The sequence below is a fragment of the Cibotium barometz genome, chromosome 28 (assembly GCF_041138505.1).
Source record: "Cibotium barometz isolate CiBa-2024 chromosome 28, ASM4113850v1, whole genome shotgun sequence".
Lineage (NCBI taxonomy): Eukaryota > Viridiplantae > Streptophyta > Polypodiopsida > Cyatheales > Cibotiaceae > Cibotium > Cibotium barometz.
In genome coordinates this window covers 50,824,991-50,897,079 of record NC_141073.1, presented here as the reverse complement: position 1 = coordinate 50,897,079, position 72,089 = coordinate 50,824,991, and the positions used below count along the sequence as shown (strand labels likewise).

Sequence of the window (72,089 nt, the reverse complement as noted above, 5' to 3'; positions counted from 1 at the left end):
CATGCCTACATTAATCTATGTGCTAATTATTCACTAATTACGTCTTAATCACTTGCTAATCACTTTGTTAATTATGTTGATTCTAGTGTTTGATCCACCATAGCTCATCATTCAGCTCAAATTTCAACATGGTATCAGAGCCATGCCTAGAATCAACCAGATTTATGAGCCCATTAGTGAATTAATTAGGATTAGTAATATAATTAGCAAAAAAATCAGTTTTTAGTGAGTTTTGTATCTTCCCCTTCACCCCCAGCCAGTGGAGGAGCTCCCTCTCCTTGCACACATAAAATTAGTCCAAACCCTTCTAGGACATGATAGCCATCTCAGTGCTCTTCAAGCTCATCAAAAAAGAAGTGCAAACCGTCAACGGAGTTGGGAGAAATCGCTGTTTTGGCAGGCTACGTTTTTCTGCAACAAATCACTAATTCCCACTTCATCAAATCAAATTGCTCTAATTCCTCTTAGCCCCGGGGGTTTTCAAGCATGCTCTACAAGCTGGTGAAGACAGAAATCAATTTCATCAAGTCTACAGAGAGATCAAAGCTCTTCATCAAATCTGCAGGTGACTTTGGTAAAACAGAGATTAAGCTTTCATTATTTGGTCAAATCTTGTGTTTCTTGGCTTAATCCTCTACTAGACTCATTGCTATTGATGCCTTTGAAAGCATTTGAGCTCATTTGAAGTGGAAGGCATCAGATCTGGACTCCCCGCATACTCTGTTTTCTGCACACAAACCAGAGCATTAATTTACTAATCAGTGATTAATCAGTGCTAATCACTGTACTTTGGTGCAATTGAGGGTTCAAATTAACCATTAGGTATCTGATACAGATCCCTATAACTTCAGATTTCAAATCGGAGTTGGTTTGATACTCCAACCATCCCGTACAAATTGGTTACTCTCAATTTAGTGTAATTTCTGGAAAATTGTGCTGATAAAATTTGTGAAAATCATCATTTTGCATTTAACCCTTGGTTAATGCCTATAAATCTCACTCAAATACAAGATTATTCACAGCCAGAGCTGCATTTGGAATGTGCATGAGAATGAATGCTATACGCATTATGTATTGGGCACATTTTATCAGTGTAAAAATGGGAACAGACACTGCCCTTGTCCAGATTAAGGCAAGAGGTAAGACCTCCCGCATAAATTTGGGTTTGCATTGCATAATGATACAAAATAAACATAAAAAGCCCAAAGGAACTGTCAGCAAAACATTGAAACATGTTGCTCACATGGAGCAAAATGACCTGACGGACGAGCTCATGGCCCCAGCCATGAAAGAAGAAGAATATCTCTTCCCAAGAAGAGGATCCACACCGAGAAGAAGACCTGAAGGAAGACATGGACACGAGAAGAGAAGCTGCCACAAGAAGAGAAGCTGCCCCGAGAAGACTGAAAGAAGAGACGGACGTGTGGAGAGATGCTGCCACGAGAAGAAGACTGAAGAAAAGAGAAGATGTGAGGCTCCAAAGAGTGAGGAGCCATGTGAAAATCTCTGAGAGAGAGAGAGAGAGAGAACCCACAACCCAATGTAACCTGCCCCAATAAAGTAAAACCACCTCTGAGCCACCGATGATGTAGGCCACGTGGTAGATGTATGTGTGAGCACTTTAGTCAAGGTCGCGGGCACTTATAGTAGCCTTGGACACATAGAGAGAGAGAGTGTCAAGGACTATGGAGTTTAGGGACTTGAGGCACTGGTCGCGGACTGTCAAGTAAGAAAGAAACTTGATACAGGGTCCAGGTGTGCTGAGATAACTTGAGGGGAGGATTAGACACTGGTCGCGGACTTCCAAGTTAGGGGAGGCAAACTTGGTATAGGGTCTAGGTGTACTAGGAGTATTCACTTGAGGGGAGGTGTTGAAAATACAAGTGAATAGGGTGTGTGTGGGAACAAGCTCTTGGATAGAGGCTGTAAAAGAGAAGATGTAATTGTGAAAGAACCTGTGAAAAGGTTAGAAGAATCTACTGGGAGAGAATAATGGGTAGCATGAGGGAATTTAGGAGTGTGGAGATATTCTGGGAGATATTCAGGGAAAAGAGAAGAGGTGGAGAGAATCAGGCAAAAGGTGGAGATATTCAGGGAGTGAATCATGGAGAAATCAATGGGATTTGATGCTTGATGTAAACTCTATAAATTGAGGCATAGCCCTAATGAGAATTTGCTGGTTTTTGAGTATCCATGCCTACATTAATCTATGTGCTAATTATTCACTAATTACGTCTTAATCACTTGCTAATCACTTTGTTAATTATGTTGATTCTAGTGTTTGATCCACCATAGCTCATCATTCAGCTCAAATTTCAACACAAGCCACTTTAGAGGCCTCTTGATTGTACTATTGCTAACCTCTATCTCAAAGGAATTCACCAATTTCACTGCCAACAGCCCAAATTTTGTGAAAATGTTCTGATTGTCTTTCTGCATCGTTTGTTATCTATGCTCACAATTAGGGTATATTAAGAGACTAAGGTTATGTAAAAGGGGAGGAGAAGGGTGTGTGTGTGAAGGGACTTAAGGTCCACTAGCTCAGCTAGAGATCCTCACATGTGCACAAGCCCTCATTCACTTTGTCAAGGGTGAAAGACACAAGAGAAGGTACTTAGTCTCATGTCTTTTGCTTAATGTTATCTTGTCTAAATATGAAGTTTGATGTGTGCTATGATCCACTGTAGATTTCTCAGTTGGTATCAGAGCTTAATTAGGCTCACATATTATGCTTCCTTTTGATTGCTTATAGCTATTCTAATAATTAACATTATCAATAAATCAACAATTCACCTCATTAGAGCTATTTTCATTATTCTTCCCTAAGCCTCTCAAAATTTGCTTAAATCTCCTAGTACGCTTCACAAACATTAAATTTGTCTTAGAGGCACTAGGAACACCTTAAGGCTAAAACCCTTTCTTCTTATAGTGATCTATTTTAGTTACAAGCTAGCTACTAGCTCCACACTCCTCTTAATTTGGTGGTATTCCTTGTATATAGCAAATGGTCATGGGGTTTTAACTTCAAGAATAGAGATCCATTAGTGCAAAATATTGCCAACATGCTTACATGGGAGAATTTGTTTGCAATGGCAATATCAACTAGGCTCCATTTGGTGACATCAATGCTACAACAACTATGTGAACAAGGGAACATATTATGTTACTTGGGGGGGGGGGTCACTCATAAATATGAAAGTGTAGCACATGGGTTCAATAGAAGGGGTTTTTTAAATCCCTTTCTTACACATTTTTTACATACAAAAGGGTACCATTTAAAGGGGGTATTTACAGATTGAATAGAAAAAAGGGTGTGTTTTATTCATGAAAAATTTACAGATAAGGGGTTTTCAAATTAGGCCTTGAATGCACGCGATATAGAGAATTTACATATAGTGAACCCCCCGAGTTATGTTAAAGCTCTAGTGTGTGATTTTGTACACTTTTTCAAATGTTAATGAAATTTCCATGCTCACTCACTTATATATAGTTGTATGCATTGACTTTTATGCAGGATAAGCATGATAAGGAGCATGAAGACAAAGATATAGGCCTGAGGATGAGGAACATGAAGACAAAGATATAGGCCTGAGGATGAGGAACATGAAGACAAAGATATAGGCCTAAGGATGGGGATGAGTAGGATGAGCACGACCAAGCTTAGGTGCATAGTCCACTAACTAGACTACCACTATAATTATCGCTTCTTTTTGGGATCTTTGCGTATTATATGGCAATTACAATGTAGCTATCTAGTGTGCCAAGGTCTACCTATAATTATCGCTTCTTTTTGGGATCTTTGCGTATTATAATGTAGCTATCTAGTGTGCCAAGGTCTACCTATATTGACTCTTTATGGAAACATTTCTCTTTCGGATCATGAGTCATTTTCTCAATTTGAGTTCATAATTTTTATGTACAAGCTTGCTTGTAAATGTTGCTATTAACATTTCTCATGCATGAGTCTACAAGCCTTAAAAAATAATAAATTTCTCCGCATGTTTGTTGCATGTTTCCGTGCAATCCACATGAAGAGATTTCAATACTTCTAATTATGCACACTATTGTAGGCATGGATATATACATTCACTACAAGGGAATGTTGAGATTTGTGGTGCCATTAAGTGCACAAGTACGGGCAAGGCATGAATAGAGAACTAGGATCAGGAGCATACAACCACACCACACTTGGGCATTCTCCTACGAGCACATTTGTAAGAGGTGTACCTCCCTCATATAAAAGGGGTCATTTTCAAGCAACGAACACAAATTTCTCTCAAGTCTTTCTATGAGGACAAGTTTCCATCTTGTAACCTACCTCAACTTGAGTCAATCTTGATTAGTTCAATTAGTTCATCATTATGTTTGTAATTAGGCTTCATTCTCCATAGGAATAGATTAATAAAATTGAGCTAATTAGGGTTAGCTTCTATAGCCATTGATTAGGGTATCATGAATTTCATTATATTTGCAATTAGGCTTCATCTTCCATAGGACTAGATTAACTTAATCAGTGTAATTAGGGTTAGATTCCATATCCATTGATTAGGGTAAACTGAATTTCATCATAGTATCAGAGCCTTCCCCTTCTCCTTGAGCTTCTCATTAGTACTTCTCTAGCATTATTTGCACTAATCACACCATTAGGGTCACTAAACCTAATCTTATCCTCTTCTTCCCTTTTGTGGCCAATATTGCAAGGATCCATTCCCCCCATTGTCTCCACAATTGAGTAAAACCTTTTTTCCACATCTTTCCTAACCCTAGGTCGTGATGCATTATTTGCACTAATCACACCATTAGGGTCACTAAACCTAATCTTATCCTCTTCTTTCCTTTCGTGGCCAATATTTCAAGGCTCCATTCTCCCCATTGTCTCCACAATTGAGTAAACCCTTCTGGCCACATCTTGCCCAACCCTAGGCAACTTCCCTTGTGAAGCGTCTCGGACAGATTCGTGGACTGCAGCTAGAAATCATCATTTCTTAGGTGACTGAACTTTCGGTCTATTCTCCATGTAGCCTCACAAGTGGCCTACGTCCACTTAGGGAAATATTAGGCATGGGTTGAGCTACTCACAATTCAAATATTGACCTATTTGGCTCACTAATTGAGCCATATTCAACAAAAAACCAGTCGATGATTTTGGAGCAGATATGGGGTTCTAGGGTACATTTGAGCTGCCTTTGCCACTTCTTATATATTGATTGATTGAATCCTCCAATAATCATCCTTGCTAACCACCATAATTAAGGTATAATCTAGGTAATTAGTAGTCAATGAACTATTTTGAGTTGAAATTGATGTCGTAACTCATAAGAGGGGATTGTATTTGGCACTTGAAGATATCAGATGTATTTAAATCATATCATGACGTGTGTTCACACTTCAAAGTTCATTGCATTACCACTTTGTGAGCAATTAGACATTGCCAAGAGAGTCCAAACTCTGGTAAGACCTTTACAATTAGACATTGCCAAGAGAGTCAAACTCTGGTAAGACCTTTTTACAATGGCATCAACGGGCACTCAAGAGCAGGCACTACCATAAATGTTGAGAAGTTCTCTAGGGGGAAGGGTTTCACATGTGGGACACAAAAATGAAGTCTCTTCTCATGCACAAGAAGCTATGAAAATTAATTAAGGAGAATGCACCCTCTAATCCAACGAAGGATTGGAATGAAGAAGATGAACAAGCATCACATTGATTCGAAAACCATAGCAAAACAAGCATGGGATGAGCTAAATTTAATATTTGGTTTCAAGGCAAAGAATAAAGAAATCCATTTGAAAATAGAAATTTATGGCTTAGAGATGAAATTTCATGAGTCACTAGCACAATTCAAAAGCAAAACGAAAAACATCATGATCTAGCTAAATGGCATTGATTCAAAGATAGGTGATAAGGTTGCACTTGCCATACTCTAAAAAGCATGCCTAAGGAATATGGTGCACTAGTAAAAACTCTAAAGAATTTACTTGAACCAACATTTTAGGGTTTAATTTCATCTCTACTTGACGAAGAGAAGAAGCTAAAGAATGAAACACAAGAAACCACAAGCGAACAAGCAATCTATACCAAGAAGGGAACAAAAGAATGCTACCATTGCAAAAGTAAAGGACACTTCAAAAGCGAATACAAACTCAAACACAAGCCAAAATGTGGACACTACAATAAACTTGGGCACAAAGAAGAGGAATGTACACTAAAAAACTGTAAGATTCCTCCTCAGCCGCCTGAATATCAAATAAGCCTCTACTTCAATTCCTTGTAATCATTCTATGTTTCTAAATATAAGAAAATATAATTTTTTCTTGTTTTGCCTAGTGAGATAAAAGAATTCTAGAGAGTGGTAAATCAAAATTGGGATATTTTTGGATAAATAAATTCTTCAAATATCAAAAAAATATTTCCCTAAAATAAAAAATCAAAATAGATTTTCCAAGGTGCAATTGGAATTAATTAAAATTGATTCAGAAGACCTTAGCGCCTAAGGATCCAGATTTTTGAAATTTTTTTAATTATGGTCCAATTAAGGTTCCTATGGACCAATAAGATGAAGCCAAGTGTTGGGACAAGATAAATCCAAAGAATAAAATAAAATACCCAAAAATGAGTAAATGCCCACATAAGATGAAGAGTTGACTAAGTACTAGGTTTATTAGTTAAAAATTATGGTGTATTAATAAAAAAATGAGATATTTTAGAGTAATCATGCATTTTTGACACATGTGTAAGGAAAAGGGAGACCTTCAAGGAGGTTCCTATTTCACATGCTTGGATGAGTCTAAAACTCAAAAGTATGAGGATATTTTTATCTCTCCTCTCTCCTAAATCAAACCAAATAAAAAAGGAAGCCAAAGTGGTCCAAAACTTGTCCAAATTCAGCCAAACTGAAGCTGAAAATTTCTAGAACTCAGTTGGACTCAGTTAGTGGCCTCCCTCTCCTATAAATAAACCCTCATTCCTTTGTATTATTATTTGTGAACTAAACTATGCCGGTATTACTCTAAACTAAGCTTAATTTCTATTATCCTCTAAAAACATCTACAAAATTGAAAAGATTGGAGCTTCTCTCCCTCTTCAATCTTCCTTGGTGACTCCTATGACATAGCAAACCAATTGATTGGTTGGGGGCCTCTACAGTGAGTGACTAAAGAATCAAGCATTTTAGGAGGTAAAGAGTGGATTATGGTCTTTTTTCTATAATTTCTAAATGTTTCTTTCTTCTCAACCCCTCTCAAGCTTGAGAAGCTTTAATTTAAATGGCTTTTGAATATTATTGAAATGTTTTAATGTATTGTAATAAAGAAACACATAAATTTCTATTTATGCTTAATTTTAATGGTTTTTAAGCATTTCTCTCTCTCTCCCCCCAAAGAAAGGTCAATCCTATGACCTATTCTCAATCCAAAGGAAGCTCCTCATGAAGCATTTCTCTAATCCAAGAGTAATTTTTATGCTTGTTTAATTGGAGGCCAAAATAATGACTTTTTAATGATTTTATGATATTTATTTCATAGAGAAATTATGAATCAATAAATTGGATAATGATCCAATTAGTGGTCATTCTAATCATATTAATAATATTAAACTTCATTCCCTCAATTAAATTGAGAATTATCAGTAATAGCAGCGGAGCTATGGTAAAATTTCTGTAAAATAAACACATAAAATATTTTCATTCATAATATGAAAAGAGGACTTCCTACCATATTCTAGGAATTATCATCTTAGATTAATTGAATGATTCACATTGTAATCATGAAGAAATTTATTTTTATGATTATGCATAATTAGTAAATTAGAAAAAAGAGAAATTTTGATAATTTATTTTTATGTTAAAAGAGTAATTCCCAAGACATTGGAAATCCATGTATTCCATTGATTTAGAGAATAAAATTGGAATGATCAAATAATGTATAATTTATGAAAGATTCTAGTTAAATTTATCTTTTTGTATAGATAAATTTTTATGATGAAAGAGGAATTCCCACCATATTGGAATCCAATTAATTAAATGAAGAAAGTGTAATTCCTAGTGCAAAGTAATTAATGGAGATTTTTATTTAAATTTTAAGAGAAAAAATTAATTAAATTTATCTTTTTGCATAGATAAGTTTAAACGATAAAAGAGGAATTCCTACTATATTGGAATTCAAATGTTTAGATGAGAAAAGTGGAATTTTTAGCTAAAAGAAATTAATGGTTTTTTTAATGTAAATTTTAAGAAGAATTTTAATAGATTTAATTTAGGGAAAAGAGGAATTCCCATGATAATTGGATTGCACTCATTGAAATGAGAAAAAGAAGGATTTCAAGTTTATCAAAAAAAAATAGGTATTGATATTTGAATTAAAAAGATGAGTTTCCATGATAATTGAGAAAAGATGGATTTGAATTAAATTCTAATGTCAAAAGATGAATTTCCATCATAATTCTACCTAATGAATTAAGGTTGAGAATTTATGTGGGAAAAAGAAAATCTTACATAATTGAACTGGTAAAATCACTAAATGGATATTTACCCAAAAACTAGATGTTTAGTTGAAAGTAATCCTAGTAGAACTAAACTGAATGAATTTAGTTAGACTACGTGAGGTCGGACAGTAAACCTAATTAGACAAAAACTTCATGACCAATTCAAGTTACAAAATCCAAACAATAGACTACCGAAACTAATCTAGTTTTTCCCTGACCAATCTCACCAAGAATCTAGTTGGATAAATGGATAAAATGACGGGTAGATTATCCTCATGAGAGATTAAGGATCCTCATTATAAAACTGAAAATTATTGGAAAAAGGGTCTTTGGAACCAATCTCAAACTGGAATCTCACTTGCATTGGAAACTCTGTTTTTCATTCAAAGGACTGTTTTACGCCAAAATGCTGGAGGAAGCATTTGGCTTATGTTTTTCTAAAGGAGGTTCGTTGGAACATCTAGCAGGGAATCGTCAAGGGACGTTGCCCGCGACGATAAAGCCTGTCAAGGTCTTGACCAGCCTCGGTACGGTTAAAATGGTATGCTTTCGGTACGATGGGCGAGGGCCGACGAAGCGGTCCCTGAGTGAAGTGCTAGGACACCTAAGGAGGATCCTAGAGGGTTCTGACCAGGGGATGCATGGGCTCGCGGTTGCTAGGACACGTAGGTGTACGTCGAGGAAGATATCTGATGGACAAAAAGGAAAGGTTTTTGGGAACAAAAATTTGATACTAGATCTCGTTGGTTGGCCAGCTGGTCTTCAACGGAGAGTTCAGATGATGCATTTTTGTAATACAATGGACTTGGAATTTTGGAAAATGATGATCGAAAATATTATGATTTTATTCAAGGATTGTCTTAAAGCTAGTCGAATCTGTTATAAATGGAAATTTCATATTGGGTGTGTATGTGGTGTGCCTATTTGATTTTTGTATGAATCGCCGGCTAGAGGGCTTGGGAAGTCTTTTCCTCGGTACCCGGGCAAAAACCCAATCAAATCTTTATAAAGGAATCCCACCAATTCAGTGGTCGGGTGGTTGGCTAACCCATGGGCCGGATGGGGTTAGGCTGGATTGGAGGATTCCTGAGAAATAACTAGATACGATTAGTTACGTTAATTAGTTTAAATCCTAAGAAGACCTTGTTCTTTGGGAAGGGATCATCAGTTGTGTCTCGAAAATGAGGAAAAAAGCGGTGATTCCATGGACCAAGTGCAAGTCTCTTCTTGATCTGACCATGTGACTTCAGGCTTGGTCATATCAGTTTAATTTAGTCAAGACTTGACTCATTAGAGTAATCTCCTAGTTAAAAGATCTTTCACCTTCCTAGCGGAATCGCCCGTGTCTTCCGGGCGAGGGGAGTCTTCCGGGCCCGGTCTCAGAGGGATTTCCCCCCGGGCTAGCCTCTCGTCCCGAACATCCGTGGCAAGGCCCGGAGTGTGCAGGACCCCTGCCCCGCGCGAGAGGCTGATGTCGCTTCCGCCGCCGTCGGTAGGAGCCCGGAGCGGGCGGGCGGGGACCTCACAGCTGGTATCAGAGCGTTGTTGAAAGCTAATAAGGATAAACAAATTCTTATCAGAAATAAAAACTCAGAAAAAGCATTTTTCATAATGTATTTTCATTCCGTAAACTTCTTTAATGAAGAATTTTTAATCAAAGAAATTGTTTTTATAGATGGAAGTTTCCTATTTATCTGGTATTCCCGACCTCACCCAGTCTCAAGATATGACTGCGTTCGCCTCTTCGAGCATCTCATCTCTTCCGCTTCAACTCGAACAAGCCGAGAAAGACTCGCACGCCATTTCAAGGATTTATATTTTTCTGACCAAACGGAGAGACGACAACATAAGTGCAGGGCAGTATGCCCACGCCTCTTGCAACCGGCGTGCAATGCTGAGGCAGAACCTCTCATTGGCAATGATTTTGTTAAAGCTGAAAATGGTGCATGGTGTCATTCTATATCATTCAACGCCTCGGAGTTTCAAACTTTCATGCCAAGTCTACAAACTCCTTAGTTGCTTTATTCCTAAGGAGAAGATAATAGCTCTCTTGTCAGTAAGTGAACGTTTGTATCAGGGCATGGCTATGGCCCAGTACCGTCGTCTTATGCGTCTCCCGAGGAGATTTTGAATTCTGGAGCCGAGCTGCTCTATGTACATATTGCAACTTTTATATAAATAAAGAAATGTTTTTTGGAGAAAAATTCCCTGTTCTATAAGTGATTGTTTATGGACGAACTGTTAAAGAAGTGATTGTTTATGGACGAGCTATTAAAGAAAAATCTGTTATCAGACATATGTCATAGATCTCCAATAAGATCATTGTCTTGTTTAAGAAATTGTTTTTCGAACCTCTTAAGTCTTAGGATCTTGTGGGGATGATATCAAAATAAAAATTTAATAATATATAATTTTGGCAGAATCATGAGACGAGGAAACCATGGCCATCAGCCAGACCCTCTCTCTGAAGATGATGAGCTTGACCGTGATGTTCGCAAGGCTCTTCATAGGACTCAGCCCAGGACCCTTCAAAGGAGAAGGGGAGAACCTGGGCAAGGCCGTGGAGAATTGGGTGGAAGCCATGGAAGAATATTTTGACATCACAGGCTATAATGAGCGAAGCAAAATGGCTCTTGCTACACTGAAAATAGTGGATTGCTCTGAAGTTGTGGAGACATTATCTTTTGGGACAAAGATTCACCTTGATGATAGATCATCAAAGTCTAAAGTGGATCTTCACCCAAAGGGATCTCAACATGCGTCAAAGGAGATGGATGCAGACCCTGCAGGAATTTGATTTTGAAATAAAGTATCGGCCGAGGAAAGAAAATGTAGTTGCAGATGCGCTCAACAGAAAAGCCTCCTTGCTTGCAATTACAGTGGTGTCAAATCCATTGATTAATGAAGCAAAGGAGATGATGAGTCAGTATGCATAAGGGGTAATGATATAAATCTATGCAACCACAAGACATTCATCAAAATATACCAATATGAGGGCCATTTACATAAGAATAAGAATAAAATATAACAATATGAGAGCCGGTTACATAAAAACAAAATACATGCAAATAACATGACTTAAAGGTAAATTCATATCTCACAACTTATCCCATCTTGCAGATAACCAATCTAAAATTCTTATCACCACATCCAATAATAGAAATTGGTAGGACTAACTATACATGTAATAAGAGGATGAGAATGTACATATGAGAGCATGGATATATGAATATGTATATGAGGAAAAGGTGAGATTACTTACTTGCATCATCTTATGCAAATCATGAGACTTGAGGGCATACAATTGCTCCACCCCTTTCTTCTTTGGCTTTGTGAATACACTCTTCATAAATGTATAACTCCCATGTGGGTGTGCAAAAAGAGGTTATCACACTCTTCACCTTCTCTTGTCTTTATGTTTGAGTCTCCATGGTGCACTTGGAATGACAATCTTGCTACTCTCATCCTCATATGGCCTTGCACACGAGGAAGGCGATTGATCACCTTCAAGCCATCTCTGGTCCTTTTACTATATCAAGATTTGAGAAGTTCAAATGATCCCAAATGTTTTTTGATACATTCATAAAAATATGCATGGAATCTCTACTAAATCGTTTATTTTCAGCTCACACCGATATGGTAGACAAAAAAAGATTGAGTGACAACTCATCCCTTGGGGTGGTGGCCTCTTCTAATGCTCATACCATTGTTGTGCTCTCATCACACATGGATCCACATCAAATGAAATATGCCATGGATGAGTGGGGGAAATAAGTGATGATGCTTCTCATATAAGAACTTTATACTTGATGGCTGCTCAGATACAAGTGAGGGTCCATGATTTGGACATGCATGGTACCCACTAGTAGTGAGGTCTATATAAAAACAATATAGAATGGTTTTTTGTAGCTACCCTTTAAAAATCTTACTATATTAAAGTAAAAATAAAAACATAACAATGTACCTAAACAATCAAACTATCTGAGAAAGTCATGCATTATCCACACTAAAATACCCTTCAAGATAGTATCACATTGGTGTAGAGGATGAGACACATCATAGATTTTAATCCCCCTCCAAAGATCCTCAAGACTTCATTTATGAGTGGTGCAAGGTACACATCCATGTTATTCACCTTATGCTTTCTTGGTACTAGAAGAGAAAGTAAGAGCTGTACTCCTTCTTGATTGATAAACATAGGGGGAGATTGTAGTTAACCTAAACAATTGACCATGTAGAATAAGATGTGGATTTGATGCCAAATGGGTTGACACCATGTATAGCTAAGTCAAGACATAAGTGACAAGGCTCACCTTTGAAATCGGGCCACTTTGCCTCTACATGAAATGCGAGTGAATCCATTAGGATCCTCATCTTGCCATCACTTAAGAGATTTTTTCAATGCCATATCATCATCTCCACTATGGATAAACATCTAAACATTTGTTTGATTCTAGGACTAATAGTAGGAAGTGCCTCAACACCTTACGAGACACTTTCTCACCTTTCAAGTCACTTCTATACCATGGCTCTCCACATTGACAACATTGTGTGGAGTGAATGCCTCTATATAAGATACAATCATTTGAACATGCATCAATCCTCTTGTAATCCATACCAAGCCTAGATAGTACCTTGCAAGCATCACTTCTTGTCTCGAGCAAGTGGTTGTATTGAGGAGATTGAGGAGGCTATTGACACTAACATCACTCCATACATACCTCACTTGCAAGTTGAGAAACTCCAAGGTGTCTTGAAGCTTTGAGTAGGAGAAACCATCATACAATGGGGTGGTTTCCTCTTCCCTCAACACATCCTTATCTTTTTTACGTGGGCCAAATTCTTGGCCCCCCTCAACCTCCCTTTGAAAGAAGTTGTCCAGCAGCCTGAAATCTTCTTCTTTATCCTCATGAGTCAAGGGAGAATATGGGTGCTCAATGATGGTCAATGTAGACTGCTCCTCCTCCATGTGTGCCACTTGTTTTGCCATGCATTCATGTGGTGAGACAAATGGATGCCATTGAAGAATTATGAATTATCCTCCTCCTCTTGTCCCCTCCATCCTCATCCTATACACACACCAAATCACATTTATTTCATAAAATAGATCACTTCATACATTTATGTTATACAATACATCACTAAGAAAAGGGTGTGAATGAAATATGTTTACCTAGTCAAAGTTTTCAATGTTGTCCACCATGAGGCAATGCATTGTGTAGGCCATTCATGCTTGTATTATTGATGGTTATATAGTGCTCCCATCTATATCCCATCTTCTCCTCTTATTACCACGATCGAGAACCCACCACAAATCCCTCCTCATCATCACTTAAGGATGCCATTCACCAAGAAGGACACACAATCAAATCAAACTCCACACAAATTATGAAAATCATAAATTAAAGAGAGGTATTGTGACATGAAAAATTGATATCTTTCATTTTCAATTTTGTACATATTTTGATGGTTTCTCAATGGTAATAAGGTAGAAGCTTGTCCAAGAAGATTCGGCACCCACAATGGAATAATGGCATGGTGATGCAGCGGCTTGACGGCTACCTTGATAACAGCATTCTATTTCAAATATAATGGTTTAACTTGATTTAGAGTGCACACATTGTAACAAGAGGCTATGTGAAAATTGAGGTTTCATGCAAAGAGAGAGAAGTGTAGTTTTTGTGGTCTAATATTCAAATTTCAACCGGTAATTGCTCATCATCACTCGAGTATTGGTTTCTAAAACTGATTATATGTCTAGGAAGCTCTTTATATGCTCTTTCCACTTATATAACTAATTTCTTAATCTTTTACTTCATTGATGATCAGAATTTCTCCCAAAGTTGCTTAATTTTAGGCGAATTTTGGCAGATTTATAGTCTTGTAGTAAAATGCTCATAACTTTTCGCTCGGTTGCCCGTTTTTGAAAGTTTTTATATAGATGCGAAGCTCTCTTCAAGCTCTACATACCTATGTAATCCTCTTTTGTATAATCTATATGGATTTAAAACTGCACTTCTCTGTGTATCTCTATTTTTATAGGCTTTTGGCCATTATTTCTTCTTGATAATGATTAATTCCTCTTAATCTATCAAAAAGCAAATCCCATGTATCTTATCCTCTTGTAAGTGATTTCTATATTCTTTTACTTTAATATGTTCCATCCAAATTGCCCAATTCGAACGGATGAACCTTACCAACATTCCCTGTATGTTTCTGTTCACATAATCCTGAGTCGAAAGATTTTCTTCCAACAAAGAATTGCCCTCTTGTTTGGAGCTGCAAGACTGGCAGAAATTCTTGCTTCTCTTGAGCCTTTCATCTTTCCTTCTATGAATTATGATCTCACCTTTGATGTTTTTATCTTTATCTTAACCTAGGGAGAGAAAGGGAGGTGAGGTGGCTGTGAGGTTTCATACAAGTGTGTTTTGATTCTAAGAAGTGACCGAAGTCAAAACTTCAACTTTGTGTCACATCTTTTGGTGGAGTCGACGGGCAGGTTTTATTTAGAATTATTCTATTTTAACCTCAAGGTCCCGCATGATTAAAGAAAAGTTATTTTGAAATAAGTAAATTTTCCTTGTTGCTACTCATCTTTTGGTGCAAGATGTTCAACATTTTGGTGTTCCCAAGGATCGAAAAGAGAAGACCCGGGGAGCTATCTCCGAGAGTTTAACTGAGCATGCCGCTTGATGGGTTGGTCTATGAAGGAGAGGGCAGAAATACTTTCAAATTTCTTAGAGGGTGTGGCCTTAACTTGGCATGAGGCTTTGCTAGAGGAGTCCAAGAATGATTGGGAAAGGTTGACCAAAGCAATGAAGGAGAGCTTTGGGACAGTGGAGTCACCAAATGCTTTACTATTGCAATTGGATGAGATTTTCCAAAAGGAAGGAGAGTCAGTTTCCAAAAGGAAGGAGAGTCAATTTCTACCTTTTCAGTGAGGTATGAAGCCTTGTTCATCAAATATCAACAACATGTTGTTGCTTCTTCTTTTTCACCTTCTATGGGAGATTCAAAGAGTTCTTTAGCAATGGAGTACCTTAAGATGAGCAAGTTTATCATGGCTTTGGATCCCCGCTTGCATGGAAAAGTTTATCATGGCTTTGGATCCTCGCTTGCATGGAAAAGTTTATCATGGCTTTGGATCCCTCGCTTGCATGGAAAAGTTTATCATGGCTTTGGATCCCCGCTTGCATGGAAAAGTTTATCATGGCTTTAGATCCGTGCTTGCATGGAAAAGTTTATCATGGCTTTGGATCCTCGCTTGCATGGAAAAGTTTATCATGGCTTTGGATCCCCGCTTGCATGGAAAAGTTTATCATGGCTTTGGACCCCCGCTTGCATGGAAAAGTTCTTAGCAAAGATCCCACTAATTTTAAAGAGGCTCTTCGTATTGCTTTGAAGAAGGAGGCCACTCTTCATATTGACTCCACATTCCAATCTTCTCCAAGTGTGCCGACCCCACCACGAGTAGAGATAGCCTCAACAACTCAGGTACAAGCTCCATCCTTCGATGATAACATTGCACAACTTATGGCAGAATTTGCTGATTTGAAGTTATACTTAGTCAACGCAAGGCCACCTAGGGTTCCACAAGTTGAGGATAAACCTAGGGATAGAAGTAGTGTCACATGCAATGAATATTAAGAGAAGGGGCACTATCGCACTAAGTATCCAAAATTGAGGAAAAGAGAGGATAAAAGTTTAGCACTTTTAGAGGAAACATGCTCAGAAGAAGAAGAGAAAACATTGATGCCATTAATGGCAAAAAGGGGTTGTAAAACTATGAGCCAAGAAGAAGAAGAACAAGAAGATAAATCTGAAGAAGAGGAGAAAAATAAGAAGAAGAAGAAGTCGTCTAGGAGAAAAATTGGACAATCTGACTTTCCTCTTGGACAAGGATCTCTTAGTTATGACCTCTTAACAGATCTTAGGGAGAAAACGGCACAAATCACATGCCCTCTCCACGCAATCGGATTCCCAATTGCTGGCAGCAGAAGTAGCTCCCTCTTGCGCGGGTAGGGTTTCCCACTCAGCACCTCACCCTTGAATGTCCGAACATGAGACTAAGCTGGTGGTCATTCCGAAAACCGAAACCGAGAAAATTTTCCATGACCGAAAAACGGGGATGATTCCACCTTTTTGAATTTCTTAACGAATTTTCTAACAGTGTCAAGAGACTAACCTAACCTTCATCTGAATAAACCAGATAGAAGGAAAACTATTACAGACTTAACTTGAAGAAATCAACGCTTTTTTCCTAATTGAATCAGGCACAGCCGTCGATCTATTCATTTGAGAAGTCTTCAGGCTTTTATTTAACTACTCGAGTTCTAAGCATATTCGTAATAAACAATTTTATTATTAAAACTCTACTGATTCCAACCTATCCGGCCCATGGGTTAGCCACCGCCCAACCACTGGAATTGGTAGAACCAGACAAGTACTCACGCACCCATAATTGAATACCTTTCTTAACTTTTGCTTTAGAATACAGATACGCACACACTCCTCTTTAAACTTTAACTTATAAAACCATCCATTGTCAAACAATTGTTGATTACAGATATCATAACTCAAAATTTTCTTCCAATTCTTATTTCTCAAAAATAGGTGTCACTCTGGACTCTCCGTCGAGACCAGCTGGTCAGCAAACGAGATCCAGTAACAAATTACAATAATTTTTTTTGTCATCATACATATATATATCTTCCACGACATACGCATGGGTGTCCTAAGCACCGCGAGCCCATGCATCGCCTAGTCAGAACCCTCCAGAATCCTCCTTAGGTGTCCTGGCACTTCACTTAGGAACCGCTTCGTCGGCCCTCACCCATCATACTGGAACCACACCATTTTTCACCATACCAAGGCTGGTCCAGACTTGGGTAGGTTTTTGCCGCGTGAGCCGTCCTTTGAACACTCACTCCTCGCCTGTTGCAACCGAACTTCCCTTAAAAAAACACATATACCAAATGCTCCCTCCAGCATTCTGGCGTAAGTTAGTCCTTTAAAAAAACAGGGTTTTTATGCAAGTTTTCAATTTTGATTTTCTTTTGAATACAATGAGTATATCTTAAATCCGTATCCAAGACTTCTAGATCGCAGGTCTGAATTCTAAACAGAATTCCTCGAATTCTGTAACCTTGATCTCCTCAGATCAAATTCAAAGGTTAGAGAATTCCTCGAATTCTGTAACCTTGATCCTCAGATCAAATTCAAAGGGTCTCAACTTAGTTTCAGATTCGGTGTGTAATTTGAGTGTATTTTTCTTGAACTGGTCACATCATCTTTCCTTGAAACTGACGAAGGAGTTTGGTCTTGGTTAAAGTCTAATTCTCGGTTCGAGTCTGGTAAGGTTCTTCCTGAATTACCTTTCTCGAAAGGGGGTGATATTTCAATCACTATTTTACTGAATTTCATTTAAAGATAGAATATTATTATCAGGGTAGCTGCCAAGCCGCCGCATCACCACGCCGTTATTCCATTCTGGGCATCTCAATCTTCTTGGACAAGATTCCACCTTATTACCATTGAGAAACCATCAAAATATATACAAAATCAAAAATGAAAGATATCTGTTTTTTATGTCACATCTTTTCCCCCCAACAAATCCTCCATGCTTATCTTGGGGGTCTGCTGGCCATGGTTCTCAAGGGTAAAATATCTTTAGCCGGTACTCATTGGCACGTCGTCCGCCGTGGCGGGAACCTCCGGCCACTTGCATCCTCTAGAAGATATGTGTTATTTTTGAACTTTTACTTTATCATGAAGGGTGTAAGATTCCTCCCCAACCCCTCAAGATCCCAATATCTTCCCCTATAATCAATCCCCTCTTCAGATTAATAAAAGATCTTGTTTCTACCAGAGAGAAAATGTTCTAGAGAGAGATATTCAATTTTTAGATATTTTTGGATGGAAAAATATCTCTTCTTATTAAAATAAATTCTCCCGAAACAGAAGTTCAAAAAGCATTTCAAAAGGTGCATTAGAAATAAATTATAATCTGTTCAAAAGGCCTTAGCCTAAGGATCCAGATTTTCTGTGAAAATTTTAGATTAAGGTTCTGAGGGGCCAATTAGATTAATCCAAATGTAGGAAGGAGATAAATTGAATAAATAAAGAAAAACCCCCCAAAAAATGAGTAAATAATCACATAAGATGAAGAGTGGACTAAGGACCAAAGGAAATACTAAAAAAAATAAATTTTTGACACCTCAGAGTGGGGATTCTCCCTCATGAAGGAGGCGCCTATTTCACATGTGTGGTGGAGTTTTAAACTCTCAAATATTGAGATATTTCATCTCTGCTCTCTCCTAATTCAAGTCTAGTTCCAAAAAGTAAGCTAAACTGATACAAAAATGGTCAAAAATTGAACAAATTGATCTAGAAAATTCTAGAATCAGTTTGCTTGGTTAGAGGCTCACTTTTTCCTATAAATAGAAGCCTTCCCCTTTGTAGACGCTTAATAGTGTTTTATGCACTGTTACTCTACTCCTCCCCAGAGCTAAAACATTGAATTCTTTGATAATTCACTTGTTTTTGACTATTTCCTCTAGAAAGAATTGGTGGCCACTCTTGATCCAAGGAAGAGTGGAACCCTGAATTCCTCAAGCCAAAGGATAGCTCACAAAACTCCATGTAAGTTTAAAATTCTACTTTTTTCTAATTCTATTCTATGGTTTTATGATTTCTTGTTTCTTTTAATTTGAAATTGGATGTTATGCCTTGTTTCATTTAATTTAAAATTGGATGTTATGCCTTGATGGAAAGGCTTCCCCCTTCTCTTCATTGAATTTAGCCCTTCTTTATCCAAGATGTGTTATCAATTAAATAGTCACTACAAGAGCTTGAGGGCATACCGACGCTAAAATACCGACGCAAATGTCGAACGTCGGTATGTCCGTCGTAATGTTGGAGGAGTATTGTAGGGCGGGGTTTTTTCAAATTTTCGTGTCCCGACGCGTATACCGACGCCTATACCGACGCATATTCCGACGCGTATACCGACGCACATTCCGTGGCATATACCGACGTATATTCCGATGCATATTCCGTAGCATATACCGGCGCTCGTAAGTTTTTCACAACCGAGAGCCTATTTTCTGATTTTTTCGCACAGGAGGGCGCGTTACAGCTAGAGAAGGTCTCTTTCTCTCCCTCTTCTCTTTCTCTCCCTCTCCTCTTTTTTCCTCTCTCCTCTTTTCTCCTTCTTTCTTCTTTTCTCCTCTTCTCCTTCTCCTAATATGTTCTTGCAATTGCTTTTACTTTTTAATTTAAGAATTAGGATGTTTAGGGTTTTATGTTTTTTTGGCTCTCTATGCATGTTGAGAGCTCTCTATGTATGCATAGATCTCCTAATGCATGCATAGAGATTTTAGGGTTTTGTATTAGTTCTTTTTCTTGTGTTTAATTTACTAATTAGTTTGTTTAATATTTTATTTTGTAGCTCTTTCACCTCACCAATCTTTCACCAATCCTCTCCTTCAGCTTTGCAAAAAAGAGGTAGATCCTCTTTCGATTTTTCTTGTTTATGCTATTTTCTATGAATTATTGCATCCCTGTTTTATGGTTTAGGGTTAGTTTTGGGTTCTTGTAAGCTTACACATAGGATTAATTTAATATCTATGCATAAAACCTATCATAAGCTTGCAATCTCTATGCGTAGCCTTCTTGCAAGCTTTATGCATAAGCTCTATTCATAGAGCTTGTGAGCTTGTGAAATCTCTATGCATAAGCTCTATGCATAGGCTTTATGCATAGAGTTTGCAAGCTTATAAAATCTCTATGCATAGGTTTCTTACAAGCTTGTAAAATCTCTATGCATAGGTTTCTTACAAGATCTATTATCCATGTAAAACAAGATCATGTTTATTACACCATTGGGTGATGGGATTAAGGGTTAGCATAGTGCATAAGGCTTATAGCATAGAGCTTATGCATAGAGCTTATGCATAAGTCTTGCATAGAGCGTATGCATAAGACTTATGCATAGAACGTGTGTATAAGACTTATACATATGGCTTATGCATAGAGCTTATGCATATGGCTTATGCATAGAGCGTACGCATAAGACTTATGCATAGAGCTTATGCATAAGACTTATGCATATGGCTTATGCATAGAGCTTATGCATAAGGCTTATGCATAGAGCGTGTGCATATGGCTTATGCATATGGCTTATGCATAGAGCGTATGCATAAGGCTTATGCATAGAGCGTATGCATATGGCTTATGCATAAGACTTATGCATAGAGCGTGTGCATAAGACTTATGCATATGGCTTATGCATAGAGCTTATGCATATGGCTTATGCATAAGACTTATGCATAAGGCTTATACATAGAGCTTATGCATAAGTCTTGCAGCCTTATTATGCATAAGACTTATGCATAGAGCTTATGCATAAGGCTTATGCATAGAGCGTATGCATATGGCTTATGCATAAGACTTATGCATAGAGCGTGTGCATAAGACTTATGCATATGGCTTATGCATAGAGCTTATGCATATGGCTTATGCATAGAGCGTACGCATAAGACTTATGCATAGAGCTTATGCATAAGACTTATGCATAGAGCGTGTGCATATGGCTTATGCATAGAGCTTATGCATATGGCTTATGCATAAGACTTATGCATATGGCTTATGCATAAGACTTATGCATAAGGCTTAAATAGCTATTTATGAATAGAGATAGCTTCTCTCTCCATCCTTGTTCAAATTCGAGTTAATTTTGTATGGAGAGGAGATAAGCTAATGTATGAGTTATTTTTAAAATCTCCCTCAACGGCTGGGGAAAAGAAGCCCGTTTGACGCTTTTTTAAATATTTGTCAAGTCTCCCTCAACGGCTGGGAAAAAGAAGCCCGTTTGACGCTTTTTTAAATATTTGTCAAGTCTCCCTCAACGGCTGGGGAAAAGAAGCCCGTTTGACGCTTTAAATGTTATTTTTAAAAATCTCCCTCGCGGCTGGGAAAAGAAGCCCTGTTTTATGGTTTACATAGTGCTTTGTGTAATGCATAATGATTTGTGTTTAATGAGCTGCATATACATGTTATCCTGCTAGATGGAGCCTCTCAATCTTGAAGAGAGAATAGCGTGTCCATGCATGCGATGTAAGTACCAAATCTTTCGAAAACGAAGGATTTGCAACCAGCATGTTCATGACGCTGGCATATTTCCAATGGAGCGCTTGCAAAATTTACGGTTTCAATCGTACAACCAAGCAAGTGTGCAGCCGCATCTTGATAACATTGCGCCTGTGAATTCTTGTCCCCAACAAAGGATGAGGATATCGCAGGAGGGAGTGACAGATGGAGCTCAATTAACAGCACCCGAGGGAATGGAAGAAGGTCAGGAAATGGAAGAAGGTCCAATGGAAGAAATGTTGGATGCCTTCATCGAGCAACAAGAAGCTCTCTTCGAGGAGCATGAACATGAAGATCATCAACCACGACATTCTCAACGGTCAAATTATGAACCAGAGGAAGAGGCTATGCGTAAACTTGCATGCCTTCCATTATACAATGGTGCCAACATATCTATATTGCATGCATCTCTTACGATGCTAAATTTGCAGTCAATTTTTGGATGGTCTAATACAAGTGTCACTGAACTATTCAAGTAAGGTCTTTTTTTGGAGATTACACCTACTGTTGAAATGATAAATTATCAACTTGTATTTGAGAAAATCTTAATAGTAACGATCAGATATTGCCATACTTGCAGGCTTTTGAAAGATCAGATATTGCCCCCTGGCAACGAGATGCCTCCATCTCGTGCAGATGCGAAGAAGTTATTGAAATCCATAGGCATGGATTACAATAATATTCATGCTTGTCGCAATGATTGTTGCCTCTTCCGCCATGAATATGAGCATTTGCAAGAATGTCCCCATTGTGGCTCTAACAGATATAGAGAAGATGTTCACGGGGAAGCTGTCCCGGTAAAGGTTCTCAGGCACTTTCCAATCATCCTAAGGATAAAAAGCATGTTCAGGTGCAAATCTATAGCAAGCTTGATGACATGGCATGCCACAACTCAATCCACAGATGAAGTGATGCGTGTGCCTGCTGACTCACCCGCATGGAGACACATTGAAGAGAAATGGCCGGCTTTTAAGGAAGAACCTCGAAACCTCCGTCTTGGCCTAGCAATGGATGGTGTAAACCCTTTTGGTTTAAGGAGCTCTTCATGGAGCACATGGCCTGTTTGCCTTGTGAATTATAATCTTCCGCCATGGTTAGCAATAAAGAAAGATCATCTGTTGCTCTCATTAATAGTTCTAGGAAAGTACAAGGTGAAGAACATGGATGTATATTTGGCACCACTTATTGATGAGTTACGCACCTTGTGGAATGGAATTGAAGTGAAGGACATGTCAAAGCAGCAGAGTGGCCAAAGACTTACAACTGTGCAAGGTATTCTCATGTGGACAATGCATGATTGGCCTGGCTATGGAGAATGCTTAGGTTTGTCTATATCGGGTTACAATGCATGTCCTGTATGTGGTCCTCGACTTGATTCAAGATACTCAAAAGCATTACGAAAGAATGTCTACCAAGGACATGTTAGGTATCTTCCAGAAAATCATGAATTGCGGGATGGTAATCTAGGAAGACCTCCTCCAAGTGCATTGAAGGCAAGCGATTGGAAGATCAAATGGGAGGAATGTGGCAACTTGGCATGTCCTGGGATGAAGAGGCTCTCTATCTTTCACCAACTCCCCTATTGGAGTGATCTCCTTATAAACCATTTGCTTGACCCGATGCATATTTTCAAGAATGTAGCTGACATTCTGTGGAAGACCATGACAGGAAAAAAGGATACTAAAGGCCAAAGGGATGACTTGGAAGAGATTGGTTGCATGCAAGAGTTGTGGGCTCGCACTAGACCCAATGGAAAGGTGCTACTTCCAAGAGCCCCATGGGTTTTTAGCAAGATGGAGGAACAACAAGTCAAGAGGACAATTTCAGAGTTTCGGACTCCTACAGGTTGTATGCATTGCTTGAAAAGTGCATTTACAAAGGATGATGATCTTAGTGGCCTCAAGAGTCATGATTGGCACAAGTTTCTACAATTTGTGCTACCCATAGCAATAAAAGATTGCCTCACTGAAGACATTAGAGCTACTATCTATAAGATTGGCACATTGGTGCGCTGGATTTCTTCAAAAGAGATAAAGAGAGACACTTTGGAGACAGCGCGTTTAAACTCCATAGAGGCAGTGTGCATGGTAGAGAAGTTTTTCCCTACAAGTTTATTAACAATCCAGATGCATCTGCTAGTTCATGTTGTAGATGAGGTTGCAGTTGTTGGAACAGTCCATTCAAGATGGATGTTCTTTTTGGAGAGGTTTATGAAGACATTAAAGGGATTTGTTCACCAAATGGCTTGCCCAAAGGGTAGTATGTCAGAAGGGTGGCTGATACAAGAGTTCCTTGTTTACATCACTGAATATTTAAGTTCCTCAGATCCAGAGATACCTCGACTATGGTCTCAAGAGTCCAACAGGCGAGTCATTGGTGAGGAACCTCAAGGCCAAGGCATTAAGAGAAAGATGGATAACAATTTGAGGAAAAAAATGAACAAATTTTGCATCTTGAACTCTCATGTAATGGAGAAGTGGATTGAGACATATGAAGCTCTCAAGCGACAGCGAGTACAAGATCGTTTAAGTTTCAGAAGGAATCGCACTACAAGAAATCTCCCATATCCAGAAGGTATGCAAGCTCTTCCGGACTTTCCCACAGGTAGATGGCTAGAAGCTACAATTTTAGAAGCCAAACGTGCTGGTTTACCTATAACAGAGGAGGAGGAGAAGCTTACAAAAGGATGCGATTGGCATGTAAGTGTTTAAGTTCTACATGTCTCTCTTTTTTTTCTCTACATGTCTCAGTGTTTGATTCTCCATCAAAACAAACTTTTTGTGCTATTTGTAGTATCACAAATATGGGGCGTTTTGGTCACATGGACGTCATTTTCGAGTAGAACGAATAGACCAAAGAAGAGCAACCTTTGATTGTGGTGTCACAGCACAGTTTGTTCAAGAAAGTCGTGCAAGTGCAAGTGATGATAACACAATTACTGGAATGCTTGATTACTTTGGAACCATTCAAGATATATTAAAGGTTGGCTTCAGAAGTTTTGAGTTGTTTATCTTTGATGTGAAGTGGTTCAAGGTAATCATGAATGGGCCACATGCAACTGTACGTAGAGACAAGAGTGGCCTCATCCAAGTGGACTCCACAAAGGTATGGACCGATCAGCAAGATACTTTTGTGCGCCCAGAGCATTGTGAGCAGGTTGTCTTTAAAAAGATCCACGCTGGTTGTTTGTGGTTCAAGTCGCCCCCCGCAGTAAGCAAATTTTTGAAGAATTTGAACTACAACAAGGTGATGTGGATGCACAGGGTAATGGAGAGCAGCAAGAACAAGCCGATATCAACAATGAAGAGGAGCAAGCGAATGAAGAGGAGCAACTAGAGCAAGATCCAAATGAAGAGGTGCAAACCAAGGAAGCTGAAAAACAAGTTGAGGAAGAAGACATAGATGATGAAGACATCCTTCATCAAGGGACTTTTAATGATGAGGATGCTGAAATGTACATAGACATAGATCTCTTTGGGGCTACTGATCTTAATGAGGATGATAGAATAGATAATGATTTTTAAAATGATGTATCTTAATGATTATGCAAATAGTTATGACATATTTGTAATGGTTTTATGACATTCATTGTTTACCATTGTTAATGTTTACCATCATAATCACTACTATAGGAGCAAGTTGATATAGTTTTACAATGTTGTTTATCATTGTTAATGTTTGTCTTATGGTTCTTTCATTCATTGTTTACCGTGTAATTTTCATTTCGCACAAGTTTGTCATATGGTTTTTTGTCCAACAGGCCATGGGTGACTCACCGCCCTACGAGTCCAGATTTCTCATTTAATCCTACACCGCAAGGCATGAGTCCCCAGCAGTTATATGGTTTTCTTTCGTCCATGACTCCAAAGCAGAGAGCCATGGCTCAGAGTTATTGGGGTTCTGGAGAAGGGACGTCTGCCTCACCATCTGGCTTCCCGACGCCAGTTCCCACACCCGTGGGTACGATAGCAGCTCCCACACCTCATACCACACAGCCTTCCACTCCTCTTACAGCTCGATCTACCACCTCTTCACATAGATGGCGCTCACGTAGTAGGTCTTCAGGGGGAGGTTGTTATGGTGGTAGTGCCACAGATGCTGTGACACCACCACCATGTGAGCGTCGTCCTTCGCTCTCATCTGTTGATAGCACACCCATAGGGTCACCTTCCACTCCCTGGGGTGCACATGACCATGACAACAGCAAGATTTACACAATTAGGGATGGGGCACCAATAATGGATAGTGCAGGGAAGGCAATGAAGACACGCATTCGACAATTGTGCACTATACAGTTTCATTACTCTGTCATGACTAAATGGGATCAGCAAGACAAGGGGAAGAAAAATTATATAAACACAAAGATAAAGCAAGAGTTCCAGCCATCTGACCCTATGAATGTCGTCTCTAATGAGTGGATACAGTATACAGCTCGCATTTTGATGGGGCATCGTAGGTCAGAGGCGAGGGACGCATTTAGAGAGGGGAAAAGTTATAATTGTTAATCGTGTGTGCAGGAGTTGGCCATGAATCGCCCACCAAGTAGGCGAGAGGAGAAGTACGCTCACAAACATGGCCTTGTGGCCTTGTTTGAGATGCTTGAAGAAGAAGGAGAGACCATCAATTGGGAGGCATTACCATGATGTAAGATGACCTTCAAACTAATGAAATATGATCAAAACATTCTTGAGTATTAATGTTTAATTTAATTTCTTGTTTGTCGATCAGGAAAATATGCAAACGAGCACGATTGTTTTTGTGCTCTATTTTAGACAGAATGGTGCTGTCTGTTTGCTGTTGTTGATCCTGCTCATTTGCAGGCAGCTAGGCAATAGCCAGGCAGCACTATTCTGCCCAAAAAAAAATTTCTGCTACAGCGTCGGTATATACCCCGGTATTGACGTCGGTATATGCACTGGTATATATCTCAGTATTAAAGTCGGTATACATCCCGGTATTTAACCCGGTATATAACACGGTATATGCGTCGGTGTGCACGCCGGTTTATGCGTCGGTATTACCCCCGGTAATCGTCGGTATATTCACCGGTATAGACGCCGGTATAATTACCCGACGCTTATACCGACGCTACGGTTCCGGTGCTTATACCGGCGCTTATACCGATGACGAGGCTTTTTTAGACCCCGTTAAATAGCGCCGGTATATGCGCCGGTATTAGGCTAACATGTAGTAGTGAGTGTTAAACTTTTTGTATTGTTTACTCTTAAAAAAATGAGAATTGATTAGATTGGGGAGCTAAATTTATCTTGGGGTAAATTCTAAGAAGATTTAGAATGATTTTTTTTATTATAAAAGTGTGATTTTCATTAGATTTAAATTCTATGCATAGAAAGATGCATATTGGATATTTTTTTATTATAAAAAGTGATTTTTGTTAGATTAAATTTCTATGCAGAAATAGATGCATAAAAGAATTTTCTTTTATATAAAAGTGTTATTTCCATTGAAGTTGGATTTTATGCATAAAAAGAGGCATAAACAATTTTTATATCAAAACCAAAGTTCTCTTTGATTCTATGTTTAATTTCCATGAATAATCGATAAATGAATAAGTAAATACACTGTGAGAGAAAAATCTATCGTTTCATATTCACTCGGATAGTAATGAGAAAATTTAGAAAATATATTGAAGTCAAAAATTTAGATAAATTGATTAATTTATTCCTCATAGGAATTCGTGATTAGTTTAGAAATCAGTTAAGTGAATATTCAATGAATGAAATTTAGTAAAATAGTGGTTGAAATATCACTGCCTCTCGAGAAAGGTAATTCAGGAAGAACCTTACCAGACTCGAACCCAGAATCAGACTTTGACCAAGACCAAACTCCTTTGTTAGTTTCAAGGAAAGACGATGTGACCAATTCAGGAAAAATACACTCAAATCACCCACCGAATCTGAAACTAAGCTGAGACCCTTTGAATTTAATGTGAGGATCAAGGTTACAGAATTCGAGGAATTCTGTTTGGAATTCAGACCTGTGATCTAGAAGTCTTGGATACGGATTTAAGATATACTCATTGCATTCAAAAGAAAATCAAAATTGAAAGCTTGCATAGAAACCTTGTTTTCTTAAAGGACTGTCTTACGCCAGAATGCTCGCCAGAATGCTAGAGGGAGCATTTGGTATATGTGTTTTTCTAAGGGAAGTTCGGTTATAACAGCTGCTGGCGGGGAGTGTTCAAAGGACGGCTCACGTGGCAAAAACCTGCCCAGGTCTTGACTAGCCTTGGTATGGTGAAAAATGGTGTGCTTCTGGTACGATGGGCGAGGGCCGACAAAGCGGTCCCTGAGTGAAGTGCCAGGACACCGAAGGAGGATCCTGGTAGGTTCTGACCAGATGATGCACGGGCTCGCGGTGCTTAGGACACCTATGCATATGTCGTGGAAGATATATATGATGACGAAAAAAATTATTGTAATCTGTTACTGGATCTCGTTTGCTGACCAGCTGGTCTCGACGGAGAGTCCAGAGTGACACCTGTTTTTTAGAAACAAGAACTGGAAGGAAATTTCGAGTTATGATATTTGAGGTGGGGATCCTTGATTATTAGTCTAAAATGTGGCTACAAGTCTCTAGTATCAAGATCCTTAGACACTTTGAGTAGGAGTGGTAACAACATGAGAGTTTGAGAAATCATTCATCATATGGGTTGGTTGATGGCAATTAAAAAATTAGTGTTCTTTTCTATGCTCAACTTGCTGTTTTAGTGAAAAATCTAAATAATAATTTTTTTCTTTATAATTCTCTAGCCTTAGAGCATTGTCCTCAACTCCGCTTTGGTACAGGTGGATTGGAATTAATTGCGAGAGTTGAGGCTCTCTTAAAAGGCGTAGAGGGTGGCAAAAACTTATGCTGAAAGTTTCGTTGGGGAATGCCTAAGCAAAATCGTTGGGCATCTTTATAACTTCCAATATAAACAAGGGTTTGGAATTCTTGGCTAATCTATCTTATGGGATTTACAGACCAATCAACAAATACTAGTTCCTTTATCCATGGCTGGAGAAAAACCAAGGTGACTAGCATAAGTCTAGTGATGGCCTTCAGTAGATCTCCCTTCCTAGGGGAAAGACCTAAAATTTTGTTCATCTTGTCTTCTTAAAATCTAGAAGGACAAAATCTTTGGTGAAGATACTCATTCATATCATCCCTTTGAATTTGGTCATGGTTCAAATAGTTTTATTCAATAGAATTTATCCAACCAATTCGAGAAATTCTAGCTACTTTCAAGCATGTGAAATCGATGCTACTTTCAAGCATGTGAAATTCTAGCTACTTTCAAGCATGTGAAATCGATTTTACTGTGTGACTGTTATATTAAAATACTCATCCATAGAATTAGTCTAACTCTAAACTACTTCGTCAAGATTGTTTCCTTCTCCTGGGAATGGTCCAAGTTAAGATCTATGGAGAGATTCCTTGACATCATTATCGAGGGCTTCTCTTGAGAGTAGAACATTCTAACTTTAAATAACCATGATTCATGGTTTCTCTCTGAAAGAAAAACTATTTTATGCATCAAAATCTAGACTAACCATGTACACATTCATAATTTTTTTTGTAACAAAGTTCTTAAAGACAAGAAAATACTTTTATTTCTCAAATTATTACATCACTTAGGAATTTCAACTCCTTGATCCAAAAAGTTGGAAACATTGATATTGGTCTACTATTACAATTGTTTTTCGGGAGGAAGATATGGACGAAGATGGTTAAGTCTGGCTAGGTATTTGTATAAGTTATAGAGATTTCTTCCATGATTTCTTTACTCTTTAACAAAATCTAGATTCACCACCACGATCATGGTTAGACTCAAGTTTGAAGCATACTATGAAAGATAATCCATAGCAATTTCCATAATAAGCTTCTCATTATCTTCATCCCATTGGTGCCTCCACATAAATAGGTTCTAGCAGGGTTGACCAAAAAATACTCTCTATAATTAAGATAACAACTTTTGGCCATTAATCTATCACTTGCCATATGGTATGAATAGCTTCTTGTTCTTGAGTAAAAGGTAGGTTTTGGTCCACTATGCAGTTTAGTTGCACATTACTAAGATAAAAGACCACTTACAAGCATGAGAAATAAAACAAAATTCATTTATTCTAATTTCTTATTTATTCACAACAGGTAGATCTGGCGATAGAAGCTCAAATTCTTACTTGAAGAGAGCAAAGATACATACACATTGGAATACCTTGATATTTAACAGCACACCTAGCTTCCACAATCGTCCGTTGGGGTATAAAGTCAGTAATAATACGTCCTCGATAAACTCTGAGGTAGCAAAACTCTGAGGTAGCAATTTTTTACGGGAGCAACTCACTTAGGTCTTTGATCCTCATCAGTACCATGGCGAGATATAATACTCTCTCATCCTTTTGTTTATGCCGTGATCCTCCATCCTTCTCACCATCTATGTCTTTGCTCAGATATGGCGGGAAAGAAGAGGCCGCCCTCACCATCTATACGTCCCGTTGTCGAAAAAAGATTCTCGCCCCCTCATCCGAGAGTCCCAAATTCTTGAATTCATTGGACCTAGCTATATTAGCTAGGCCATTTAAAAATAAATCTACTAAGATATTGTAAGTTTCATTCATTTTTAGTTATCTGCTCATACTCTTATAGTCCCAGTAAATATCATGCACTAATATCTATATTCTAGCATGTGGCTTTGATAGGAGGTGTCCCCCTACCTATGTGCTCTATTAGGTAGCAAAATTAAACTTGAGGGTAGATTGAGTCACTTGAGGCCTCCCCACACTGTCCTAAACAAATGGATATCCCAGTGGTTTGGCTCCTAAGGCTCAACTGGAGGCCTCCTCATACTCTATCCTTCATGCACGAGTATGCGCATACACCGAGAGAGAGAGAGAGAGAGAGAGAGAGAGAGAGAGAGAATAATATTTATTGATTAGAAATGGAAGACAACATAACATCCCCATGGGCATAATAGTAGATGTCTATTATGAGACCATTTCTCTTGGACACTAAGTCATGCATATTTTATTAATGGAAGCAATTTGGGTTGCATTCACATAAAAGCATTATTCATATAGCTATAGTGCGATTATGGACTCCATCATCAACTTGCCAGCATGGCCTGCACATGTAAAGAACAAGAAGGAACATGTGATGAGGACATGAATTGGCTACACAAAGAAAAGTTAAGCCATCTCCAACTAACAACAGAAAAGATGAGAGTGTATGGTGAGAAAAAAGAATCCAGAGGCAGTGTTCAGAGAAAACCCACAAACAAATTGCAAAATTTATGGTTTCACTTTTAAATAGTAAATAATCAATTTTCAAAGCCTTCAAACATATATACATTTTAGTTATAATCTGACCCAGGTGTCGTTCATGCCCTCTGGTCCCTGCATGCTACAGCTCCATTCTCCCCTTCTCTGTACTCCATCGCGTTCTGCCTGCTGTGCTCTTCCTTTCTGTACCCGCTCCCCCCGAGAGGGGGGAACTCTGCACTAAGATGTCGCTTCAAGACATCGTTTGAGCCGGTGCTGCTCCGTCCTCTCAGACATTACACGAAGGTGCTGGCCCCTCGTCTCTTGTTCTCCATCAAGCGCCTGTGAAGCTCCTCGGTGGCTCACTCTCCGTGAACAGATTGTCTGCTCCGCCTCTCCATCAGTTACACGGTGTGGGAGGCCGTCTTGACTCTGAAGGTGCTGTTGAGTCGCATCATGTTGTCGCCTCTCAGGGGCATCTTGGCCCTGCTGTCAACGGTCTCCCGGCATCCTTTGCTGATGCTGTCCGACTCCCTGCAGCCATACGGTCGATCTCAGGTCTTGGTCAGGCTTCGACTCCCCCCAGGTTTGATCGTCTGATTAATTTGTCGTAGAACCCGACATTTGAAGAAAAAATTGGTGAGTTTGATGTTGATTCAGATGGCGCTGTAATTTGTGATAATGACAAGTTAGAAGCATGGCAGGACCATCTGTCTTCCCATGCTTTGATTGGTCTTTGTCATGGGGCCAGACCCCCTGTAGACACTTTGAAATTTTGGATAAAATCAAATTGGGAACAGAAAGGAATTAAGGTAGCTTCTGTTCAGCATCTTCCTAACTCTTATTATATGTTCATCTTTGAGGATATTTTAAGTGCGTCTTCTGTTATCAACAGCGGCCAGTGGATTATAAGAAACACGCCCCTGTCGTTCTTCCGATGGTATGACTCCTTTGATCCCAAAGGCTCCAAACCCACCAAAATCCCCGTTTGGGTTGAATTGACTGATATGCCCACTAAGTATTCCATATGGGCCAAGAGGATTGGGGGTGCTGTAGGGAAAGTTCTAGGTCAAAAACCTTTTCAAGTTGTCAATCCCCAATGGGCGCATCAAATGCTTATTGAAGTAGATACCGCCAAGCCCCTTAAGGAGAAAGTCCCCTTGAAAAACAGTGAGGGCCAGATAATCTATGAGCAAACCCTGACCTATAAGAACCTCCCGTACGCCTGTTTCAACTGCAATAAGCAAGGTCATTTGATTAGGGAATGCCCTGAGCTCCAGCAGCCAGCCGTTAGTGATAAAAACCCGGCCAAAGATGAGGCCTTTGTCCTGTCCCAGAAAAAACATGTTTCCAAGTCTAAAAACAACAAAGCTAATTGGCACATCCCAGCCAACAGATATGCCCCCCTCCTAGTAGAGGTGCAAGATGGTCTTAGCATTCAGTTTCAGGCCAAAGAGGCCCCGATTTCAGCCCCTATAGGTGCTGATCATCCCTCCCCGGGAAGGGCCCCTAACAAGGACCGAGTGATTTTCAGCCAAGATCTTGATTCCCCAATGGAATCAGACAAGGATTTCATTGATAAAACCCAACGTATTGATGAAGCTTTCAAAGCTCAACTTGACGAAGAAGATGCGGCTATGATGAAGAGGATGTCCCTCTCACCTATGAAACATCACGAGGAGAGTGACTTCTCTCCCCTTCTCTTGGGTTCAAAAATGAAGAGGAAAAAGGATAAAAGTCAAGAAGCCCTTAGAACCTCCGTGTTCGCGGGTAAACCTTCCAAAACCATTAAAAAATGATGTCTAGTAAATTGCTATCCTTCAACTGTAAAGGGCTTACCAACCCGGAAAGGGCTATAGCCATCAATAATTGGTTAAAGGACTTAGCCTTTGATTTCGACCTTCTTTGTCTTCAAGAGCTTAAAATAGGGGGTCCTCAGCTGCATATGAACCTTCAAAGAATCTCCAATAATGCTCGGTGGTTTTTTACCAACCATCACTCTGGGAGAGGTGGGACAGCTATAGGCATTCACACGAAGTGGGAACATACTATTTTAGATGCTTGGTCTGATGTCAATCACTGTTGGACTGCGGTAAGACTGGGCAATCCTTTCAACTGCACTCTTGTTTCTGTTTATGCCCCGTGCTTGGCTAACTTAAGAGCGTCAACCTGGCAGTCTATCATTGAGATTGAGGGTCCCATGCTTCTCGTTGGTGATTTTAACATGGTTGAATCCCAGGGAGACAGAAATAGGTTTCTGGGTAGAACCATCAATGGTCAGGAAAAGGTTCAACGGGAGTTGCTCAAAGTTGATAAAGATCTTTCGGACCTTTCTATTAAAACTGGCTTCTCCTGGTCTAACAATCAAAAAGGTTCCTTTCACAGAGCTACGAGATTGGACAGACTGTATGCCTCGGGTAGCTTGACTGATATGTGCTTAAAGATGAAATGCACGACGGATTCCTCCCTGACCATCTCTGATCACCTCCCTCTGATTTGCAAGCTGTCTATAGGCCAGGCCAAAGGGAGGGCGGGGTGGCCTCATCTGGACCCTTCTCTCTTCCGTCTTCCGTGTATCCAGCAAATGATTAAAGGCTCCATCACTGAGGCCTTCAGTCTTTTCTCCTCCCCCTCCAAGGGATGGGAATGTCTCGTCAGTAAGGTTCATTCTATTTGCAAGGAACATAAACTTAAAGCTCATTCGATTCGGTTGAATCAGAGAGTCCACATCAGGAACCAGATCCAGGACTTATATCTTTCTAAAAAAGGGGTTTTAGATCAATCCTTTATCGATCTTAAGAATCAACTCAGACTCGAGGAGTTGTTGGCAGATAAGGCCACTAGATTGTGGTACAGAGAGGTGTGGGCTGGAAAAATCGATACACCTCACCCAAAGATGTTTGCCCTCCTCAAAAGGAAAAAAGTTAGGGATCTTATTCCTATGGTCAAGAAGCCCAATGGTCTTTCCGCTGCCGATGATGTGGAAAACTTGCAGGTCATCAAGGAGCACTTTTCTAACTTGTTCTCCACAGCTCAGCCTCCCTCTCAGGAAGTTACTGCTGCTAGAGCCAAGATTGCTCTCATTAGGAAAAAGGTCGTCAACCCAGCTTTAGCTCTTAAGCTTGACGCTCCATTCTCTGAGAAGGAGGTCAAGGAGGCTATCTCTCATCTCAAAAAGAGGAAATCTCCGGGTGAAGATGGGATTCCTAATGAATTCTTTCTTACTTTTAAAGATGAACTAACCCCTCACATCCTAAACATCTGGAGGGAAGCCATGAAGAAAGGAGGTTTGGCTGAAAGGACCAATATGGGGATCATCAAACTGATCCATAAAAAAGATGAGAAAGAAGATCTTGGAAACTGGAGACCCATAACATGTCTCTCCTCCCTCTACAAAGTCTATGCTCACATTCTCACTAGTAGAATCAACCCCTATATGGACGAATGGATCCTCAAAGAACAAAAGGGTTTCATCAGGGGTAGATATATTCTTGATGCTATTATTAGCCTTTGGGAGGGCATGGAGCATGCTGAAAACTCTGGGCAGAATTACATCTTCCTCAAAATAGATTTTGATAAAGCCTATGATAGAATTGATTGGTCTTTCCTCTTCCAATCCCTTCAGGATATTGGCCTCAATAGGAAGTTCATTAAGTATGTCCAAACTTTACTAGGTAATGCGTCTTCCAAGGTTGCTGTCAATGGGTCTCTCACTGATGCCTTTCCTCTTAGGAAATCTATTAGGCAAGGCTGTCCCCTCTCCCCCCTTCTTTTTGCCATTGTTGTTGCTGATTCTCTTGGTTGGTTGGTTAACAAGGAAATAGCCAGCAACAACATTAAGGGTATTGAGATTCCCAACAGGCCTTACCCTTTATGCCTTCAACTTTTTGCTGATGACACAAATGTGCTGCTTCGGAATGAAGTGCAGACGGCTGCCCACTTCATGTCCTGCCTTGAAACCTTTTGCCTGGACAGTGGTTCTCAAATAAACAACTCCAAGACCAGCTTCAAAGTGTTAGAAGGAGGGCCCCCTCCTTCGATTCTTGCCGCTGGCTGTAAGATTATCGCCGAGGGTGTCGTGTTCAGACTGCTTGGTATCCCCATGGGCTTTAACATCTCTGCTAAACAAAGGTGGGACTATGTGCTCAATAAGCTTAAGTTGCAGGTCAAGAAATGGAGCCACATTAACACAGGGGTTGCCTCCAGAGCCTTTGTCCTCAATCACTTCATCATCCCCTCCGTCGTTTACTTCCTGGCCTACTGGAGGCCGTCAGAGACCCAACTTCAATCGCTAAACTCCATCTTGGGTAATTATCTGTGGGGAGGGTCCCTTGACAGGAAGAGGATCAGCAAAGTTGCTTTCAAGGTTTGTTGCTTAGATAAAGAGCAAGGGGGTCTTGGCATTATTGATATTGGGTTGCTGGCTGAAAAGCTCGCGGCTAAATGGGTGCAAAGGGCCATATTTTCCAATGATGTGTGGGCTGACTTGATCAAAAGAGATGTTGGGAAATTTTGGCTCAAAGGCAAGAGATCATGGAAGGGGTTCTCGATTAATGAAGTTCTGTTTTCGAAGGCCTATCTCTCCCCAATAGGTAGCAAACTTTGCTGCAGGATGTGGGAGTCTTGGATGAAATATAAAAAAATCTTTTGCTTCCAAACTTACACTAAGAGAGGGAGGTATGCCTATGCTGCTGACTCGGTTTGGTTTGGCCATCTTATAGCTCCGATTTTCGACGATCTGGTCCATATCAGCCTTTCTTGTTTCAAAGCTGGGATTAAGGTGTGGGGTGACTTATGTGATTCTTCCGGAATGTTAACCAGGGATCAAATCAGTAACAAATTCAGCCTACCCCCGGGGTGGCATTGAGCTTGTCATGCAGAGGTGTAATTCTCTCAATGTTGTCATTCCCCCGTGGCCTATTTGTGACTGCAAAAACTTTTCTAAAGCCATCTTGTGGGGGTGGTCCAGAAACCTCGGCAAGTTGCCTAATGATTTTCATACAGGCAAACTTGTCCTCAAACTTAACAATAGATGGTCTTTGGGTTGGAATAAGCATCAATGGGCCTTCCGCTTCAAGCTTATCTGGGCCTTCGCTCAAGAAAGGAAGCATGCCCTTTTGGCCTGGCTGGTCATTCATAAAGCGACCTGGACCCTTGACAAGGCTATGAAGATTAGACATGGAAATGGTCTCTGTCCCCGCTGCAAAACCAAGTTGGAAACTGTCCCCCATCTGTTCTTCTCCTACCCTGACACGAGTCAATTCTTAAGTGTTCTTAACAAAGCTTTTATGCAAATCAAGAACACCCCTCTCAGTTGGAAAGAAGTCCTCCTCGGAGAATGTCACGCTCTTGACCCCTTTACTTGGCATTCTGTCAGATTTCTTCTTTTATGGCATGTTTGGAATCAACGTAATGAAGCTCTTTTCGCTACTAAAACTAATCAACACTTTTTTCTTTTTCTTGACAGCACTCTCAAGCTTGTACAGCAGCTGCAACCTAGAGGGGCTCCTATGGAGGTTGATCGTTGTTGGCAGGACCTACCATGGAGAAAATGGAGAAAATTTCACGTTTCCGCGCATTGCAAAAGAAAGGAAAGCATGCTTCAAGGTCTGGCTCACGAATGCCAAAGAAGGCTGCAACACTCCGATTTCTACATCCAGGCTTCGGAAAGTTTATGAGGAGTGTCTTATTCCCTCCAGGGCTCAGTCTGCTGTTCATAATGTTTTATCAGTCCCCCTCAGTGAATAAAAGCCAGTCTAGCTGCATCTTAGTTTTTCAGGATGTTCATAATGTCGAGCTTCTTTAACCGGTTCATCAAACTCTGGTTCAAGTTTTGTTTTACTGGTTCAGTTCTGTTTCCAGCGGCAAGTAGGCTTAAAGTTCTCCCCTTCACCTGCAAGGTCTAACAGTCCGAGGCGTCTACCCATGGACCTTCCTTAGGAACTTGTAACCTTACCCTTTTTTAATATATTCAGCTGTTTTAACTAAAAAAAAAAGAAAAAAAAAGAAATGTTTTCTGTGAACATTGTCGCAACAGGGCCTTTACACACTTTGAACCAAGAGAAATAATATATGCGGCTGGTAAGGTAAGAAAATTATTACTTTGCTTCGTACCGAGATCACAGTTGAGATTAGACTGCCGTGCAAACGAAGATGCGGAGAATTGGGTGCCCAAGGCAAGCTAATCCCTCGCAGCACATTGATGGCGCGTCCGGGCTGCAAATTCCTCCTTCAACTTGGCAAGGGAATAATTGCTTCACCATCTCTATATTGCCTGCACCGCCCAATCATTACAAGCAGATACTCAACTAATTAAAGCCGCCACAATAATAGGCCAGCCTCCCGCCAAGCTCTGAACTCTGCCTCCCGCCAAGCTGCATCGCCGTCTTTCTTTCTCTGCGGGCGGATGCCCTCCCAAGTGCATGGGCACTGAGAGGAGGAGCCCCTCCCTTGTTCATCCCCAGCTCCCATCACCTGCAAAATCCATTCAGATGCTCAGCAGTCACTCTTCCGGTGCTTCTCCCTCTTCATCTCTGCAAGCTCCTAGAACAAACCAGTGGAATCAACTCCCAGACAAGCCTTGGGGAGACGAATCATTAATAGAAGCAGTAATGGAAGAAAACTCCCGCCTGATGCAAGAACTTAAGGAAGCTAAAGAGCAGCTGTTATCTTCAAAAAGCAAGGATCAACCTAAAGAAGCCCCCATTCCCCCAAAGGAAGTCAGCCAGAACAATAACGGCGTCCAACAGAAAGAACCTAACAGCACAGCTGCAAGAGGTAACCCACAGCCCTTATCAGTCCATGTAAATCTTCCTATTGAACAAGTCAGGAACAAAGTTGAAGAATACTCTGAAAGATGTCTGGTCGGCCTGCTTTTTGGCCCGCGCCCGTCGAAGGAAGCAATGAAAGCCTGGATCCGAGACAGCTGGTCCTCCATAGGAGTTGAGGTAACGCTCACGCAAGCACTGGCCAAAGGATACTACATTTTTATGTTCAAAGAGGCTAGCATGGCTATGAAAGTCATCAGCTCGGGACAATGGATGTTTAGGCACCTCCCATTTTGCTTTATGAGGTGGACTAAAGACTTCAACCCGAATGGCCCAAAATCTTCAGTTTACCCTGTGTGGGTAGAGCTCCCCAACCTACCCATTCACCTTACTCCTTGGATCAAAGCCATCCTAGCTCCTTTGGGTCAAGTTCTAGGCACCAAAGCCTTCACTGACTACAATCCCGCATGGCACCCCCAAGTCCTCGTTGAACTAGACCTGTCTCTCCCCCTTCCGGAAGAGATTTCCATTGGTTGCGGGGAGGTTTCCATTTCCCAACCAATTCTCTACAAGCATCTTCCTAACTCCTGTTTTCACTGTGGAAAACAGGGTCACCTCATTAGGAATTGTCCCATCAAGAATCCTCAAATCATTCTTCCTCACCTAGCTAACAAAGCTCCCCCCCCTCAGCCCTTGGTCCAATCCCCCCCCGCCATCCATTCCCAAAGAGCCTGATGTGCCAGTAGGCAGCAGACGAAAGCCAACTGTCAAACCTAAACCCGCTGTGCCTATAATAAAGCCTAATAGGTATTCAGTCCTGGCTGCCATTCCAGAACCAGGGGCTACTGAAGAGGAACAGGACTGCATGGAAAGTACTCCACTAAACAAGCTAAGACTAGAGAAGGAGGTGGATAACCTTGACGATGCAGAAATGGGTACTGTATCCAGCCCAACAAAGGGGAACAGAACTGGTTCACAGCCTGATTTACCGAATGACATGGAGATCAGTAAAGAGCTTAAGAGAGGGAGAGCTCAACTTGGAGCAACCCCCCAATCAGCCACCAAGGGAGGAACTAGTAAACCCCCCAACAAAAGATAATGAAAATAACCAGCTTCAATGTAAAAGGCCTAACTGACCTGAACAAAGGGCAACTGGTCAGACAGTGGCTGAAAACCAAAGGCCTCTTGGACATCATTGTTTTAGTGGAAATCAAGACTACAGGAGAAGAGCTGACCAGAAGGCTCAACTCTGTCTCTCCCTGACCACTTCTGGATTCACACCCTGCATTCCCACGGAAGTGGAGGCTTGGCCGTGGGAATTCACCTCGACCTCAGTTCCGAGCTGAAGGGCTTCCACATAGGACACAACAACCAATGGATTGCAATGTATCTCAACAACTTTACTCTCGTGGGAATCTATGCCCACGGACCTCAAAAACAAAGGACTGAAACCTGGAACTCCCTCCTCAGCCTGCAGGCCCCCACCCTCATTTTGGGAGACTTCAACATGGTAGAATCCCTTCAAGACAGGTTCCAAGCCAAGGGGCAGGTCCTATTTGGAAGAGAGAAGCTTGCTTGGGAGAAAGTCAAACGCAAACTCAATCTGCAAGACCTAGGCCAGGAAGGAATTTTCTCATGGCAGAACTACTCAACAGGGGAGCTCAAAAGGAAAGCCAGGCTGGACAGAGCTTATGCTAGCAACAAAATTGTAGCAAAACATAACAGATGTGAGTGTCAGGTTGACTCTTCGACCTGCATTTCTGATCACTATCCCATTATCACCACCATGGATAATCAGGACACCAGGCACAAGGCTGGCTGGTTCCACACTGATCCTACCCTTTTTAAATTACCCCTGGTCAAGGAAGAGATAGCCCAAATCTGGAAATATTTCTTCTCTCTCAGCCTTCCCCCTGCTAAAGCCTGGAACCTCGCCATCAAGTCCACTCAAAACCTCCTAAAGCAAGTAAGGAAGGAAGTTTCAGCCCACCGGACCAGTAGGCTCAGGAAACTGCAATCTCAGCTTCGGATACAGGAGCCTTCTTCCAACCCTGAAAACCTAAACCAAATCAGAGCTCAAATCAAAAGGGAGGAGGAAATAGCCCTACAGCAAGCCAAGCTCTTCACCAGAGACTGGTGGGCAGGTAAAGCTGATAGACCGAGCAAAGAAATGTTCAAGATGCTTAAAGTGAAACAAAGACAAGAACATCTTCCCCTCCTCTGCTTCAAGAATGGAATCAAGGCCAGCAATCATGATGAGAACAAGCAGCTCCTAACTGATTATTACAGGGACATCTTCCTCGAAACTGGACCCCCCTCTCAAAGCAAGCTAAAAGCCATGCAGATCATTAAAGAGGTAAGGGAAGCCACTGTTCCTCCTAATCTTGCAAAAGTGCTGGAGCGGGACATCTCTCACGAGGAAATAAAAAAGGTAATAGCATCTCTCAAGCCTAATAAAAGCCCAGGGGAAGACGGATTGGCTGCTGAATTCTACCAAACCTTCAGCGAGGTTGTAGTGGACCCCATCCTCCAGGTGTGGCAAGAAGCGATCAAATATGGAGCACTGCCCTCCCAAGCTAATCAAGGTCTTATCAAGCTCATTCACAAAAAAGGTCCCAAGGAGGAAGTTGGAAACTGGAGACCTCTTACAATGCTTAACAGTGTCTACAAGATCATCGCCAAAGCCCTTGCCAACCGTCTGTCCGAGCACATGGATAGCTGGATAAATAAAGAGCAGAAAGGTTTCATCAAGGGTAGATATATCCTAGACGCCATCATAGCACTTTGGGAAGGCTTTGAATATGCTGAAAAATCTAATCAGGATTTTCTCTTCATGAAGATCGACTTTGAAAAAGCATATGACAAAATACACTGGGATTTCATCCTCCAATCTCTAAGGGATATGGGTTTGGTACCTCAATTCACCCATATGGTCAAAACCCTCTTCGGGAATGCCAAAGCCAAGATTATCTACAATGGAGAGCTATCTGCCCCCTTCCCTCTCCAAAAGAGCATCAGACAAGGTTGCCCTTTAGCCCCCCTCTTATATGCCATAGCCTCAGATGGCCTTAACTGGCTCATCAAGGACAAAATGAAAAAAGGAGAGATAGCTGGAATAAAGCTCCCTAATGGAGATCAGATGTGTACACAGATGTTTGTCGATGATACCAACTGCCTGATAGCCAATGAGGAAGAAAGTATAAAGGCTCTCTGGGAAAGCTTACAAGTCTATTGCATGGCCTCAGGCTCTTCAATCAACCATTGTAAAACAGGCATCAAATCTCTCATAGATCCACCACCTAATTGGCTTATGGAAGCAGGATGCAACCTACTCCATGACGGGGAGATTTTCAAGCTGCTAGGAATACCCATGGGCTTTAAGGTCACTCTAAAACAAAGATGGCAGTGGGTCATGGAAAAGATAGACAATAAGCTACTGAGATGGAAAAGAAGACAGCTCACCTTGGCAGGGAGGATCATGATTCTCAAACACTTCATTCTGCCCTACACCATCTTTTTTATCAGCTGTTGGCGGCCACCAGATTCTGACCTAAGCAACTTTACCAAGCTGTGTAGGAACTTTCTCTGGGGCGGTGATCCCTGGAACAAGAGCATACCCAAAGTCAAGTGGGACATATGCACCACCCCTAAAGCAAAGGGAGGACTAGGTATCCAGGACATCAGGATCACTGCCAATAGAATGGCAGCTAAATGGATCATAAGAGCATGTGCTAACCCCTCTGAAGATTGGGCCCAGCTTCTCCTCAAGGATACCCCCAGATTTGTTATCACGGGATTCAATAAATGGAATAGCCTACCCCTTTCAACCATAATCATATCTAAGTTCTCCATCTCCCCCAAGGGCAGTCAACTAGTGTCCTCATTATGGAAAGCTTGGAACAATGTCAAAATGTTCCTAAACCCAGCCCCAAACCTTCGCATTTCTAATGGTGCGCTGGCTGGGGATTCCTGCTGGTGGTCCAGTCTCCCTATCCCCCCCCTTCAACCTGAGGAAGCCCAAATAGCGCTTAATCTACACAAGAGAGGCATAGTAACATGGGCAGATCTCAGAGATCAATAGCTAGGAACCTAGCTTTCAAGAGCTGATTTGGTGGCAAAATACGACTGCAGGACCCCGGAGCTGGACCTCGTACAAAGCAGAACCTCGAAGTGGGACCTGTAGGAGACCTGGAAGTTAAACTTCCCTTCTGCCTTCAACATCTGTGCTTACCAATGGTCAGGTAGTAAACCTCTCCTCCCCATCCCTAAGTTTACAAAATCCCCACCCATCCACCTACCCCTCAACCGTAGATGGCACTTGCAGTGGGACCGCAAAAAATGGTGCAACAGCCTCAGGAACCTCTGGAACCCCCACTCTGACCCCAAGAAGTCATGTCTAGCATGGCTCATTGCTTATAGAGCACTATGGACCCAAAGCAAGGCAGCCAAATTCAATGTGGCCTCTAACCAATGTGCCAGATGTGGACTCCCAGAAGACGATATACATATTTTCATACAGTGTCATCACATTTCTCAATCTCTCAAAGAACTTCAAAACACAGCATCTAAATGGGGCACAGATCTTTCCTGGAAACAGATATTACTGGGAGAAACCATAGGATGTTCAGACATGCTATGGAATGTCATTAGAACCGAATATCTGTGGCATGCATGGATGCTTAGAATAGCAGCAACATTCAACAATCCAGATATCAAAGGTCCCTCGCTGTCTGTCAGTTTAAGCACAACATGCAGCAGGTACTGGTCTCAAAGATTACCTTACCTAAGCAGCTTAGAGAAAAAGCTAGAAATTAAATATAACAAGAAAGCCTCAGACTTCATCAAACATAAACTGGAAACAATCAGAGGTAAAATTAGGTTAGTCATGACCAAAGACAGAACTTTGATTGACATAATCTGCAGGCAGTAAAGTTGATCTTCATACAGGTAACAGACATCAGCAGGTTCTCTACAAACCCATAATCGGAATTAACGGACGAATGTTTCAGGACTCATGCACAGTACATATGACAACCAGTCTCCTGCAAGTCGACAGAAACAAAGAAGGACAAGTCCCGGAAAGTGACCTGCAAGACCAACTTGTCAGTTAACAGCCCATACATCGACCTCAAGTCCCGCCACATCAGGAAGGGCAGATACCCGCGAAGTCCCCTTTGCCCCCTGCAAGAATGGTGGAATACATCAGAACAGAGAAGCGGAGCTTCAAGCCAATCATCACCGCAGCGGGGAGTAGCTGGCACCGACACCATCTACATGGAACTGCATTCTGTACAAGGCCCATCAACTCAGATGACGATTGAGACAAAAGATAACATCAAGGACCACAAGCTGATGCATGGCGTCAATCCAGATTAAGCTGCAAGCAAACAGACCTGACTCGAGCCCTCTTGGAAGAAACACAAAAGAGAACACCTTAAGAGTTTACCAAGCTCGGAGGAAGAAGATTTCCTGCCAAGGGAGGAGTTCACCCTCTCTGAATCGCCACCAAAAGGATGGATTGAAAGGTCGAGCCCCTCTTCCGATAACCAACATCTGCAGACGGTTGACGGGAAGGAGATCCTGCAGAATTCCTTCAGATTGGCGTCGACGGCAGTTACCAAAGAGGCAGCTCTTGCTAGCTGCCGCCTTCCTTCACAGGCCAGTCTTTTCTCTAGCGCGAGAGAAAAGAAAAGAATCATCCCAGAAGGTCTGCCCTCCAGTAGCCGGTCGCGTGAAGCTGCAAATCAGTTTAAAGCACCAGCATCATCCCCCTGATTAGAGAAGAGTGGGCGGAGCCAGATCAACCCGTGATGGAAGAGGCAAAGGAGGAAGAGCCGATCAGGCAGATGTAGTGCCCATGCTAACCCCAACCGGCGACCAGAGAGACAGATGGAGCCGACGGCTAGGCAAAAGGGAGATTGTTCTTCAAGTGGAAGGAGGAATGGTGAGAGGAAGCTCTTCACCGCCGATGAACGTGCAGGCACAGCCTCGCCATGCAAAGATCCCTCTCCCCTCACACGCGGCGCACATGCCTTCACGTGCGCCGTGTTTGCCAATTGGCCATGCATCATCGGATCCGTTTTTTATTGTCCCTCAAGCGTGTCCACGCGTCAACCATGCGAAAGTGGTTTTGTCTTTGTAAATCCGCCCCTCCCTTTTCTTAATTCAACAGCCTTTTTTTTGAAAAAAAAAGCCGCCACAAGGCACCAGCTACGATTCTAATTAATTACGGGGACGGGGCTGGCATTTACCAGCTCTGCCATCACGGCCGGTTGATAGCTGATCAGCCACCTGTTGAGTACGATGATATTGCTCGGATTCGCCGCGCACCTCCACTCCAGCTGGCCAACAAATTATGAGTGTGAGCCTAATTTTAAATCAGAATTTGAGCACGTACTCTCTCGCTACTTTCTTGTCTCTCTAGGTCTCTTCCTCGCAAACAGAAGTTTTTTTGGAACCACAGCCGTGTGGGACAAGCCATTGTTTAAACGTCCTAGCAGCTGTAGTCAGGATTTTGCAGCAGACAGACACCTCTTTTCTGTAGAGATGCCAGAGAGACACTTCTCCTTTCTGTGAAGATCGACTTGCTTACACACAGACCCGTATGAGAGAGAGAGAGAGAGAGAGAGAGAGAGACGGACATAGCACGCAGAGAGCGCATTATTATCAAAATACTGAGGGATTTCTCTTCTGCAGATTTCTGGATTTCAGAACATAAGGGATTGTTTTTTTTCTTCGTTATTTATTATTAATTGAATAAATAACGAGTATATATTGTGGACAAAGCTAGATAATACGTACGTAGGTCGCGGCGGGTTGATTCGGCCAACTGCGGATAGAACTGTGTGGTGATCACCAGCCACACAGTCACCAGAAGCATCTGAGCTTTACGTCCTCGTGCACCCATGTTCTTATGTGTGAGGGAGAGAGAGCTTAGAAAGACTCAATGTCGTGCGTGTGTGAGAGAGCGCGAAAGACGCGAAAGAGAGAGAGAGATACCTAAGACTCTTTATAGAAGGCCAAATGCGTCCCGACTAAGTCGTGATAAGTCACGTTGGGGGCAACGAGTACTTGTGCTTTTAGACACATGTGAATTTGTGTAACAAAAAATATGAAGAGAAGCAAAAACAAAAGAAGGACAGTAGACACATGTGAATTTGTGTGATAAAGAATATGAAGAGAAGCAAAAAAAGAAGAAGGACAGTTGTGACTTTGGTTGTGGCCTGGTGGGGCAAGCCCTTTTCTCGTGACTCATGAGTACTTGTCCTCCTTTAAGACACATGTTGTCACTATCCTTAATATAATTTGATTAGCCTTGATCTCTTTCCAGTTATGCTTTCATCTTGTCTAAATCGTGAAGCTCATCTTCACCTATGATCCACCATGACTTGCAACATGGTGTCAGAGCTTTGTTTCGGATAGCTTCAGCTTAGGGATTAGCTTAGGATTAATCTTATGAGCTAGATTAGTTCTCGCTAATCAAGTGATTAATCATTCTATTAAGATATTTTTTAAAACTCTCATCTACCACCTCTCAATTATGTTGTTATTATGCTTAATCTAATGTGATTAGCCTTAACCTCTTTCCATTAAATGGTTCTAGCTTCGTTAATGAGAATAGATGAGGATGAGCTTCATGATTTAGACGAAATGAAAGCATAAATGGAAAGATATTAAGGCTAATCACATTAGATGAAGCATAATGACATCATGATGATGAGAGAATGAGATCAATCTTAGAGAAAAATAATACTTCATGTAGCTTGTCAAATAACCAAGTCATTGATAGAAGTAGATAAAGGATATGTCTATTTTCACAACAATGACTTCATTTAAAATTTTGTAGTTGATACATAATCTAAGAGGACTATCTACGTTCTTTGTTTAAGAAGATACGAGAGCACCCCATGGAGAGAGCAAATGAAGCCTTATTCAAACAACCTCGCTGAACCACCGATCCAACTTATACTTCATGTTTCACCTCCTTTCTAGGTGACATGTTAGTTAATGTCCTTTCGTAAGAACAAATTAGCATACTCACTTAATGTTCTAGTCAATTTGTTGAAAAAAGCAAAGAACCATACTCACTTAACCATTCTAGTTGATTCCCCATAGCACTAGCATCATTTTCATTGATTTTAACCAAGCACATGAGACTGTCCTTCCTATAACCCTTAGAATTGTGTTTGTTTACTTTATTCTTGCACTTGACCAAATGAATCACCCGAGTTTCTAAATTGCACAGGTCCTTCAATAAACAATATACAAAATGATAATTAGGCTCCTTTCACATTATCCTTTGACATCCAATCAAGCATAAGATTATCTACCCTCATGTTGATTCTATCAATCTTTCCACTCACTACAACACGTCCTAGGCATAGCAGCATTCCAATAGTGTTTAGGCTTTTGAGATGTCAGGGCATTCTGTCGCTACTCAGTAGTGATATTCCGTTCCTCAACAGCGTCAGTAAATAGCGAAATTTCGTTACTACTTCATTGCTCATCAGTAGCAAAAATTTGTTGCTAGGCAGCTACCCACAATATCGACATTTCGGTGCTACAATGTAATTTCATTGTTTAGCAGTAAGCGTAGCAACGAAATTTCGTTGTTATATTGAGATTTAAATTTCCAGAGAGTTGTTGAAGATTAAAGTAAGATTATACATGTGACATACATACAAAAAATGATAGTTTTTTTAAAAAATCCATCAGAACCCTTAAAGCCATGTTTGAAAAAAAAATGAAGATAGTTGAAAAATTTTGAAGGGAAATAGTTTATCTAATTGATCAAAGCCACATGTTTAATTTTTTCTTTAATAAACTAAATGCTCTAAACCCAACCTCAAGAATATCTTGTATAGATAGTTCCACAATACTCAAGATTTTTGTCTATGACATTGGTATCATGTCTACTAGCTTGACTTTCTTCCTCAAAAGTTTCTATCACACCATAATCAAATGTGTTTCTTTTAGAATCCACACGATCCATGCAAAATTGCCTTCCCTCTAAGCATATTGCATTATGATAGTTTGTAGTAACATTAAACAAAAGCATGATATTTAGTATAGTGCATTAAACAAGGTGTATAGCATCGATGCATGAGACAGAGATGAAGAATATCCTTACTTGAGGGGGTCACATCCTCATGCATACTCATGCTCTTCTCTTGTGATCATCTTTTCGTTTTTTGATGCCATCAATATTGCCATAGAAGCCATTCTATATTGATCACATTTGGTAGAGGTTCTAAGCCGTGTGGGAATGGTAAGTATCTATTTGCTCTTCTGAAAGCTCTTCTCTCATCCTTTCGTCTATTGATTGCATCCTTATATCTCCCAACAATCAACTTCTCCATGATGATGAGACTATTTAGAATGCATAATGCATTCACCTTTTAGCATAATGCTTCATCCAGTCTTCGTTGCCTCCATTTTCCTTGTGGCACATTAGTGATTAGTCGGCCATTCTCCTCATTGCTCCCACAATTATGGCATGGTAGGATATATGCGAGACATATGTTTTCAGATATACACAAGAGACTCTTGCATCAACCATGCTTGCTTCTGGCCTTGCTCTTTGTTTCACAAAGTACTTTAAGGTTTTCATGAACCATTTAAGAAAAAAAAATACATCGAACATGAACAACATCACAAAGTGCCACTGCATCAACCAAATGTACCACGAGATGCAATTGGCTAGTGAGAATTATTCTATTAACGTTTTTCTCGATCATACACACACTACCTCAATAACATTGAGACAAACCATCTCAATGGATATGGAATCTATCTCCTTTAAGGATATGTACCTACATACATAGCAATCATGTGTACTATTTATTATACATAACTTGTAATTACATGATTTGATCAAATCTTAAATATAACTTAGCTATTGAATTGAAGAGAAGATTCATACCTCACCAAGCTTCCCATTTTGTAAATAGCCTCTCTCACCTTCTTGTCTCCATAATCAACTATAGAAATTGCAAGAATAAATTATGCATAGAAAAAAATGGAAGTTAGCATATGAACCTACACATTATGTACCATAAAGATAAAATGAATAAGCGAATATCTGAATACTTGTAATATCTTATGCCAATCCTGGGTCTTAAGGCCATATAATTTTACCCCTCCTTTCTTTTTGGTCTTTGTGAAGACACCCTTCAATGAATGCATTACTCCCGTTGATGTACAAAAAGAGGCAATCACACTTTTTTATTGTGCTCCTTCTTGCTTAATAACCATGGTGTCTTTGGTAGGACCATGTTACCACTCTCACTTACAATTGGCTATGCACTTTGAAGGCGTCCAATGTTTTGTAAGTTATCCCTTGCACCCTTGGTATCTCTTTTACCAATTAAATGGTTCTAAATATTTGTTTCCACATTCTTGAAGATATGCATGGGATCTAAGAGATGATTTATCTTCAACTCACACCAATATGGAGTTCAAAAGAAGATTGAGTGTCTTAACATCCCATCGGGTGGCGGATTTGGGGTGCTTCTCCATGCCTCGAGCCAATATTTGCCTCTCATCACAAGTGGTCAGACATCATGTGGCACATACCTGGGATGTGAGAAGGAGGGAGAAATCAATGATGTCTATCATACACCAACTTCTTTAGTATAGAGGGTATTTCTGAAACAAGTGATGGTCCACAAATCGGACATCCATGATGTTCGGAGATTTCCAAACCTATTTTAAAATTGAGATGATTGAGAGGTAAAGTAACACAAGTTTAAATTTTAAAGTTATAAAGTTCAAGTATCTACATGAGCACTCCGAGAACCCAGGATAGTCATGCATCATCGAAAGCAAAGCTCCTTTCACCTCCATATCATACCTATTTATTGGCCTTGAGACATCATGCACTTTGATACCTCATCATAGTGTCTCAAGCTCCTCAATCAAAGGCTCGAGGTGCACATCCATGTTTGCCACCTTATACTTGCCTCGAGCAAGCATGATATGACCTTTCTTGATTTTCACCCATGGAGAGAGGTTGTAATTTGCCAATACAATAGGCCAAGTAGACCATGATGTGGACTTGCTGCTACTGTATGTTAAACTTTGTAAGAGATCAGTGGTAATGAGCTTTCATGACTGTCGTCATGTTGTGCCGAATGTGAAGAAAGTTATCAACACTCTTTTCATGCTGAAGGCTAAGGCCATTTAGCATCCATCATGCCACATAGCTTGATTAAGTTATCCACACAATGGCTTACAGTCTATAGGTAGACAAAAATGTATCCAAAAAATTGTAGGGGACAGACTCCATCTTTCAATGTGTCAATAAACAAGGCAGAAAAGATGGCAGCTGTAAGCTTAGAAAAAGACAAGGTAGAAAAGATGGCAGCTGTAAGCGAAGAAAAAGGAAGTAACATACCTTTCCCCATCCTGTTAAGAATTTTGTTTGCATGTCCAAAGCATGGAAAAACACCACATGAAACTTAGAGGTCAGAAAAACTCATCAACTAGAGAGGAATTAATAAAAGCATAAGCGAGAATACAACTCAACTTCAATGTCAAGCCAACATGAAAAACCCTTTACTGAATGAGCGAAATGCATGGCAAATCAAACCACATACGAGCTTATGTAGAAGTGAATCAAGTTGCCAAGTTGTAAGCCAAGATGTTGTGTAGGATTAGCAAGTGTCATTACAGTGGGAAGTAATATTTTCTCCAAGCTCAAACATATAGTGCCCATCTTTGTCATCTTCACGACAAGGAGGGGATTGAGCCGCCCTAGGCAGCTCCGTTCACATAGGCATTCAGAGGAGCAAGATTGGGCCTTGCTCGAGCAAAAGTGCCCCCTTTGTCATGCCTTTCATGCTCAGTATAATGATGCCCACTGTTGGCAATAGGCTTGGCCTACACAAAGCCATCCAGCATCCATGTTCCACCATCATAAACATACTCTTTTATAATGAGACCCTTATACATGAACAAATAAATACCAACATATTTAATGTTGATTAAAACAAGCCATCGAGGGACATGCCTACTATTGATCTGCAACAACAAACCAAATCCCACCTTCTTCATCAACATGGGGCATTCAAAGATCTTCCTTAGGACCAAAATGGTGCCCAAAAATACTCATGTGATCAGTATAGCGCAGTCAAAATCCCTTGTCTGTAATTTGCATCTTCATTGGGCTTGGCCAACGCGGCTTGTGTTTGTTAGAATGTCAGATGCATTAACATGGCCTGATGTTGGAGTTCCCACCTACAATATATCCAATCTAATCAGGAAGATGAATCGTTGAGAATTTCACAAAAAACATTGAAGACTTAAAATTACAAGGTTCAAATACGCACAAAAAGAAGTCACAGTTGTTGGATGAACATCGATAAAAGCATCTCCCACAATTGCTTTCTTTCTGTGCTGTAAGCAAGGAGCATACTTGCTGACAGTGGCACATAACTGAGCCTTTACATACTAATGATTGCATCACAGTTAGACATACTATTAAAAAACTTCAAAGAGAAAAACATTTACTAGAAGCTATTTAAAGGTTGGGAGGGCTTGAAAAATCTTCCATGATTTTACCTGTTGGATTAGGTGTTGACCTTCGATCTTGATGAGAGGTCCCTCTGTCATGTGCAAGAATTGCCATGGACATTCCCTGGAGCTAGTCTAGAAGGGGCAGCCAAAAAAGGAGCATTAGAACCAGGACTTTGAGAATAGTGTGCTAATATGGCATTAGTGGACTAGGAGAAAGCACATGAAGAGGATAAGGATAGCCTGTTGGCTGTACCAAAGGGGCTATCGGCTCTGCAGGACGGGTGCTGTTGGCTGTACACAAGGAAGTTGGCTGTACCACCAGAGGTGTGTTGGCTGAACCAGGTTGGAGGCGGCTGCAGGCGCATCATCATATAGGGCATTTATGTCCAGTCGGCTGTACCAGGTTGGAGGCGGCTGTAGGCGCATCATCATATAGGGCATTTATGACCAGTCGGCCAGCACTCCTATGGTCCAAAGGGCCTATAAATAGGCACAAGTGCTCCTTGTTGTAACCATTTACTCCCACTTTGGGTGTGGGTCTAGACTAGGAGATTTTGGGTGTGTTCCACCTTTTATGTAAGGCAGCCTATGGCTGTAGATTAGGGTACCTTTTTGTACCATATGAATATACTGAATTTCCAGCACATCTCTCTCTCTCTCTCTCTACTCTCTCTCTATATCTGCATTTTGCATGCGGCATTATTGCGAGCAGTTGAGTGGAAAATAAGACCATACTTATTTTTAAAAAAATCTTTAGACATTAGTTTTTTAGAGACAAAACCAGAACACATGGAAATATGTGATGAACCTACTCACATGATCTGTGCCTCCTAGCAATATGTAAAAGATTGTTAAGACCACAAAGTGACAACAGTTCAAGTGAAAATCATCAAAGATGTTCGTGTAGCAAATTAGCAATGGAAGCATTCGGCCTTCTTTGACAACACACATGCTCGAGAATAAGAGCTATAAACACAGCACAATAGTCACTAGGTCAAAAAAGCCCTTGAGAAGCTCCTGGACCCACCATTGTATATCAGGAACCACTCCAATGCCACCCTCACTTTTAACCATCTGATTTGCTTCCACGTGGACATTGTGAAGGAAACTTTACATAAATACGTCAGATACCTTCATTCTTTGATTTTCTCAATGAACATAGCCTTGCACAATATATCATGACTTTAGTCGAGACACGTCGATGTTGATTGGCCTTATGCTCCAATATCATTAGCATAGGAGCCCCTAAAAAATGCCCAACTGTGCCCAAGATCCCTACACAAGCATAACTGTTAAGAAAACCAAGTACCTCCAATCCATGATTGCAAACAATTCCACAATCACTATGAGGAGAAAGGTGGGTTTGGCTAGCACTCGCCACCCAAACATAGTCCGCAAACCGGATACAACAGTAAGCTACTCCCAAGCTAGAGACAACAAAACCCTGACCAATCACATCCAAAAAGTATGCATGTCCCATACCATGCACTCCAAGTCACCTAGACTCCTGATGTGACTAGCGAATGGGCTATCCAATCGCTGGTTGGGAGGCCCCTCTCCCAAAGTCTCAGTCTCAAAGAGAAACTCAGCCTCAACCCAACTATCTATAACCCAATAACCTGGTTCACACTTTGATTAATTGTTCAGCCTCAATGCTAGCCTTGTTGTGACCAAACAATAAGGAGCCTTAAGCACATCAGGGTTCTTATTACGAGCAAGCTTTGATAGATTCTATTTGGACCCTATGATTGGTAGCTCATTTGATCAACCAAATTATCGTGTAGATCAAATAACTACACTTTACATCTACTCAAATGGGTCTTCTCAATTTGGTGCGTCTAATCTGGTGAATGATGAGATTCATGGTGTAAATTTTGATGGTATGAAAGAGCATTCTTTCAAGAAAATGCATTACTTGTAAAAATTGTGCAAAGAGGGGATGTACTTGGCACAACTCTGTTGTATTAACCTGCACCAAAGGGGGGCATACCGGCCAACACAGAGATGCGCAGGAGAGGCCACGACAACGCTCCTCGATGACACCCTTGCTTTGTGTCTTCTTATGCTTGGAGTTTTTGGCTACCTTGGCAGTGTGGCCAGGGACCCCACATATGAAGTAGTGGGACCCGTTTTGCGAGAGCTCGATGGTGGTCTTCATCGTTGTAGCTTGCCAAAGGGCCTGTTCCGTTGCAATACCTATAGCTTGAGCATGTCACCAGCAACACTGAGTGCGCATCCTTCTACACGCCCTGGTTCTTGCCGATCAACTTAACCAAGATTAGCCGAAAGTTAGGGTTTTTTCATTATTTTTAATAAAAATTTTACACCACACCCTCTCTCTCTCTCTCGGCTCTTCTTCTCACTCTAACCTCTCTCTCTTATCAACACACACATGTCCCTTACTTCCCTCTCATAAGCACACACATGTCCCTTACTTCTCTCTCTCTCTCTCTCTCTCTCTTTCTCTCTCTCTCTCATGAACACATGCATGTCCCTTACTTCCCTGTCTCAATGCGTGATTAGAGTCATGGAAGCTGAAGATTCTACTGGCTAGATTCGTACTTCCCCCCCCCTCTCTCTCTCAATGATTCTACTAGCCAGATTTCATCAAATCTTTCTGCACCAAACCAATATACATGAAATCCAGTCAAGCCAATGTTTCTTTCATGCATTCACCATTTAGTATTCTTCTTTAAACTCATAGATTTTTTAGTGCAAAAATTCAAAGATTAATTTCTAAAATCTTGTCATCTCTAGTGACCTTATCTTTGATCATCTCAAGATGTTATAAGCACTTAGGACTAAGCTAAGACCTTATTCTCAAAGTCATCTTAGGTCTTAAATCATAATCATCTCTAGTAATCTCTTTGTTGTCTCACTTGAACCAATAAAAGCTCACATGTTCTTAGCTTTGATCATCTTAGGATTTTATAAGCACTTAGGGCCAAGCTAGGTCCTTATTCTTAAAGACATCTTAGGTCTTAGATCATGATCATCTCTAGTAATATCTTTGTTATCTCGCTCGAACCAATAACATCTCACATGGCCTATTGATCATCTCGAGATTTTATAAACACTTAGGGCCAATCTAGGTCCTTATTCTTAAAGTCATCTTAGGTCTTAGATCACAATCATCTCTAGTAATCTCTTTGTTGTCTTGCTCGAGCCAATAAGAGCTCCTACTATATGACCTTACCTACGATCGTTACGGTTGAATTAAAAGATGGATTTCATTGTGGTGAGATGAAGACAAGGGCTTTGATGGGTGCAAGTAGTCTAGAATATGAATATGTTGATTGTTTGAACCACTCAAATCAAACAACAAATTCAGCTTGTGACCATGGCCATCAAAACACTTGGTGATATTTCATTCATGTGGAGTCACTTTAACATTTGCATCAACAGACTCTGCAAACTCACCCCATGCAACCCTATACTTTCCTCTGTCAATAGTAGTAAAGGGGGCTGTTGTGCTATTCTCATAAACAAAACCACGAGCGAAGGTAATCGAAAGCTCATGATTGATGGGCTCTTGGTGGTACACCTTATAATGCAAGGTCACCATTTTTGAATAGAGGTGAGGATTTAAATCCTGAGAATAATGATAGCCAATCTTTGACTAGTATGTTTACATCCATCAATTGCCTTAGGTTCGGTATGAAAATTGTGCTTTGTGTGACAATATCGCCTTAGCATGGGAAGCTCAAGAAATGGAGGTACCCAATGAGACGAGCCTGTTTTAGATGCCATTGTTGTGATCACCCTCTCCGAGATGACAACCTAGAAGCACATGAGGGCTCATGTTGCTGAAACAAGGAGAGCATGAATGGATGTATGAACATGCAGTGAATCAAACCCTTAGCTAGACCACTAGAAAGTGCTAAAGCCATAGAGAAATATTCACAAGTTCTGTCCATATTTGGCAACCATGCCCTAAGTCTTGATTTAAATCAAATAAGGGAGATCCCAAGGAATCATAAGAACAAAGCTTTTAGAAAAAACAATGGAGTGTTTCCAATAGATTAGAAATCGTGAAAGACTATGATAGCAAGATATTAAAGAAGAAACCTAGTCATTTCTAGTGACCTTAGCTTTTATCATCTCAAGATTCTATAAGTGAAAGGACCAAGAAAAATTCTATGAGCTCTTCTCAACCCTAATATGATCTTATGTGCTCGTAGGAAGTCTTATGGGTCTTATGATCTCATTCAATCTCTAATAAGATTTTTTAAAATTATATTAGCTCTTACATGAACTATATGAGCTCTTACATAAATTATGAGATCTTACATTAATTATGAGATCTTACATTAATTATGAGATCTTAAGAAATATTATGAGCTCGTGTATGGTCTTATGAGATCTTGAGAGCTTCTACCATACACTATGTGGTCATAAAAGCTAATCTTAGACATTAAAGGATGATCACATTGTTCTAGGAAATTTCATGACCTCATATATGGTCTTATGAGATCTTAAGAGCTTATACCATACACTATGTGGTCATTAAATCTGAGCTTAGACATTATAAGGTGATCACATTAATCTAAATTGTATACATGCAAGCAAAATCATGTTTAAAGATTACCACCTCAACATGGAAAGGGAGAAGCATAGTGGCAAATGTATATTAAGTTTAAAGAACTCTTATGAGCATAAAGCAACTCTTTTGTTCACTTTTACTTCTCAAACGATTCCTAGTCATGTAAGAAAAATCATGTTTATGACTACCGCCTTAATATGGAAAGGAAGAAGCACAGTGGCAAATGTATATTAAGTTTAAAGAACTCTTATGAGCATAAAGCAACTCTTGTGTCCACTTTTACTTTAAAGATTCCTAGTTTTGAGAGTGGGTTGGTGATTGGTTTAGATTACATAAGAAACATTGTATCTCCACAAAGTAGCAATCTCACAAGTGGGACACTGGCATCACTCTCTCAATGTTGCTCTCACAGCTAGTATACCTAAGACTAGGAGAAAATCTGTTGTGTGGGTACATTCCTAGTAGGGAACTTAGCTTTGATCATCTCAAAATGTTATAAGCACTAAGACCAGGCTAAGTTCGATGAGCCCTTCTCAACCCTTATGTGATCCTATGGGCTCATAGAGGAAGTCTTACGGATCTTATGATCTCATTAGATCTCTAACAAGATTTTATGAAATTATATGAGATCTTAAGAAAGATCATGAACTCATGTATATGGTATTATGAGATCTTAAGAGGTTTTATAGCTACCCTTTAAAAGCTATGTAGGTAAATTCTATCAAAACACTCACTCTTTCTCACCATTCCCATGCAAAATGTTCTTTCCCATTGTTTCGCAATATCAACACAAATCTTTTGTCCTATTTGTATATATTTTAACTTAGTGCAAGCTTAATATGGTTTCTCAATTTTTTTTTCCAATTAATTAATTTGCTTATAGAGAAGTGTGCTGCCATCCGTATCTTTGGATACGGCCCTGGTTTTTGGCCTTCTTGAGCAGGTTATTTTCTATGTTATTCAAGTTATGTCCTAGGTGCAGGAGTGGAGGATGTAAAGTCACTCAAGGGCTGTAGTGGTAAGAGGTTTTTGCGTTATAGAGAGAAAATGCCTACCAAAGAGGGGGAGCAAGAAGAGAAGAGACTCAAGAGCGATTAGCTCTTTTCTTTATAAATATTTTTATTGTAAATCTTCAATATAATGGAATGGTGCAATTATTTTTTATTTTCAAGTCAAAAAGCCTTACAACTTTCTTCTAAATGTTTACTTCCTAAGTCAAAAATGTTTACAACTTTATTCCAAATACTTTCAATTTCAAAGTGCTATTTCTACTTCCAAATTCTTCCTATGCGATGAAGATCTCCATGTTGCATGATGTGCTCGTCCTGTGCCAGCTTTCCACTTTAGTGATCTTCTCTGTTTGGCATTATTTCGTGCTGCCCTTGCTAGAGTACTCATACTTGCCCTTTCCATGGATAGTTTTCGCCCAAAAGTGTATCTGTAAAACCAGTTAAACATCTCATTGAGGTATTTTGTACGAGTCTTCCCTCCTCCATGCCGAGTGTTTTTAAAATCTACTCCTCTTGCTTGATAGTGAGATTTCTCCATTCCTGTTGTGTGCTCCAAATGTCCAGAGAACCATACTCATTCATGAAGTATGCACCATGAGCATAAAGAATGTGCTATAAAAAAATTAAGAGAGTTAGTAGTTATTCATACTCGTTTCTTAATATCCAGTAGGAAGGAGCAAATGTGTTTACCATGTAGTGCGTAATGTTAGTTTCACCCCATGTATCAACCATGGACTTCGTAAAATTAGAAAGCTTGTCTTTAAATTTTTGTCGCTCCTTTGTGGTTGTCGTACTTTTGGTTAAAAGTTTCACCATCTTATTGAAGTCTGACCAAACCTTCTCATGTAGAGTTATAAGACTTGAATTGGTGCAGTCAAATGTTGTACATTTGCATAAATCCTTCCACAAGTTCCAAGGCTTGGTTGTTGAGTCCTTGGCATTTTCTGGCTTCTCCAAAAAATGTCTTGCTTTATTTCCACTCATGGACACTTGTTATGCAACCTCATGATTCATGCCAGAGGTCTTTTTGTTAACAGTAATCTGCACATTGCCACCATGGCACCCAATTGAGTTGAGTAGTTGCTCTACTTTATGAATTAATAGCTTCTTCTTGTCGTTCTTTACCTTGCATAGTAAATGCATAATCTATGTGACACTTGAGCAAACGGTCAAACACACGCATGAATGCATGCAGTGTATAGAAGTGGACATTCTTCAGGTCAAATAGAATTATAGGATTCCATTTTGGGTCTCTCAAATGCCTATTTGGCACAGCTAGCATGTTGGCAGACAAGACACCTCCAACCCAGTTGCCAGCATCGTGCATGGAGCCATGCTCAATATCTTGATTCTCAATCATCCTCTTCTTTCCTAGCTTTTTTTTGTTTTCCCTCACCATTCTCATGCACCATGGACAAGGATTTGGGGTGTTGGCACCTTCTGGACACCCAAGCAAGCACTTTATTGTCTTCAGGTCCCCAAATGCCAATCTATTGTATGAGTGCCCTTGCCCTCTACCTCAAGTTTTTCTCCCTGAATCTGTGCTTTGATGACAGTGGTAATCCAGGGTATCCTATCAAACATCCAAGCAAGAACTTCATGTGTCTCTTTTGGTACTTCAAATGCCCCAAGCCACCATATCTCTTTCTCAGATTGGATACTATATGAGGGAAGGTCTAGCTTGCAAATCCTCTCCCTATCAGAAGTTTGGTTGATCTCAGTATTCCCCTCAAATGTGTCTTTACTAAGAAAAGACGATAACTCTGAACTTTTTGCATATGCCATAGCCTCATTCATGAGTGTGATACTCATTCGCTCTACCCTCTTTCCTTTCACAATCTGACACTCATCCATTTTCAACACAAAGCTGACTTTGTTACCTTGCATGACAAACAAAATTAAATAAGCTTTGATTTTTCATAGACTTTTTCAATTACTTTGCAAGAGATTAAAGTTACTTACAATTATTAGGTAATCCATAGAATAAGATCATAACTTTCTAAAGACGTTGTAGATCAACAAATATATTGTTGAACTCATTTTAAGGAACCACAATATTACCATTGTTGCCTCGCTTTTTTCCCCAAGCTCTAATGGTCAGCACATTATTGACACAGTGGTACTCTCCAATCTTATGTTGCACATGTTCATTGCATGTCCTCTTTTGGGGTAGGAAAAATATTTCATGTGATGCCTTGTTTGCGTGAAGTGTATCTTGCAGTAATTGATGGAGAGCCTAGTATCCTTTTGTGCTTATGCCCCTTCATCGCATGCATTTTGAACTTCCTCAATGCCTAAGATATTAGTTATATCTTTCATTATCTCATTTGCAAGTATCTGTCATACCTTCTTGTAGAGTGGATCTCGAACTATGGAAAGAATGTCATGTTTTCTCACGTAGATATGTAACATATCTCCAATATCTTGAGGACCATTATCACCACACGCATCTTTAAGAAAGGTCCTGTAATGAACTAACAAAGATTACTTATAGCGGCAATATTATATAATGAATTAATAGTTAATGAAAAAAATCAAACAATAGATACACTCTAATAAGAATAACTTATATCCAGAAATCAAACAAACCTTGCTACATGAATTCTTCGCTTGAGAGCACCACCACCAATTGCAAGTGTCTAAATGTTGTTCATTGTCCTCTTTCGCTCTCTGGCTCCCATGGGTGTGCTCTTCGAATGTGAGATTGTATCCTGTAACTTGAGGATGTGGTCCTCTTTCTCTTTGCCCTCTCTCTGTAGCTGTAAAATATTATTCTGTGTAATTTCGAGAGCTTGTTGCACACTACTCAAAGTGACTTGCAAGCTATGAATTTGTGAGTTTGGAAATTGAACCTTCCATACATCACATATACTTAAGCGTTTGCAATATCCAAGGAGCCCATTCTCCCCCTCTCCAGCAAAATGAATGAATGAGGATAGGTCTGTGATGGAGAGAAATTTAAAGAAAGATCATTAGGATATAAATACCCATCTAACAACCCAAAGATCCACATTACAATGACCCTGCTATCTTCTTTCTTGCTTCTCCTGTGCGTTTAGACATTCTTTTCTGATAGGTGCATATTCATTCAAGATGTGAATATGTAAGTCTACCTTCCTCACTCGTGATGAATTTGAGGTGTTTGTTATTTCTGTGAGTGCCATAGTAGACACAATGGAAGATGGTAGATAGCTTGGATCCCAAAGAGAAGCTTGAAAGGGAGACCTACTGCAAAGAGAGGAGGGCTTGGGAGGGAGAGAGAGAGAGAGAGAGAGAGAGAGAGAGAGAGAGAGAGAGAGAGAGAATCTTTTAGTTGTTGAGTCGGACAGAGAGGAGATGTGATAGTAATCAATGAAGAAAACGGTTTTTAGGTGGGTTTGCAATAAAATATAAATTTTAAATTGCTAGCCTATCCAAAAATTTAAATTTAAATTTAACTTTTAAATAAAAAAACGTAAGTTTTCCTTGTCTTTTAATGACTTGATTTAGAATTTGTGGGAACTTCAAAAACGCAATGAAAGTGTATTAAACAAGATTGTCTTTTAATGACTGTTGATATGAAATTTAGAGGGAACTTTAGAAACACAATGAAAGTGCATTAAATGTGATTGAAAGTTATTTTGAGACAATTATTTTGAATTGTAATAAAAAAAATTTTGGAGCCCTTATATGGACGAGATTGATGATGTTTTAGTGGCTAGAAAGAGAATCCTAGAGTGAAAATCCTAGAGAGGGAAAGCTAGAGAGATCCCCTACTTTTAGGACCAAAAGTAGGCGTCATTATGAGGTTTGTCTTCTTAAGCCTCAATAAAATTAGTCTTAATTCTTTAAAATTAGGGATCCTTACAGGGGCCTTTTTATGCTCAAATGACCCTAATGGAGACATTTTCTATTTAAGAGAATATATTAATTGGAGCTTACCTAAGAAGACTTGTGACACTTGTACCAATCCATCCATAAGTTGTTTGCAAGTTTAATAACTCCAAGTTTGCAAAGGGGTGCTTACATGCATAAGTTGTTTGCAAGTTTAATAGCTCCAAGTTTGCTCGCAATGTAGATTATGAGCATTCCTCATGCAAAGGGGTGCTTACCTCTCTATGCAAGGTTTTCTCCTCTTATGAAATTGGAGCTTACTCTCTATCATCTATGACCTCCCGTTCAAAGAATTCATTCACCATGTCTTACATGATGAGATCCCCTTCCTCTTCATGTGGCAATGGTGGAGGCACCTCATTCATTGGTTGGAGAAAATGATTCTCAAGCATGCTTTTCCTATGAAGCCTTACCACCTTTCACAATCTATCCAATGTAATTGAATGGTGTGTCATATTATGTAACACTCTTCTATGGTTTCCTCTATGTCATCATCCGCACTTGGTCGTGCCAATGTCTCATGAAGCCCATATGTGTACAGATATGCTTAATTGTTATACAACGATGTCATATATAGTGGCCCTTACATTGATCACACATATAATGTACTTTTTCTCCTCAACCATACTTTGGAACCAACATCTAGCCCTTGATCACTGTTAGACATTTGAAATCAGGCCAAAAATTAATCTGTATTAGTATAAAAAGACATGAGCTATCCAAAACTATCGGGTGGAAAGTTGCCCAGGGTTTCACTGTGTTTATAACATAGCGGCAAAATTTCACTTCTCAATAATGAAATAATGCTGCTCAATAGTGAAATAATGTTGCCCAGTAGGCGAAATGCTCATTAGCGAAATATCATTGCTCTCAAGAGGTAAAATTTGTAGCAAAATTTCACTATTGAAGCAACGACCTGCAAGCTGATACTCTTGCCTAAATTGCCACCTCTGCGATCCGATTCCTTTCTACCTACCTCTCCCATTGTTGCACATCACCCAAGCCCTTTCACCTCTCCCTCCATCAAAGCTGTAACATACCTCCTAGATTAACCAAGTTATGATTAAAGATAATATTAAGTTTTGGATGCTAGAGATTTTAGTAATGAATTCCGGTAGGTTTTCAGCAGAGCAAAAATTCCAAGTGTTAAAATTAAGTGAAAATTCAAGATTGAGTTTTCAATTAGTTAGTATACTCAAAGGAAGGCTTTAAGTGTGTAGATGGACATGTAAATCGAAATTTGATAATTTAAAAAAAAAAGTAAAACGTAACCTATTTTTGGAGTCGACTTTCACATACACGTGATTTTGGTAATTCCACCTACGTTGGGTTGTAGACTGCACACGTTTTAGTAATTTTAAGTATCCACGCAACTAGTTTCTGAGATAACTGTGCTTGAAGTTATATCTATTGCAGTTGCAGCCCTGACTGCAGATCTAAGAGGCTTGCCAAATCTATAAACAGCTTTTCCACAACTTCTAGAGAGTAGACATGAATTCCCAATCAATTAAGACATCAACAAATATATCGGGGAAGTACACAAATACTCTTTTATTATTTTGTTCTAAATTCTTTTAAGATTAAAGAAATAAATCGATAAGCATGTATATGAGAGAATCTGAGCCAATTTATGGTGCACTTAACGGTGAGTAATTCTTGAATTTATTAATTATACATGATCGCTTTAGTCTAAAGACTCATAGAATAAACACTTTTGGAGTTAAAGAACTAAAAGATAGAATGTTTGACTAGTTTATGACTAAATTTTAGGTATAACCTTCATTATCGGCTATTTTGCGAAGAGTTTATCTTTCCATGTGATATGAATGAAATGTTGAGGTAAACACAAAAGTTTTAGAGGACAAGAAACTCTACAAGAGTGTATGAGACTATAGAAGGCCAAATCCCTTTTATTTTTGAGTTATTCAAGTGCAACGTGGGGCACTTGGCTATTTTTGACAGTTTTATGCCGAAAACATAACTTTGGCCATTTTGAATGTTCTCAAAAAGACCTTAGAACTCATTTTTAGAGAACCATCATTGAGATATGTTTTATACAACATTAGAAGTCCTAAAACTTTGTAGTTTTGACTTTTCTTTAATTCCAAATAGATTAGAAGATATTACTCTCCTAAAGAGACTAGTTGTTAGGCTTTACCTTAGAAATTGTTATCAAGATTGACTATCTTATCGATATAGACTGGATGGACTAACGCATAAGCATAGTTAAGACTTAGCTATTAGTGACTAGAGATGATCTTGCTGGTTAGAACAAAGATTTTCATGTGACTTAAAAGACTAAGAGAAGTTAAGGATTGTTTGAATTAAAAGTTTGTTTTATACTTGAAGTTGATTTTGATTGATTTGAATATGCTTGTCTTGAAAGATTATGGACTAGAGATGAGTGTAAGATGATAAGTATGACTTATGATTGCTTTGTTTTGAAATGAATAATTGATATGCATGTGTATGAATGATTGATATGCATGTGTATAATGAGATTTTGAGATTCGGGCCAGTCGTCCTTAGACAGGGAACGTCGCATAGAGAATGAAATTTATGCCCTCTGGGAGCCATGTGGTAGAACCCAGAGTGGACGAGATTCAAAAAGAGGCATACTCGGGATAACTGCTATTAATAAACCTCCATAACCATAGCTTCAAGCTTTGCAAATAAACAAGAAGGAGATAAATATAGCAACTATGTATGACAAAAAGAGTGGGTTCAATCTCCCCCCTTGCATGAGTGAGTATTCTTCCTCATGCATGTATTTATGTATTAGCAAAAAGTAACTGCTCACAAATATATCTTAATACATTCCACTTTGGGCCATTAATATCAAAAAGTAGCTTGGTTCCCAAGCTTGTCTATTTACATTAAAATTGTAGCAATTTAAATGAAATTATGGGTGGGCGACCATCGTTGCACATCAAAATACAATGGCCGTGCAACGGCCAAAATCCATCGCACCCACGCTACTCCGTGCACTAATCTGCTCACCAAAAAACAAGACACATTAAATCTCACTTATCCGTCCAACACGATGTGACCTCTGCTCCTCCACGCTCTCGCATGTAGCCAGTCACGATCATGTAGCAAATGAGCGTACCATAAATATCACATAAAATATCAAATAATTCTCATTTCCATAACAAGTTCAACTCAATAGTTGCTAGATAACATTGTCTAAGGTCACTAGCTCATATATTTAAGTCTTCTTTCTCATGTAGAAAGTGCTAAGTACCACTTTACCTAATGTTAACATGTGCTACTTAGCACTTTGCCTAATCTAGCTATGCTATTGAGCATTATGGTTAAGATAAATTATGTGCTAACTGGCACCCACCTTGCTTTATGAGCTAGCCTACCAGAATTGATCAAGGATGATGTGGAAATTGACTCCTTCAATAATGAGGATCCGCTTGAGAGGACCACGGTCCACTATCGAGACTAAAGACCTTCATGTTCCACCCACCAAGCACCGAGACACTTCACTGCGCCCAAAGCTCTTACAAAGCAGAAGGGTGAGGATAACACTAAAGGAGGTGGCCAAGAGAAGAGTGACCAGAACCTAGGGGATTCACTCTTAGAAAACTTTTGATATCACGTGAGTGTACAAGAGGAGGGTTTTTTGAAATGAGGCATAAGCTTTATAAGGTAGGGGGGTAAGGCCATGTATTTAGAGGTGAATACTAAATCTTAAATTTAAGTTAGGGGAAGGGGACCTTAGGGGAGTGATTTACAATGATGATTTCCTAATACTTAGCATCTATTTCTTAGTAGCATGCATGAAGTACTTATGTTCACTCAATAAGGTTCAAAGTAACATATTTTAATCTAAGGAGAGGGAGTGTGTAAATGCTAGAGAAAAAACATAGATATAGGGAAGGGGGGGTGACATTCATTTTTAAAGGTATCCTTATGAGCTTAATAGGGGTGTTATCATATTATGAGCTTAATAGGGGTGTTATCATATTATGAGCATCATATATAGGGGATTTTCGTGAGGTTCATGCACGCAGGTAACGTCCCCCTTTATTGTGAGTGAATCCATTGGGAAGCAGAACAAGGTGAGAGATGCTTCACCACCCAAACCTGCCATGAATGATGAGAAATCCTTTATGGTCAAAGGCCAAAAGAAGCGTGAGTTGAACAAGGATGTGGGAGCCACGTCTCAGGCCAAACCTATTTGCAAAAGTGCGTGGGAGTGCCAAAGGAGGTTAAGACAAGGCTGATTTGAACAAGAAAGTGGGAGATGATTTGCCGTTAGAGCACTTGCTGCACAAGAAAAGTAAGAAAGAAAAGAAAGTGCACACACCACAGGTTACACCTGCAAAAAAAAGCCAAAGCCCAGTCTACAAGTGCTCACGGTGAAATGAAGTCCGGCAAACCATGTGCTTCCAAAAAATTGTGACATTGTTATAGCTGGGATTTCTCGTGTTTGTTTTGAAGCATTTTTTGCACTTGCCATTCTTAGCCAAATATTGCCACACTGACTTACATTTTTGCAATCAAACCTTGTATCCAGAATGTTTCAGCCTACTTCACCAAACTCAACGTGTAAATGAGTTGAAAAGGCTATGCTTGCCACACAAAGGAAAACCAATACTGCTAGGCTTGGCATTGCTTTGATGGTTATATATACTAAAGGCCGTGCTGTTGACGAGGCAAAGTGAGTGCTTAAGAATCTTAATATTTGTGATATATATATCCAATGACACTGCTATCCACAAAACAGCTACCAATGCTATGTGCTCTTGCCCAGGCTCATCTATTCACATGATAGCATAATGGTGGTGATCATGAGCTCATGTGGCCATGACATTCCATTGGTAATACCCCATAACCCTCAAATCAGAAAGAGGGTGGGAGCTCATGCCTGGAGGGCAGCAGCGCCTTCAAAGGGGCAAAAACTTGCTCAAAATCTGCAAACCATCACTCAGAGCTATGAGGTCCATTTGGAGAGTACCTCCCCCACCCTCCACATCCTCTACATCAGCTTGTCTTTGGGGTTGCATTCTTACCCTTGAAGATTGGTCTCAAGCAATATTGGCTTGTTGCAAGAGGCCTCACAATAATCAAGACAGAGTGCCCCGTGTTCATTGTCCCAAAGGTTTGCGCAGGATATACACAACAGACTGGCATTGTGACATGTTCATCCAGGTAAACTTGGCCAAAGGTGGATAAACTTGCCAAAGTTGGTGACCCGCAAAGCTCATCTGGCTCAAAAACAAGACAAATGATGATAAACATGTCTGATGATGTGATTGTGATTACGCTCAGGTGCATTCGATGCATTTGTGAGATAGTTGACGTGCGTGAACATTTGAAATCAAAATTATCATCTCAAAAGCCGCCCCATATTTAGCACATTAACATCAATTCAAAACTAGTGTTCCTCAAGCTGAAAAGTCCGCTTTGTATGAAACTTTGCTTGATTGTATTCACATAGTTCCAGTAATGGTACGGTGGATTGAGGTTCGGAATGTCCTTATAAAAATCTGTCAGGGATTCCCAATGGGCCACTGCCAAGATCAAATTTACTCCAAGATCACTAGTTCAAAACCTTACAGATTATGCTACCACTTGTAATTGCAGAATGTAGTGTTTCAAGCTTTTTATTAGAATACAGAGCTGATTCAAGCGCTGGCCTTCTTCATTGAATATGATGAGGCAGGCAGCACATTCAAGTGCTATGTATAAGGGGACTAGCCCCTGCTCACTTTAAAAGTTTTTTTTTAATTTTGTTAAACGACCTTAATTTTGAAGTCTCTTCTTCTACACTTGATATGTAAAGAAACTACACATTGGACAACAGTACGCATACTGTTCAGAAGTTAAGCGTCTTTCTCTCAATGTCTTGCTTAGAGGCATGCTATTATCTCAATGTGAATGGAAGCATGTAACAAGCTGAATGAAGCAGCTAAAGAAGCTCAGCTGAAACAGTTAGGGTTTCATGTGGGAGACACACACAGAGAAGAAGGGAGAGAGAGAGAGACATGTGGGGATAAGTCAACTCACAAAGTATTGAGTGTGTGACTCCCCTATCACACATGTATATTTGCTCTAGTGCACTTAGTACTTTAAAAGTACTAAGTGTACTATGTACTATAAAACTTATGGGCTTGTACACACTATAAGGGTGGGCATAATGCCTTTACCCCAACAACCTCCCACTTAAAGGCAATGTGTCACCAATTGGCCGACCATTTGGTCCATTCCTACTTTTTGCGTCTCGTTCACTTGAGGCCAGGCTGGTGTCTCATGTGAAGAGGCCAGTATTTTGCTGACATGGACGGGAGCCAGACTGGTGCCACCCGTGTGTTAGCAGGATGGTGTCGTATGGACGGGAGCCAGATCAGTGCCACCCGTGTATGACCTGGACTGTGTTCGATCCATGGGACTGTCACGCCATGGAAGAGCCAGTATTCGTGCCGTGTTTTACCTATGGGACTGTCACACCTAGGGAAACTCGTGCCTGGAACTGTGTCTTACCTATGGGACTGTCACTCCATAGGAAGACCAGGTTTTTATGTTTTTATGTCGTGCCAGTTTTGTGCCGACAGATATTTTGTACATGTTCCATGAACGGGAGATATGTCCATGTTACTATTTGCACATGCACACATATTTTGCATGTTTGAAACTGTTTTCGCATGACATGTATTCGTGTGTTTGCCTGCTTGACGTGTTACTTACTGAGCGGGGACGCCTGCCAGTAAGTCGTGAAGTGTGCCCTGTATTCTGACAAGATTCAGTGCATGTGAACAGGTGGTAAGTATATCGCACATGTTTGTTTTAATGTTTTAAATACTAACCCTTTGATTTATAAGGTTAGGGGTCCACACTTATTTAAAAGTGGGCACCCCCTTTGGGCACCCACTTTGGGGCCAAGGTGGGGAGCCTCACTTTTAAGTGAGTGTGGGGGTGGGCATGGTCACCAACCCCCACTAGTCCCCTTCATGCATGCGTGGGAATCTCAAGTATTAACTCCCTCTTCAAACCTTACAAAAAAAACATCACCACCTTTCGTAAGGGAGGACTCGCTTCCTTCATCGTGGAGAAAGACAGGCCGGCGACCCTCTATCTTCGGTGTAATCTCTCTCTGTACGGCTGTACCACAGCAGGCGGTTTCTTCTGTACGGCTGTACCACAGCAGGCGACTGCCTCTCTCTACAGGCGGCTGGCTGCAACCATCTCTTACAGGCGACTGCCCCTCTCTCTACAGGGGGCTGGCTGCAACCATCTCCTATAACAGCAGGCTGCGCTCCATTCCTCTACAGGCGGCTGACTCTGTTGCTGGCCGCGCTGGTCATCCTGTGGGCTGCTCTTTTAGCATCTGGCGGCTGTTACACCTCCCAAGGAAGCGACTGTTTCTCCCTCCACTCTACAGGCGACTGCACCATAGGCTGCGCTGCCCCCTACTCAGCACTGGAGTTACCTGCAGGCTGCATACTACACCCTCCTTCCTCTCCAATAGGCGGCTGCCTACCCTGCACAGCAGCTGCCACCTTTTGAGGGCTACGTTTCTCTTTCTACAGTCAGCCGGCTCTTTGCAACAAGGTGCTTCCTAGTGGTTGTTTCCTCTCATCCTCTCAGGCGGTTGTGGTCTTTCGAGGTGATGCTTGTCTTGGTGGTTCACCACGAGGCAACTGCTTCTTCTTCAAGGGTGGTTTCATCCTCAGCAAACCACAAGTTTTGGTCTTTTATCAACCAACTACAAGTAAGTGATTTTCAGATTTGAGTAAAGCATTTAATGTTTAAATCTGGTAAAAGAGTCGTCCCGCTCGGCCTACACCCGTTCGGTGCCGGGTTGTCCAAGCTATATGGGCGAACCTCGGTCCAAAGGTGCTGAGATCGGGAGAGCCAGGCGTTAGTACGAGAGCGCCTGTCTGTGCGTGGTCTCGGAACACCAGTGTGGTGCTCTCCGCGGAGTCCAGTGAAAGCACAGGACCGTAGCGATTGGACCACACTAGTGGTCAACCTGCTTCGAGCTTCTACATCGAAATTCGAGTTATTTGTTTAATACTGTTTTCATATGTACATGGACATCATCTGGTTCTCAGAACCCATGGAGCATTGTATTCTTTAAATACTCCCAATAAATATATCATATATTGAGGGGGGGGTCGGCCCGTTCCGGCCCCAGTGCTGGTGTCCATCTTTCCATTTCTGTTCATTTAAATTTCAAGTTGTTTTAAGTTGTCCATTTCATATTTGTGGTTTTAAAAGTTGTGCTATTAAACGTGTAGGTGTCCAACTGAGTCTTTCCCACTTGACGGGATCGGTTTCATTGGTATCAAAGCACGGTTGTTTCCCTCTTCCTAGTGGGGAAACGAACCTGTGTATTGGACATCCCGCTTTTAGCAAACTTTGAACACAATGGACAGCCAAGGCAACCCTTTGGAAGTGCCAAATTCGAGGGGTCTCTCTAGTGCTTCTCGTGGGTCTGATGCCCTGCGAGGTAGACACAAGCCTCTTGAAAGGGTTCTGGATAGTGAATCCAAAGGTCAACTGTCTCCAGGAAAGACAGTTATGCTTGAACAAGACCCTGATGCTATGAGGGCTGAAATGGAACATATGAGAAAACTTTTGCAGGCTCAAGAGCAAGAATTGAAGTTTTTGCATGAAGATCCTCATCTGCAAAGTGCTATTGAAGCCAGGAAGGCTGATGCTATGGTTGATGTAACCTTTGAATCAATGGCTCGTGAAGTGGGCAAGAAACCAAGGGAGTTGGCACTTGCCTATCTCCTTCGCAAAGGTGATATCAAAGAGGGGGATGACGGAGAGCTAAAATTCAGAAATCCACCTCGTTTAAAGCATGGAGATCCTGCATCCCAGAGGCTGAAATCTTTTATGCAAAAGGAAGAGGTGACTGTCACCTCTCATCATGCATCCTCTCCCCAAGGCACTAAGCCTGACAGATATATGTATGCTAGTGCTCATGGAGGGCACGAAAGTCATATGCATGCAAGATATGTATCTCATGGTGACAGGTCTACTTCCAGAAAAATTTTGCCTTCTGAGTTGTCTCATGGAGAGACCATGCCATATGCAGGTAAGTCACATGCATCTGAGCTTCGAGTTCGTGGAGCACATGCCACCGTGCCCCATGAAGCTTCTATGACGGCCCATGGAGCCCATGCAGACAGGGCTACCCCGTTGGATAAGGGGAAAAGAAAAAGAGAGGACCATGAGCCTCATACCAGGAAGCTCAAGGAGTTCAAAGCAGGTGATAAATCTGTCAAATTTGATGTCTTTCATGGTGAACATGATGCTTCTAAGGTGCTAGCGTTTGTGGCACAGTTCGACATTGCTTTTAGCGATGAAGACTTTACAGAAAAGTCGAAGGTGCGCCATGCTAGTATGTTTCTGAAAGGCACTGCTGCTCATTGGTGGATCACCGAAAAGATCACCAAGGATCCCATCTCTACTTGGAAGGAATTCAAAGACAGATTTTATGCTCAGTTCTTGCCACCCAATGCAGAGCAAATTCTCACTCAAAAGTGGGACAGGCTGGAACAAAAAGATAATGAGAGTGTGCAACAGTATGTGAACAAATTTTGGAAAGTGTTGCTGGAAGTGACTCCCTTCATGCTAATCTCTGAGGAGGAAAGAAAGAGGAAGTTTCGTTCTGGATTGCAACCTGCTTATAGATCGGGTATTGAATTGCACCCAAAACATACGTTGCAACAACTCACAGCTTCTGCCCTTGCTACTGAGCAATTGGTGCTCAAGATCAAGCAAGATCAAGGAGGTTCCAAGGCGAAGGACAAGGCTGCCCCAAATCAGCAAAAGGGTGGACAGCCACCTAAAAAGAACTTCCAGGAGCCTTACAAGGGTGGTAAAGCTGAAAATAAAGAACAGGGCCCAAGAAAGAACAAATTTGGATTAACCCCGGAGCAAAGAGAGCAATATGCTAAGGATGGAAAATGCTTTTCTTGTGGTAGCAAAGACCACATGTTTCGGCAATGCCCAGATCGCAAACCAAAGCACGAGGACAAGCATACCAAAGCAAATGTTCATGCAGTTCCTGATGTGCAAGGTAATACAGGTCATGATGCTAAAGAGAGAATGGTTTGCAAGGCATGGGGGCAAGTTAAGGATCAGCCCGCACTCTTCATGTTTGATGACTGTGCAACTGACAATTTCATCTCTATGCAAATGGCAGCTGCATTGGGTATTGAGGTTGAAAACATGGGACCTCAGATTGAAGCTGAAGCTGCATTTATTGGCAAACAGGTGCAGGTTACCCCTTTGATTGGGAAGTTGCGTATCCATATACAGGGCTATCTTGATAATGAGCATTTCCTAGTTGCTCCTTTGAATGGATGTGATGTATTGTTGGGCAAGCCGTGGCATCATAGGCTTGAGCCCCGCAAAGACTACAAGTCCAATATGATTTCTTTTATGCATAAAGGCCGCATGCACTTTATTGATGCTGGCAAAGAAGGGGATTCTATCCCAGTTGTATCACACATCCAAATTAATAAAGCAATGAAAAAGAGCCTTTCAGCGTACTTGATTTTTGTGCGTGATAGTCTTGTGCCAAATCATCAAAGTGTGGATGCTATGTCTAATGATAGGCTGAATTTTCTTAATGCATTCAAAGACTGTTTTGCTGACTCATTGCCAGGTGAACTACCTCCCCAAAGGCCCGAAGATCATTGCATAGATCTTGTGCCAGGTAGTTCTCCACCTAACAAACCCGCATACCGAGTGAGTGCTGCACAACAAGAAGAAATTATGAAGCAGGTTAACGAGCTTTTAGAGAAAGGTTTGGTTCAGCCCAGTTCCTCACCTTACTGCTCTCCTGTGCTTCTTGTTCAAAAGAAGGACGGATCATTCCGTATGTGTGTAGATTATAGAGCTTTGAACAAGCTTACCATCAAGAACAGATTTCCTATTCCACGTATTGATGATATCTTGGATAAGCTTGATGGTTCAGCTTGCTTTAGCAGACTTGATTTGAAGAGTGGTTATCACCAGATACGTGTGGTACCGCAAGATGTTCATAAGACTGCATTCAGGACAGCCTTCGGATTATATGAATTCTTGGTAATGCCTTTTGGTCTCACCAATGCTCCTGCTACTTTTAATCGTATGATGGATAGGATATTCCGATCCCATCGTAAGTTTACAGGAGTCTTCTTTGATGATATCCTGGTTTTCTCCAAGAATGAGCAGGAACACAGAACTCATTTGGTCACAGTGTTCGAAGAGTTGCGGAAGCATAAACTTTTCGTCAATGCCAAGAAAAGTGAGTTTTTCCTTTCAGAGATTCATTATCTGGGACATATTGTATCCAAGGATGGAGTTACAATGGATCCTGCAAAGATAGACACTATTCGGAATTGGCCCGAATTGCAAAACGTACATCAAGTACGTAGTTTTCTGGGATTATGTTCGTACTACAGGCGTTTCATAAGGCATTTTGCTATGATTGCCACTCCTCTACATGATCTCACGAAGAAGAAAACTGTTTTCAAATGGACTTCAAAGGAACAGGATGCTTTCTTGCAGCTCAAGCATGCGATCATATGTGGTCCAGTATTGATTGTTCCTGACTTGCACAAGTCATTCGTGGTTGAATGTGATGCTTGTGGTGATTGCATAGGAGCTGTCCTAAATCAAGAAGGGCATGCAGTTGCATACGAGAGCCGTCGTTTGCATGATGCCGAGCTTCATACGGATATCTATGAGAAAGAGCTCTTGGCTGTAATTCATGCCTTAAAAATTTGGAAACACTACCTTCTTGGGGCTGAATTTGTGGTCAAGACAGATCATCAAAGCTTGAGATACTTTCTATCTCAAACCAAGCTTTCAGAGAAGCAAATGAGAATGGCGAATTTTCTTTCCATGTTTCATTTTCAGATTGTGCATACTCCAGGAAAGAAAAATGTGGTGGCCGATGCACTATCTAGGAGGCCTTATATTGCTGCAGTCTCAGTGGCCTCTCATGGAGATCTATCTGCTATGAGAGATTTGTATCATTTGGATGCTGATTTTTGCCATATATGGACTGATTTGATGGCTGGTCATTCACATGCCTCTTATGTTATCAATGAGGGTTATCTCATGAAGGATAATTGCCTATGTGTGGTGAAGGATTTGCGTCCAAAGGTTATGGACGAATGTCATGCTCCACCTTATGCTGGTCATAGAGGTATTATGCCTACTACTCGCATGATCCAGAGGTATTTCTTTTGGCCAAGCATGCGTAAAGATATTGAGGCTTATGTGCGTGCATGTATTACTTGTCAAAAGGTGAAATTTGACAGGCAAAAGCCTCCAGGTTTGCTTCAGCCATTGCCTATTCCCTCGCAACCTTGGGAAAGTATTACGATGGATTTTATTATGGATTTGCCTAGATCCCAGCATGGGAATGATGCTATTTGGACTATTGTGGACAGGTTTAGCAAGCAAGCTCACTTCTTGCCCGTCAAGAAAACCATTAAAGCTGATCATATGGTAAAGCTTTTTCTTG

The 72,089-nt window shown here is 40.6% G+C and overlaps 1 protein-coding gene across 2 annotated transcripts; it reads right to left on the bottom strand.

Annotated features, from left to right (window-relative positions):
* Positions 1–30,552: 30,552 nt before the first annotated feature.
* LOC147622900 (uncharacterized) lies at positions 30,553–44,614 on the bottom strand. 2 transcript variants are annotated; one of them, XM_086822719.1, is made up of 4 exons: positions 44,462–44,614; positions 43,912–44,001; positions 36,996–37,167; positions 30,553–30,757 (listed from the first exon to the last, which is right to left on the bottom strand). In XM_086822719.1, the coding sequence occupies exons 1-3, from the start codon at positions 44,565–44,567 to the stop codon at positions 37,025–37,027; spliced, it is 339 nt and encodes a 112-aa protein (XP_086678845.1). In that variant the 5' UTR covers positions 44,568–44,614; the 3' UTR covers positions 30,553–30,757; positions 36,996–37,024. The 2 variants fall into 2 exon arrangements, with proteins under 2 accessions (XP_086678845.1, XP_086678846.1); XM_086822720.1 differs by having other exon boundaries at positions 37,008–37,167.
* Positions 44,615–72,089: the final 27,475 nt, after the last annotated feature.

What these genes read in the sequence shown, in the direction of transcription:
- LOC147622900 (XM_086822719.1), bottom strand. Translation starts at nt 44,567, where the DNA reads ATGGGTGCACGAGGACGTAAAGCTCAGATGCTTCTGGTGACTGTGTGG. An exon ending in ATCAACCCGCCGCGACCTAC is followed by an intron (nt 44,002 to 44,461) that starts GTACGTATTATC and finishes TTTGTTGGCCAG; the next exon opens with CTGGAGTGGAGGTGCGCGGC. An exon ending in CGGCCGTGATGGCAGAGCTG is followed by an intron (nt 37,168 to 43,911) that starts GTAAATGCCAGC and finishes TGGGCGGTGCAG; the next exon opens with GCAATATAGAGATGGTGAAG.